This window comes from Pan paniscus, chromosome 1 (assembly GCF_029289425.2).
Source record: "Pan paniscus chromosome 1, NHGRI_mPanPan1-v2.0_pri, whole genome shotgun sequence".
In the NCBI taxonomy this organism is placed as follows: domain Eukaryota; kingdom Metazoa; phylum Chordata; class Mammalia; order Primates; family Hominidae; genus Pan; species Pan paniscus.
In genome coordinates this window covers 19,903,232-19,974,989 of record NC_073249.2, presented here as the reverse complement: position 1 = coordinate 19,974,989, position 71,758 = coordinate 19,903,232, and the positions used below count along the sequence as shown (strand labels likewise).

Sequence of the window (71,758 nt, the reverse complement as noted above, 5' to 3'; positions counted from 1 at the left end):
TTAAAGTTTTAGTTTGATTATGTGGCATTTAGCATGAGCAACTTCATTTTGATTTGGTCTGGTCTATTGGAACCTAGTGCAGGAGCTCAGTCTAAGACAAAGGCCTCTCATAATTTTTGTTTAACGATAGAAAAACACTGGAAGCCTATATTACCAAACTGGTGGGAATATGGGATATTTAAATTTTCTTCCTTCTGCTTATCTATGTTTTCTAAGTTTTCAAAAATGAATACTCATTACTGCTAGATTAAGAAAAAGAATAAACATTATTATATTTAATAACACAAAGGAGCAAACTGAGAACTGGATGCAGCTTGGTAGTTGCCCGGGCAGGACATTGTCCCAAGCTGAGCTCCTCACCAACATCCCTCAGGCCCAGAACCAGCCCTTCCTCCTCCCGAGCCCCCTGCCCTGGGATTCTCAGACCTTGAAAGCCACAAGTCTTGAAAGTCTCTGAAGGAAGAGACAGGGAGCAAATGGAGTTTCTGATGCTTCTCCCAGGCAGGTGGGATCATGATGCAGGATTTTTCTTGGCCCCTTTGTGGGACTCACAATGGTGGATCCCCATCTACTTGGCCCGCTGTACTCAGCCCCTTGCAAGAGGGAGCACATGAGCAAGCAAGTGCAGGATCCAGCTGGCCGCTCCAGGCACTAGCAGGAGCAAGCTCCACGCAGGGCCCATGGCCAGACCAGGCATGAGTAAATGAGTGTGGGATCCAGCTGGCTGCTCTGGTGCCAGCAGGAGCAAGCTCCATGTGGGGCCTGCGGCAGCGCCTAGATGGGGGCACCCACAACCCCAAAACCCCAGAGGGAGTGTTACAGTGCTCTCTTAGTTCCCCCATCTGCAGACAGTTATGTGTTAGCAGCTCAGTTGGCCATTTGTCTTGCCACACGGGGCAGCTGCTCTTCACCAGCAAGGGCAAAGGGCCAGTGTGATGGACTTTCTGGGTACCCACACTTGGTGGGTCCCGAGCTCTTGTCCGGTGTCCAAGAAGAATGAGATCACATGGATGAACTGAAGGATGGTGAAGGCGGAGAATTTTATTAAGCAATGAAAACGGCTCTCAGTGGAGAGAGGAGCTGGAAAAGGGATGGGAAGGGCAGGTCACCTTCCACAAAGTCAGGTTGTCTCCTCCCAGAATTCAAGCCATCTCTCTCCAAAGTCAAGCCGTCTCTCTTGAAGTCTAGCCATCTCCCACAAAGTTCAGCCATCTGTCTCTACCAACTGAGTCTGGAGTCTTTATAGGCACAGGATGGGAGTGGGGTGGGCCGTAGGTAGTTTTGGAAAAGGCAATATTCAACTGGTAAAAAGACATTATTCATAAAGAACCAATCAGGAGAGAGTGGGCAAATGAAAATAGTTCTCACTTTGGGCTGGGCACAGTGGCTTATGCCGATAATCCCAGCACTTTGGGAAACCAAAGTGGGTGGATCACCTGAGGTCAGCTATTTGAGATGAGCCTGGCCAACATGGTGAAACCTCATCTCTACTAAAAATACAAAAATTAGCCAGGCTTGATGGGGCACACCTGTAGTCCCAGCTATTTAGGAGGCTGAGACAGGAGAATCGCTTGAACCCAGGAGGCAGAGGTTGCAGTGAGCGGAGGTGGTGCCATTGCACTCCAGCCTGGGAAACAGTACGAGACTGTCTCAAAAAAAAAAAAAAGTTATCACTTTGGGCTGTGGGTTTCAGGCTACTTTGGCTTGAAGGTGGGGTTTCACCTGGGACCCATCCCTGTCTGCTTAAAATTTCTCTGCCTCCTGTTTTTATCAAAGAGATCTTACCAATATCTCTGAACCCATGATGTTCCCTCCATATGCTCGTCAGGTGCTAACCTACAGTATTAATACTTCAGTCCACTGTGGGTTAAATAGGTATATGTGAGCTGGGTGAGACCTGACCGCAATTGTTTCTAGGAGAGTACATTCCAGGATCCAAACAGTTGGCTTAATTAGACACTTTCAGCACCTAACATACAGGTAATTGAGAAGTGCCTTTACACAGCTTTCAGTACATTGAAATCGTTTAATCACCGCCAGCAATGAGGATTCCTCAAAGAAGAGCTGTTCTCAAAGGTTCCATTGTGAACAGCCCCTTTTTGCTATTGTCCTGCAGTAGCAATCCCATGATGGAAAGAGAGAGCCAAAAAAAAAAGACCGTTATGATGGACTTGGTGAGCATGCACTGAACTTACTTGCTCTTTAGGGTGAGTGGACATAGGGGCCCATCAACCCTGCTCCAGTCAGCACCTGGTCAGAGTCACTAACTACAACAATGTCACCATGGGGACCCCTGGGGTTGTTGTCTGTGGGGCTTTGTATCTTGGCCAGTAAAGCCATCCTAAGGTCAGGGCCAAAACCAGAAGCTGAGGGGGCCCGGCCTCAGCTAACAATACTGTGGGGAAGTTCAGCGAGGCTGTCAGCCCCCTCCAGCCCCCAGTCACTCTTGAAGGGTTGTGACAGTCACCCCCTGCTGCTGGCTCTGAAACTACCCTCCCACCCACCCCCCCCAACTGACTCCTTTAGGGACTGCTTACCCACATAAAAACAAAGAAATTTTTCTTTTTTCCCCAAAGTAGGTAAATATGGATGTGAAAAGTGGGCAGTGGTCCAAAAGGAAAAATGATGAAAGACTAGAGGCCTGTGCTTAGAGCTGTCCACCCACTGCAAGTGTTTGGCAGGGCCCTGGAGTCTAGGCACTTCCATTTTGTTTCCCAAGTGACCATGATTGGTCAATACCTAGGATATCTTTTCTTTAAATGCTTGATAATGAACATACCTGTACCTACCCATCATCATCCTTAGAAAACACCACTTTACCAAAAGAGAGAAGGGGGTGATTATTCATCCCCTAAAGAAGGAACTCCTGAGGCCCCCTTTAAGTATTAACTTGTCTCCTATACCTGGTTTTGAGTGGTTTATTGAGATAAGATCCCAGGCCAAATCAGGGCCCTGAACAGTCCCCTAGACTAGGGTGCCCAACAAACTATGGCCCAAGGGCCTTTTTATAAATAAAGTTTTATTGAAACGCAGACACTCCCATTTGTTAACTATTGTCTATGGCTGCTTTTGTGCCACAGTAGCAGATGCGAGGAGTTGTGAAAAAGGTCACATGACCTGCAAAGTTGATACGGTTTGGCTCCATGTCCCCACCCACATCCCATCTCAAGTTGTGATCCTTAGTGTTGAAGGAGGGAGGTGACTGGACAATGGGAGTGGACTTCCCACTTGCTATTCTCGTGATAGCATTCTCATTAGACCTGGTGGTTTGAAAGTGTGCAGCACCTCCCACCCCCACCTCCTGCTCTGCCATGTGAAGATGTGCCTGCCTCCCCTTCGCCTTCCACCGTAATTGTAAGGTTCCTGAGGCCTCCCTAGTCATGCCTTCTGTTCAGCCTGCAGAACTGTGACTCAAGTAAACCTCTTTCCTTCATTAATTACCCAGTCTCAGGTATGTCTTTATTAACAGTGTGAGAACAGACTAATACAAAAGGTAAAAATATTTTCTATCTTGCTCTTTACAGACAAAGGTCACCAATCCTTGCTCTAGACAGCGGCTGGCTGCTAGGGCCTGTCTGTTGCCCTGATGTAGGCCCCAGTAGTTTCCCTAACATTCACATCACCAAAGCTGTCTGCTGCTTTTTGAGGAGAGGTATGGAGAGGTTAGGAATGTGGGGGAGGGGGACTTATTGGAGGAACAAGTGAGACAGAGATGAAGGCAATTTAAAGTCTTCAGAAAAAGAGAAGGGTAAGATGACAACAAGAATGAAAAGAAAAGAAAGAGAGAAAGCATCTCAAAAAATGCACAAATTTATAAGCACATATAATTAGATATAACAAATTACAATTCTAACAAAGTTTTAGCTAATGCTTAAATCAGAATACATCTGTTACAGGCCAACAGGCATATAAAAATTAGAATAACAATAGTAAGTCACCTTGGATTTCTATAGGTCTTTCCTTCCAGTAAGTTCAAAGCCTTTCCTTCTAATCTCTCATCTACTTTTATAAAATTTATGAGGACTTTTCTCATTTAACAGATGAGAAAACAGGTTAAACTACAACAAAATTGGATTTGAGGTTTCTTAACTTCAGACGACCATATGATTTTTCATCTAATAACCAGTGCTCCTTTTGTGAGCAAATAGGGGAGGGTGAAATTAATAATTACACTTGGACAACAGGTGTAAGCCAAAACTGTCCCAGGCACACATTAATTCTCACTTTAATAATCTGTGTTCCACAGAGAAAATAGAATTAGGAAAGTTCATTTGTATGATTTTCAGCAAGTCAAATATCCACAAACTTACTTCTTGGGAGTTTAGAATGTAAAAAACAGAGAAATGAGGTTGTTGTATAGAAATTTCACAAGCCTAGCCAGGCATGGTGGCATGCACCTGTAGTCCCAGCTATTTGGTAGACTGAGGCAAGAGAACTGCTTGAGTTAGGAATCTTGAGGCTGCAGTGAGCTATGATTGTGCCACTGCACTCCAGCGTGGGCGACAGAGCAAGACCCCATCTCTAAAAAGAAAAAGAGAAACTTCACAAGCTCAGAATTCTAGGAAGCAGCTGAGCTGCCCACCTCTAGTCCTGGGGCCTCAAAGCTATTAGCTTATCAACTTGTCATTAGGACCAAAGCAGGAAGAGTTCTGAGGGGGAAAGGGAAGGGAGGTGGGAAGCAATACCTATAGCCAAAGGTGCTCTGAAAGCCACAGAGAATCTGGCCTAAATGGGGAGACCAGGCCCAGATCTCAAAGCCTGTGTTCTTCCATGAAAAGGTGGAACAGTGGAAACTGATTATTCAAATACCTCTCATGCTTTGGCAGAGAGAGGAAGGAGGGAGACAGGAAGGGAGGGTTATCATTAGCCTTTGTTGGCTATTCATCTTTCTGTCATACAGGAGACAGCTTATAAATGTTGGATGAATGAATGATTGATTGAATGTATTTCCCTGCAGCAAACTTAAATTGACTTATTAGCTTCAAATATTGGAATAGCATTTGTAGACACAAACCAAGATTTCAGAGGGCTCCACTACTTGTACTGGATTCCTCCACTTCAGTCCAGATCCCTCTCCCAAGTCCTGTAAAATTAGAATAACATAATATGTGTATAATTATATTACAGTGTTGATGCGATGATTTAAAGAGTTAACATATATAGGGTGCGTAGAATAATACCTGCCCTACTGTAACCATCATATAGGTGGATATGATGATAATGGTGGTGGTAGTAAAGGTGGTGGTTAAGGCAGAGGGGAGGTGGTGATGGTGTTAATGAAGGTGGTGAAGGCGATGGTTGTAATTGTATTGGCAGTGGTAGTGGTGATAAAATCCAAGCACCATAAAACAATTTCAAAAAGTCTAACATACATGCAATTGGAGTCCCAGGAAGAACAAAAAACGAAGAATAGGTTGAAGCTCAGTAATTCCAGGGGGAGAAAAAAGAAATAGGATGGGAGAAATATCTGAGACATAGTACTCAAGAATTTTCTAACATTAGACAAAAACAACAAAACCATAGGTCCCAGTTCAGAAAACCCTAAGTAGGATCAACACAAAGAAAAATACACCTGAACATTAGAGTCAAAGTGCTGAGAACTCAAAGAGAAATCTTCCAGGCAGCCAGAAAAAAAATACTTACATAGGATAAAAAGGGATAATAATTATAGTTGCCTTATTGGCAGAAATCATGGAAGCCAGTAGGCAATGGAGAGAGAGCTTTATAAGACTGTAAGAGAAAATCCTGTCAACCTAGAATTCTATACCAAGCAAAAATGTCTTTTAAAAATGAGGGCAAAATAAAGATTTTTTTCAAACAATCAAAAGCTGAGATAATGTATTGCTGTCATGCTCTACAGAAATGTTCAACTGTAGCAGGACGAGCCGCGGACAAAACTGTCAGACACCAAGTTGTAGAAGGAAAGGCTTTATTCAGCTGGGAGCATTGGCAAGCTACTGCCTTAAAATCTGAGCTCCTCGAGTGCACAATTTCTGTCCCTTTTAAGGGCTCACAGCACTAAAGATTTCACATGAAAGGGTCGTGATTGATTGAGCAATCTAGGGGATACGTGACAGGGGTTTCATACACTGGTAGTCAGAGAGAAACAGAACAGAGCAGGGAGTTTCACAATGTTCTTTTATACAATACCTGAAATCTATGGGTAACATTGGGTTCTAAGTCATGAGTTGATTTTTAACTACTAGGTTTAGGCCAGGCAGGCCCAGGCCTGGTTTTGGGACTGGCGCCAGGCTGCCTGTCTTTGATTTCACTTCCTTGTTTTTTTTCTATTTTCTTAAAACAGGTACTGAGTATAAAACAATATAAAACAATATGAGAGGGTCTCTCTCCTCCCTCACAATAAAGTTCTTCAGGGAGAAGAAAAATGATACCAAGTAGAATGTGGGATCTCAAAAAGAAGAAAAAAGGAAGAAAAAGAGTGCCCAATGTGATAAATACATAAGTAAATGAAAAAAAAAAAAAAAAGACAACATGGTGTTCTTTCAGATATAACTTTTTGTTACCTAAAGCAGGGGTCATAAACTACAGCCCACAGGATAAATCCTGCCTGCTGCCTATTTTTGTAAATAAAAATATTTTGGAACACAGCCATGCTCACTTATTTCCGTCTTATCTATGGCGGTTTTTGTGCTATAAGAGCAAGGTTAAGTAGTTGCAATAGAGACTGTATAGAGTGAAAAATATTTACTATCTAGCTCAGAAAGTTTGCCAACCTCTGGTCTAAATGTATTGTGGGGGCTGAGTGCGGTGGCTCATGCCTGTAATGCCAACACTTTGGGAGGCCAAGGCGGGTGGATCACCTGAGGTCAGGAATTCGAGACCAGCCTGGCCAACATGGTGAAACCCCCTCTCTACTAAAAATACAAAAATTAGCCTGGCGTGGTGGTGCATGCCTGTAACCTCAGCTACTCAGGAGGCTGAGGCAGGAAAATTGCTTGAACCCGGGAGGCAGAGGTTGCAGTGAGCTGAGATTGTACCACTGTACTCCAGCCTGTGCAACAGAGTAAGACTCCCTCTCAAAAAAATAAAATAAAAAATCAATGTATTGTGGGATTTATGATGCATGTAGACGTATGACAACAACAGCACAAAGAAGGAAAGCAGAAATGGAGGTGTACCCCTGCACAGTTCTTACGCTATACAGGAAGAAAGACTGGGGTAAGTTAAAGATGTATATGTAGACCCTAGAGTAACCAGTAAAAAATAGTAATAGAACAAAGAGGCATAGCTAATAAGCTAAGAGCTGAGATAAAGTATAATTAGAAAAAATACTCAATTATTCCAAAAGAAGGCACGAGAAAAGAAAGAAGATGGGACAAACATGGGGTTGGGGTACAAATGCAGGATAGTAGATGGAACCCAGTTGTATCAAGAATACATCAAATAAATGGTCTAAACATTCCAATTAAAAAGCAACAATTAGGTGGGCACAGAGGCATGTACCTGTAGTTCCAAATACTCAGGAGGCTAAGGCAGGAGGAGCCACTGAGCCCAGGAGTTTGAGGCTGCAGTGAGCTATTACCACACCACTGCACTTCAGCCTGTGTGACAGAGTGAGACTCTGTCAAAAAAAAAAATTAAAAATTAAAGTAAAAAGCAGAATTGTCAGGTTAGTGTCAAAAAACAAAAAAGCAAGACTCAGTCTATGCTGTCTATAAGAAACCCACTTTAAATATAAAGACATAAATAGTTTAAAAGTGAAAGGCTGGGAAAAGATATGCCATACACACACTAATTGAAAAAAGCTAAAGAGGCTGTATTTATAGCAGACAGAGTAGTATTCAGGACAGAGAATATTACCAGGGATAAAGATGAACATCCTATTATGACGAGCAGGTCAATTCTTCAAGAAGACATAGCAAGATTAAATGTGTGTGCCCCTTATAACAGAGCATTAAAACACAGGAAGGAAAAACTAGTAGAAAGAGAAAATAGACAAATTCAAAATTATAATGGGAGATTCCAACAACTCTCTCTTATTAATTGATGGAATAAGTACACAGAAAATCAGAAAGGATATAGAAGATTTCAATAACATTAGCAACCAACTTAACCTAATTGACATATATAGAACACTTCATCCAACAATGGCAAAATGCAAATTCTTTTCAAGTGCTCATGGGACATTCACCAAAACAGACTACATTCTGGCCTGTAAACTAGATCTCAATAAATTTAAAATGATTAAATTCATACAAAGTATATTTTCTGATCTCAATAGAATTACATTTAAAATTAATAGGCCAGACGTGGTGGTTCACTCCTGTAATCTCAGCACTTTGGGAGGCTGAGGCGGGTGGATTGCATGAGGCCAAGAGTTTGACATGGCAAAACCCTGCCTCTCCTAAAAAAATAGAGAAATTAGCCAGCCATGATGGTACATGCCTGGCTAATTTTTGTATTTTTTTTTTTTAGTAGAGATGTGCCTGGCTAATTTTTGTACTTTTTTTAGTAATCCCAGCTATTCAGGAGGCTGAGGCATGAGAATCACTTGAACCCAGGAAGCAGAGGTTACAGTGAGCTGAGATCATGCCATTGCACTCCAGCATGGGCAACAGAGCAAGACTCTGTCTCAAAACCAAAGAAAATTAATAACAGAAAAAAAAATTGATACTAGCCAGGGTTATCTGGAGTTTGGAGAAACAGCATTGCTGACAGGAAAATTAGCATAAGCTTTCTGAAGGCTAATTTGGCTCTATGTACCAGGAATTTAAGATGCACATCCCTCTAATCCAGCTATTCTATGTCTAGACATTTATGCTAAGAAAATAGCCATGGATGTGGGTAAAGATTTCAGTACCAGATTGTTCGAGACAAACCTAGTGGCCGGGCATGGTGGCTCGTGCCTGTAATCCCAGCACTTTGGAAGGCTGAGGTGGGTGGATTGCTTGAGCCCAGTAGTTTGAGACCAGCCTGGGCAATATGGTGAAACCCCGTCTCTACTAAAATAATAATAATACAAAACTTAGTTGAGTGTGGTGGTGTGTGCCTGTAGTCCCTGCTACTCAGGAGGCTGAGGGGGGAGGATCACTTGAACCCCAGAAGTGGAGGTTGCAGTGAGCCAAAATCACACCACTGCACTCCAGCCTGGGTGACAGGGTGAGACCCTGTCTCAAGAAAAAAAAAAAAAAAAAAAAGACAAATCTATTGCTAGTAGCAAAAAGAAATTTTTTTTTGAAATATCTTAAATGTCCAATAATAGTAGATTAAATGTTTTGATATGTTCAAATAGAATACTATGTCATGATTTAAAATATCTTTATGGAAAAAATATTGGCATGGAAAAACATTCACCATAAAGTGTTCATGTGAAAGAAGTAGATTATGAAACAATACATACACTATATCCCAATAATGTGTGTGTGTGTGTGTAGAAGGCTAAAAAGCATATATTTCTGTTTTAGTCTGTGCTGCTGTAACAAAATATCACAGACTGGGTAATTTATCAACAATAGAAGTGTATTTGTCACAGTTGTGGAGACTGGGAAGCCCAAGATCAAGGCACCAGCATGTCTGATGTCTGCTGAGGGCTGCTCTCTGCTTCTGTGATGGCACCTTGTTGCTGAGGGAGAAGACAAACCCTGAGTCTTCACTTGGTGGAAGAGAAGAAGGGGCTGAACTGGCTCCCTCAAGTCCTTTTATGAGGCACTAATCCAATCATACGAGCAGAGTCCTCACGGTCTAATCACCTCCTAAAGACCTCACCTCTTTCTTAATACTGTTACATTGGGGATTATCTTTCAACTCGAATTTTGGTTTTGTTTGTTTGTTTGTGACAGAGTCTCGTTCTGTCACCCAGGCTGGAGTGCAGTGGTGCAATCTCAGCTCACTGCAACCTCCGCCTCCCAGGTTCAAATGATTCTCGTGCCTCAGCCTCCTGAGTAGCTGGGATTACAGGCATGCACCGCCACGCCTGGCTAATTTTTTGTATTTTTAGTAGAGTTGGGGTTTCACCATGTTGGCCAGGCTGGTCTAGAACTCCTGAGCTCAGGCAATCCACCTGCCTCGGCCTCCCAAAGTGCTGGGATTACAGGGGTGAGCCACCGCGCCCGGCCTCAGCATGAATTTTGGAAAAGACACAAACATTCAAGCCAAAGCAATATCCTTATGTTAATTCCAGTTATCTCTGACCATGGAATAATGGATAACTATAATTTTATTCTTTGTGCTTCTCCGTACAATCCAATTTCTCTCTACAATAAATATGTATTGCTTTCAGAATCAATGAAAATAAGTTGTATTTAAGAAAAAAATTTTCTCTTCTTCCCAGTTTGAAATACATTTTCTTTAAATTCAAGTCTACTGCCACATTAGGCAGGTTTTGTTTCTTTTTTGTTTGTTTAAATGAAGCAAGTAACTGTTCAGCAAGTGGCTAAGAATAACCTCTCCAGGCAGTGCTAAGAAGTAGGAAGTAGGGAAAGAGAGAAAAGAGCTGCTCAGGGTCAAAAGAGGCACCGACAGGGTTGGGGGTGGAGTTCAGAATGCCAGGTTAGCTGCCAAGGTACAGAGAGAGAAAGACAGAAACAGAGAGAAAAGGAGGGAGAGAGAGAGACAGAGCAGAGAGGGAGGGAGAGAAGAGAGCACACGTGTGTGCTTTGACCAGCAGGCCAAGATGGGGCTGTTTTCCTCTCCTGTGTCTGCCCCCACCTTGCAGGATCATTTGGAGTCATTGCAGGGCTAGCTTAGCTCTGCCTGAGTCACCCCCAACAGGTAAACTTCTACCAGCAGAGTCTCTCCTTTCGGTTAAACAGTTGCTTATAGATCTCGTGGTTTTTCAGTTAACATCCTCAGGATCCCCACTTCAGCTCCCACCTTCTTTCCCAGGTCTGGCCTCCCTAGTCCCAGTTTTGGCTCCATCATCCTATTTCCTTCACTCCTTTCCTCCAGCTTCTTCCCAGCTTCTTCCCTTCGTGCATCTGCACCTCAGCTTCCCAGTGCTCTGTGTTCACTTTGCTCATCGCTCGGGCTTCAGCATCTCCCACTATGTTGGTTGATAATTCCCCACCAGAGAGCCACACACCCCTGAGGAAGAAGGGAGAAGCCAGAGGTTTCTGGAAAATCCAGGAGGCAGAGCAGGCTGGAATGGAAGGTAGAGACAACTATGAAGGTTGAACACGTCATCTGTGCAGGACCGTTCATACTGACATGTGGCTTGACACCAGAAATCTGGGTATTGTAATGTCATGTTGGAAAGGAGTTTGTGTGCCTCAAACAACTACTCTAGAGATGTTTTACAATGACAATGATAGAGTAGAGGAATCTTCTAATTCCTACCAAATCAGAAGGGAATTCCTCCTTCCTGCCTGCCTGCCTGCCTTCCTTTCTTTCTCTACTTCCTTTTCTTTCTTTCCTTCCTTCCTCTCTCTCTTTCTCTCTCTCTTTCTTCCTTTCTTTCCTTCTTTCTTTCTTTCTCTCTCTCTCTCCCCTTCCTTCCTTCCTTCCTGAGACAAGGTCTTGCTCTGTCTCCCAGGCTAGAATGCGATGGTGCAATCATGATTCACTGCAGCCTCAACATCCCAGGCTTAAGTGATCCTCCCACCTCAGCCTCCTGAGTAGCTGGGACTACAGGGGCTTGCCACCACGCCCAGCTAATTTGCGTGTGTGTGTGTGTGGGGGGGGGGGGGGGTAGAGATGGGGTCTCACTATGTTGCCCAGCTGGTCTCAAACTCCTGGTCATAAGCAATCCTCCACCTCGGCCTCCCAAAGTGTTGGGATTACACGTGTGAGCCACCATGCCCAGTCTCTATTTCTTAATAGTGTCAGCAACTGAAATATATAGAAAAGGAAGTCTGTTTGGTGTGTCTGTTGCCTCCCCAAAATCTTCAGCCTTTGTAGGACAGTGCATCCCACTGGGCAAAACCAGAGAATATTTTTTTGTGAGCCCGTAAGTAGTTGTCTGCAATAGACATGCAGGGGCCTCTACTGTCACCTCTTATGCAACTGAACTTCCTAAAAACTGTGGTGTTTATCTCTTCTGTTGCTCAGCACTGCTGGGACTGGGACTGCAAAAAACAAAAAAGCACCCAGGTTTACTGCCCTTAAAAAACTGACTGTCTGCTCGAGGAGATGAGCATATACATGACAGGATGTGATAAGATATTAAGCAGAATGTGATCAGAATCATAGGAAGTATATACAAAAGATGGGAACACTAATAGAGGTGACTACAACCACCTGCTTTGTAGAGGAGATGACATTCAAGCTGAGTTTTAAAGGATGAGTAGGAGTTGGCCAGAAATGGAGAGGGAGAATAAACCATGGGGAAGTAGTACACAGGCATGGCATGTTTAGAGCATTTTTGGAGCAGGGTAACCAGAATATACTGGAGGTTGCTAGTAGAGGAGATTGGAAAAGAAAGGGTCAGATTATGAATGGATTTATGTATTATGCAAAGAAGTTTATATGTGACCCTTTTTTTGGCAATCTGGCATTTAGCCTTATCATAAAATAAAGATCTCTCAATGCTTCACATAGAAACTTCATCTGATCTCTTGAGGATCAAAAAATAGCTTTCTGGGGTTTTTTTCTTTCTCTCTCTCTTGTTTTTAATATCTCACATATACTTTAACCACCATAAATTCAAGTTTTCTTTTACTCAGACATGAGTTGCTTAACAATGGAATAATTCATTTCTTTATTTCTCAACATTGCCCTTTTGAAGGTTTTAGGTTTTAGGTTTTCTAAAACTCTGAATACTTTTGGCTATCATTATCCAGGGAAAGCCTGAAGACACTCCAAAGCACAAGGACAAAAGAGACCTTGTTAGATCTAATTAAGCGCTCCAGCACCAGGGGCACGGGGAGCAAGAGAAAAATACAGAGTCAGAAACTGAGCCGAGTTCTATGGTGGTACAGAGTGAAGCCTGCTTCACTGTGGGCTGGGGCAGGGAGGCCTTCATCTTGCTCTAAGCTGTGCAAAGTACCTCCCACAAGGCTAAGTATAGAGCTACTCAATAAAAATTATGCAATGTGGCTGGGCACGGTGGCTCACATCTGTAGTCCTAGCACTTTGGGAGGCTGAGGCAGGTGGATTGCCTGAGCTCAGGAGTTCGAGACCAGCTTAGGCAACACGGTGAAACCTCGTCTCTACTAAAATACAAAAAATTAGCTGTGCATGGCAGCATGTGCTTATAATCCCAGCTACTGGGGAGGCTGAGGCAGGAGAATCGCTTGAACCTGGGAGGCGGACGTTGCAGTGAGGCGAGATGGCGCCATTGCACTCCAACCTGAGTGACAACGCGAGACTCCATCTCAAAAAAAAAAAAATGCAATGCTTAATAAACTCTCTCTTATCCTGATCCTCCTTCCTCTCCTCCTCCTCCCACCACCACGTCTCTCCTCATTCCAGGTGGCTTTAAATACCAACTGTATAATAAAGCCTCCAACGTGTATTTCCCCAACCTTGACCTCTCTTGACTCATACATCCATCTGCCAACTCAACATCCCTCTGTGATAGTTAACAAGCAGCTTATGCTCTACAAATCTTGATTTCTGCATCCTTCACGTGGCAGACGACATTGACCAAAGATGGGCACAATACCTCCTATCCCACATGTTCTTCTACAATGTGACATCAACACCCTCCCATCCAGGGCCAGGGTCCGTGTCTCCTTCCTTTGAACTCGGACCAATCTTCGTGACTCCTTCAAGCAATAAAGGACAGCAGAAATGAGACTATGGGAGTTCTGAGGCAAAGGCATGAAAATGTCACCTGCTTCATATCTTGTTTTCTTGGGAGGCCACTTTTGGAGCCCAGCCGCCATGCCATGAGGGAGTGAACCCCAACACGAGGAGGTGCAGGAGTTCTGGCTGACATCGCAGCTGACGGCCCAGCTGACAGCCAGCATCCACAGCCAGACGTGTGAGTAACAAGCCTCAGATGGCTCCAGCCAACCTTTGAGCTGCCCTAACTAATCTCACCTGCAGCCGTCCACATCGAACCCTGCCCAGGCTGCAACTGGTGAGCAAATCAAATGATTGCTGATGTTTCATGCCACTAAGTGCAGGATGGTTGGTTTGTTTCTCACTCAGCAGTAGATAACTGAAACGCATCTGCCGAAACCTTCTCTGATTATAGAGCCATTATCTACTCCACTGCTCAGGAAAAACCCCACTCTTCATCTCCCAGCAAATCCAGTGGATTCTGCCTTCGATTATATCCAGAATCCAGCCATTTCCTGTCACCTCCCTCCCCATCCCCCGCAAGCCTCTATCATCTTTCAGGATGGGCAACAGCCCCTAATGGCTCCCCACGTCTGGACTTTGTCCCTTACAGCCTAGTATCCATGAGTCTTTAGCATCCTAGTGCCTCTTGTTAGTAACTGTCTTGTGCCCTATCCCTTAATCGCATCAGGTCTCACTCAGAATTTAAAAATAGAAAAATGCTTTCAGTGGCCTACAAGACCCCATATTCTGCCCTACACAGCCTGGTTCACTCCCCATTCCATTGATCTCCCTGCCCCAGCTGCTGTCCCTGCAGGCCCCATCAGTATGCTCCCATCTCAGGGTCTTTGTCTTCTGGAGGGCTCTTCCCCCAGATACCACAACCTTTGCTCCCTCCCTTCCCCTTCGGTCTGGGTACAAATGTCTCCTTATGGAAGAATCCTGCAGGCACCCTACTGAAAGCAGAACTATGGCTTCCCCCGCCCTCTCGCCCTCCAGACAGGCCCAACCCCCCTCACCATTCGTTTTTTTCACTTACTTATCACCCCTGATGTGCTATATATTTACTTATTTGCCACATCTGTCTCCTCCCACACGCAAGTATTGCTCCATGAGGTCAGGAACTCTGCTTTCTTTACTGCTGCATCCCCAGGAACCCTAACAGCACCTGGAATTAATGAGCATGCAATGTGTACTTGCTGAGCAGATGTGAATGAATTACTTAGAAACTGACGCCAAAGGGCACCATCAACACAGAGGTGAGTGAGTCAGAATAGTCCCGCCTTTGTTCCCGCTCCCTTAGGATAGTTTCTCTTTACTTGACTTCTTTAAAAGAAAATCCATCAAGTTAATCACAAGGAAAATACTGACGGATTTTCCTCACTGCTAGACATTTAGAAAATATTCTGCATCTTTCTTCAGCCTCTAGGCTTCCTGACATTCCTTGAAGATGTTAGATCTAAACAAGCACCTGAGACAACTACTTCACTGAACTAAACACATGTAAATATAATCTTGATGACGCTGTCTTAGAGGTAGAATTATGTACCTCGAAGTCACTGAGACTTTCTGCTACTCTAGAAACCACTTCCTGTGTTAAGTGCAAAATAGGCATGATTTTATCTGTGTTCAGAAAGAAAAGTCAGAAAATTAAATTACAGTGATAGCTTATCTTATGCACAGGGCATTTTTCTTTTAACAACTAGAAGCTTTAAAAATCGAATATGTAATTTATATACCTTATAGAAAGATTTTAAAACATACATTAAAAAGTAAATAAAAACAATTTAAAATCCCAGAGGCTGGGTGCAGTGGCTCACGCCTATAATCACAGCACTTTGGGAGGCCCAGACAGGCACTTGGGGCCAGGAGTTCGAGACCAGCCTGGCCAACACGGTGAAACCCCCTCTCTACTAAAAATACAAAAATTAACCAGGCGTGGTGGCACACGCCTGTTGTCCCAGCTACTTGGAAGGCTGAGGCAAGAGAATCTCTTGAACCCCAAAGGCGGAGATTGCAGTGAGCCAAGAATGTGCCACTGCACTCTAGCTTGGGTGACAGAGCAAGATGCCATCTCAAAGCAAATAAATAAGTTTAATTTAATCTAATCCCAGAGATAACAGTTATTACTTGATGCATATTCTTTTACCATTTTGTCGATGTATCCATCTACACATTTATATTTTTTCTTATTAAAATGGAGCCATACCAAAACAACTGCTTGAAGTCTGTTTGAAGTCAGCTTTGCCCTTTAAGATTTTGAAGGTAGGCCAGGCGTGGTGGCTCACACTTGTAATCCCAGCACTTTGGGAGGCCGAGACGGGCGGATCACCTGAGGTCGTTAGTTCAAGACCAGCCTAGCCAACATGGTGAAACCCAGTCTCTACTAAAAATACAAAAATTAGCCAGGTGTGGTGGCATATGCCTGTAATCCCAGCTATTCGGGAAACTGAGGCAGGAGAATGGCTTGAACCCAGGAGGTGGAAGTTGCAGTGAGCCAAGATAGTGCCACTGCACTCCAGCCTGGGCAACAGAGTGAGACTCCATCTTAAAAAAAAAAAAAAGATTTCAAAGAGGTAGAACCTTTACAAGTCTTCAACATTGTCTGTAGTGAGAAGATCTCAACACGCAGCTCAGGACATCCAGCTCCTGGTCCCTATTCAGCACAACATTAAATGACAGGACCTTGGGTAGAAATACTTTCATTCTCAGAGTGTCAATTTCCCTGCTTGTTAAAATGAGACAGGTTAACTACAAAAGCTAGGCACAGATAAACTCTGTGGCTTCTCCCCTTGGGTGCCAAAATGTTAAAGCTTTGAAAATGGCAGAGTATTTTCAGGTGTGGCATCACACTGCCACCCCTAGGCTCATTAGAGATATGCTAGAAAGACTGAAGCCTCAAGAAGCCCTAGATCCTAGCTACATTTATTCAAAAGCTGGATAATTTACATGCTAGGGGGAATTCTTACAGAAAATGCCATTCATTCATTCATTCACTCACTCAACAAATATACAGTGAACACCTATCCTATGAAAAGCTAGATTTATAAAAAGGTTAGAAAGGCATGACTGATATTTGCCTTCAAGAAACAGTCTAGGGGTAGTAAGTATATAGGTGAGTACATGAGAAATTATGACACAGCCTGGTGGTTGCCGTGGAATATGTAACAGAGCACTGGAAAGTCATAGTTCAGGAAAAGATCATGGAAGAAATGACACCCTGAGTCTTGAAGAAGGAATAGGATATCAGAGCACAATGATTAGAGAAGGTTGGAGAAGGAGGACAAGATGGGAAGAAAGGACCTTTAAGGTAGAAAAAGCTTCCTACACAAAACCCACAGCATGTCTGGAAATGATGAGTGGTTCTGAAGCAACAGAGAGGAGTGTGCCTGGCAGTAGGCACGAAGGGGCAGAGAGCGGGGTGGCCAGGCCTGGAGGGATGCCAGCTTCAGAGTCAGAAGAATCCGGGCTCCCCTAAACTCAACCATTCACTTGTGGGTGTGGGGGAGATGAGGCAGGTGCTGAATCAGGCAGATTTCAGCTCTGAGCTTCTCCTTATCTCTAAAATGGAATCATAAAATCCACTCCTTGCAGAGTTCTTCTAAGAATTAGAAAGAAAGTGTGAAAAGTGTCTGCCATGTAGAAGACATTCCATGTGATGATAAGGTTATTGTTATTAAAAGTAAGTTGGAGTCAGATCATGGTGTGCTAAAGAGGTTTTTTATCCTATGGGCAGTGGGGGTCACAGAAGGATTTAAACAGGGAATTACACAATTTGATTCATGTTTGACAGAGCTGTCTGTGGACCCAATTGGTACTTAACCTTGGAGCCCCTTGAAATTCTATCTAGAATATTCTGCGTAAATGCATATGTGTACTTTACTCAGGAAGAGTCCCTAGTTTTCATTAGGCCACAGTGAGCCTGTGACTCCATACAGGTTGAGAATCACTGACAAGAGAAAAAATACATTGGGCATGGTGAGGTGGGCAGGAAGGGGAGGTGGAAAGAATGAGGAGATGCCATATTGTAAAAATACTCACCAGACCTGTGGAGACGACCACATGGAGAGGAACTGCAGCCTCCTGCCGACAGCCAGGTGGGTGAGCCATCTGGGAAGTGGGTCCTCCAGCCCCAGTCTAAACCTCAGGTGACTGTAGTCTCACAAGAGACTCCAAGTGAGAAGCACCCAATTAAGTTGCCCTTGACTCCTGATCCACGGAGACCGTGTGAAAGAATAAGCTCATCATTTGAAGCTACTAAGTTTTGGGGTTCATGATAGAGCAATAGACGACTGATACATTCCTTTAAGTGTTACCACAACTCCATTTCTGGGCATCACTGCCTTTGGCTCATTTGAGAGTCAAGTTTTCATGAGAAGCTTCTTTGTAACATTTCCACTCACAGACCCTGGCAAACTGACTTCAGAGTCTAACCTTTTTTTTTTTTTTTTTTTGAGATGGAGTCTCGCTCTGTTGCCCAGCCTGGAGTGCAATGGCGCGATCTTGGCTCACTGCAATCTCTGCCTCCCGGGTTCAAGTGATTCTTCTGCTTCAGCCACCCAAGAAGCTAGGATTACAGGCACCCACCACCACACCTGGCTAATTTTTTTTTTTTTTTTTTTTGTATTTCTAGTAGAGATGGGGTTTCACCATGTTGGCCAGGTCAAACTCCCGACCTCAGGTGATCCACCCACCTTGGCCTCCCAAAGTGCTGGGATTACAGGCATGAGCCACCATGCCCAGCCAGAGCCTAGCTTGTAATCACTCCGCTCTACTACCTCCCACCTTCCTTTCTTTATGTAATAAGATTGCAGCACACAGTGCTGTACGATAAACAAAATGTTTTTATACACATAGTCACACTTCATCCTCACAGGGATCCTGAGGCAGGAGAACGGTTACTTTGTATTTCTCCATTTTGCAGTTTATAAAACTGAGGCTCAGAAAAATTGAACTTCTTTGCCCAAGGTCATTCAGGTACTAAGTGGTAGCTGGGACTCAAAGCAGTTCTTCCGACTCAAATCCCCGTTTCTTTCTGTATTCGTCTGCTTGGTCTGCCATCACAAAGCAGCATAAACCGGGAGGCTTAAACAACAAACATATCTCATCTCACAGTTCTGGAAGCTGAAGTCCAAAATCAAGGCATCAGCAGGATTAGAACCTTCTGAGGGGTTGAGAGAGACTCTATTCCATGCCCCGCTCCTGGCTTCTGGGGGGTGCTGGCAATCCTTGCGCATTCCTCGGTCTGCAGATGCATCACTCCAGTGTCTGTCTCCATTGTCACATGGCATTCTCTCCTTGTGTGTCTCTCTCCTCCTCTTTTTTTGTTTTGTTTTGTTTTGTTTTTGTTTTGTTTTTTTGAGTCAGGGTCTCCCTTGTTGCCCAGACTGGAGTGCATTGATATGATCATAGCTCACTGCAGCCTCAGACTCCTGGGCTCAAGCCATCCTCCCACTAGCCTTCCAAGTAGCTAAGACTACAGCTGCGTGCCACCATGTCTGGCTAATTTTTAAATTTTTAGTAGAGATGGGGTCTCGATATGTTGCCCAGCAAATCCTGGGCTCAAGCGATCCTCCCACCTCAGCCTCCCAAATCGCTGGGATTACAGGTGTGAGCCACTGCACCCAGCCTCTCCTCCTCTTATAAGAACACAGTCATACTGGATTAAGGGCTTGCCCTAATGACCTCACCTTAGTTTCATAGTTACATCTGCAAAGACCCTTTTTCCAAATAAGTCTGCATTCACAGGTACTGGGGCTTAGGACTTTAACATCTCTTTTGGTGGGGGATACAATACAGCCGACAGCTTTTTCATAACTCATTTTTTCCCTTAGCAGACAATCTTTAGAGCATCGTTGGACTGTGCCTAAACTGCAAATTCTTGGAATCACCCTGCTGGTGCTGGCCTTATCACAAAGCACAGCCTGGGAAAGGAGCATTCCAGAAGAGTACTTCGGTGAACCCACCAGGGGGCACTACGTGACCAGAAAATAACCCCAAAACACCAGCGGTTTCACTAAATTCCATTCTGTTAATGAATATTGTTTCTTAACTTTATTTCTTAAATCAGCAACTTCACATTTGATAAAGAGTCAAGGATTTCCTGATACTCGAATCACAGATTTCCAAGCAGCTTTAAAACTCATTGTTCCCCTATATGTAGCAGTGGATTGCTAGTAGCCCTACCAGGTCCTTGAATTGCTCTGGAATGCCAGGTGGAGCTAAATTGAGGGGTCAGGAACTCCTCATTGGATTTGAGATTCAAGTGAGACCATATATCTAAAAATAAGTTGAAGAGCAGGATAGCCAATCTCTGCAGGATTGGGGTCAATCTATCTCTGGGAAGTAATGTTCAACTCTAAGCAAAGCTGCACAAGAAGAGAAATCTGCATTCGGCGCTGCTTCCTGGCTGGCCCCACTACTCCTCCCTTCCTTCCTGTTCAGACACATGTCCCACAAACCTGCCCCAAAACCCCATTGCCTACCAGGTCCCAAAGAGGCCCCAAGTTCCAAAGCCACTTCCCCCACAAGCACAATTTCCAGTTTCCTTAAAGTCAGCAGTAAGGAAAGGCCTCTCCTTAACTGAAACAAAACGTGGAATTCTTTTGGGCAAATCAAGAAGGGATCTGGAAGGAAAACCCACAGGGCAGCCTCAGTATCAGCAGTCCCTGAGTCCCGCCCCTGGGTGGTGAATCTGTTCCTTGGGATTCTGGCATTTCGCTTTAACACAGACGGCGCTCCTCTGGGCTGATTAAAAGGCTCAGCATATTCTCTCCATGGTTATCCTTACTGTGTGCTTATAGGTGGTGCCAGCACTCATTCATTCATTCCACAGATGTTTGTTGGGCACTTAAAATGTGCCTGACACTGGGGCAGATGCTACAGGAGAAAAAAAAAAAAAGAAAGCTCAAGTCTCTCCCCTCAAAGATTTTACATTATCAGCTCAGAGGGCTCCAAATTCCTTGCCCAGCCAATACCCAAAAATTCCTACAGAATGGGGGCAGGGGGAGTAAATTTTTAAAAGAAACTGAACAGATAAATGTTTTAAGGAGGAAATCAACCATCTCAACAGAGAGGATCGAGGAAAAGTTCTGAGTCGAGATCCTCCCTAAGAAAGGAGGGAGAGGGCCGGGTGCAGTGGCTCACGCCTGTAATCCCAGCACTTTGGGAGGCTGAGATGGGAGGATCACCTGAGGTCAGGAGTTCGAGACCAGCCTGGCCAACGTGGTGAAACCCTGTCTCTACTAAAAATGCAAAAATTAGCTGGGCGTGGTGGTGGGTGCCTGTAATCCCAGCTACTCAGGAGGCTGAGGTAGGAGAATTGCTTGAAGCCAGGAGACAGAGGTTGCAGTGAGCCGAGATCGAACCACTGCACTCCAGCCTGGGCAACAGAGCAAGACTCCATCGCAAAAAAAAAGAAAAGAAAAGAAAGAAAGAAAGGAGGGAGAATGCAGGAGGGAGAGTGAGACTCAGGAAAGAACAGGGGAAGTTGACAACCACTCTTTTTCTACCAGCTCTCATTTAGCCCATAGTATGTTTCTAACCCATAGATATTTCTAACTGAGAAATATCTCCGAGCAACATGTCCTCACTGCTCAGACATAAGGATTTTCTCACTCACTGCATTTAATGCTGTATTCAATCTCTGCTGTTCTCTTTTCCATTTTCTACAAGTGGCAGTGCCTTTAGGAACAAAACCATTCCTAACCCCCAGCAGGATTTCTCCAAATGTGGGACCACCTGCATTAGAAATACCTGGGGTTGGCCGGGCACAGCACTCATGCCTGTAATCCCAGCACTTTGGGAGGCCGAGGTGGGGGGTAGATCACCTGAGGTCAGGAGTTTGAGGCCAGCCTGGCCAACATGGTGAAACCCCACCTCTACTAAAAATACAAAAATTAGCCTGGCATGGTGGTACGCGCCTGTAATCCCAGCTACTCAGGAGGCTGAGGCAGGAGAATCACTTGAACCCGGGAGACGGAGATCGCAGTGAGCTGAGATCGTGCCACTGCACTCCAGCTTGGGTAACAGAGCAAGACTCCATTTCAAAAAAAGAAATAATAATAAAAAAAAATGAAGGCAGAGATAGGAGCAATGCTTGCTGGGAACACCAAAAATGGCCAGTAAGGCACCAGAAGCCAGGAGAGAGGCCTGGAACAGATTTTCCCTCAGCTCTCGGAGGGAAGCAACCCTGCTGACACCTTGACCTCGGACTTCTGGCCTCCAGAACTGTGAGACAATAAATTTCTGTTGTCCAAGCCACTCGGTCTGTGGTACTTTGTTACAGCGGCCCCAGTCATCTAATCCAGGAAGGTGACATGGTGCAACACCACAGAGTTTGATTGCATGCCTGCTGGCCTGGTTGCTGGTCCACACAATTTCAGGGAAAGGAAGAGAAAGTCTAATGACTCTGACCTAAATCTCTCTCTCTCCTGTAAAGTCACAGGGAACATCAATAAAGCCAGGAAGCTTTTTCTATTAGGCCTCATTAGTCTTCCATTAAAGGGCACATTTCACCAAGCTGATAGATGGAAATGGTATTGGGTACTGTCTGGGCCCTAATAAGAAGCTGGTGGAACACAAATGAAGATGTTTGAAAGGGCAAGAAAGACAGGCTGCTGAGAGATATAGAGGTGAAGCGTATGGTAGGTGGTCTGTGCAGTGGGGAAACCCCCACCCTAGTTTCCTGGAGTAGGTTACATCTTCCCATGTGAAAGCCAATAATCCGTTATCAAAACTTCTCAAAATGAGCCCAGAAAGGGCTGGAAAAAGGCATAAAAGAACTCTTGGGGGTGACGGAAAAGTTCCATACTGGGACGAGGTTGAAGTTGTCGCATGACCGTGTACATTCGTCAAAACTCATTGTACACTTAAAATTGGTGAATTTTGTTGTATGTAAAATTATACCCCAGTAAAGCTGATTAAAATGTTAAAATTAACTATAAAAGAAAATTTCAGTTGGTGGTGTTCAGGGATAATTTTATTTTATTTTATTTTATTTTTGAGACGGTGTCTTACTCTGTTCCTCAGGTTGGAGTGCAGTGGCGTGATCTTGGCTCATCGCAACCTCCACTTCCTGGGTTCAAGCGATTCCCCTGCCTCAGCCTCCCGAGTAGCTGGGATCATAGGCATCTGCCACCATGCCCAGCTAATTTTCGTAGTTTTAGTAGAGACGGGGTTTCACTATGTTAGCCAGGCTGGTCTCGAACTCCTGACCTCGTGATCCGCCTGCCTCGGCCTCTCAAAGTGCTGGGATTACAGGCGTGAGCCACGGAGAATTTTTTTTTTTAAGCAGTTGTTGTGAAAACTATCTTTTAAATAAGAAACCAGGCTGAAAACAGGCCATTTAACTTGAAACACAGTATCGAAAATAAATAAGTAAATAAAAGATAATTCTATGGTACTTTTATCAGAATATGGAGGAAACACATAAATATAATTAAAAAGAAAAGAGGAACCAGAAAATCCTCTTTTTCTGAATACAAAACAAGAATTTAAATGACTCGAATGAATAATCCCTGGGTATCAATGCTGTTAAATGCAGAAATAAGCAGAGATGCATCCCATTAGAACTGATGGAAGATTTGCTGGTAACTTTCAAATGAGAAGATGAAGGTAGGAAATTATCGTATCACTGAACTCAAGAACTCTATCCACAACTCTAGCCTTGGCTTAATGTTGTAGACTGTTATTTGCAGCATATTCCTGTTAGATAAACAAAATCTCTGTGCTTTGGAGGATGACAGACTCAAAGATCTGAGTTTCATATTAGAGAACTGGATGTTAACTTCAGGACTATTTTCTATCTTAAAGCTAACCTGAGCTTATGCTGAATTTATAGAAGTGCTCTGGGAATGTTTTCCACCACAAACCCTTTCTCTTCTGTGTCTCCATACTTATTTGGCATCACAGTGCAATAAAGAGCCCTGGTTTGGATGTCACCCTTGACTATAATACAAAGATAAGAAGAGCAACCTTGTCAGGTGGTGTAAGGATCAAGGGAAGTGACATAAAGCACCCACAACAGGGCCTGGCTCAACAGAGCGCTGTTTTCTTAGGCATTAAATAATTCAATGCCTTTTGAAATCATAGCTCTGTGTTTTGGGCTTTTTATACTGCATTTTTAAAAGGAGAGGTGTCAGTTTGGTTTGGTTTGAGATAGAAACTCCAACATTGATACATACTAGCTGTGGAAACTGGACAAAATATGTAATCCATTTGGGCCTTTGTTTCTTCATCTGTAAAATGGGATAATAACTCCCTTATAAACCTGTTGTAAGAATTAGGTTTTCTAATACATGTAAAGCACTTAGCACTATACCTAGTGTTTATCAAGTACTCAATAAATTATACTAGTATTAGATGATACTTTAGTTTTATTATAGCCTTCCCACAATCACTTGGTGGCATATAAGAGATCCACTTTTTTTTTTTTTTTTTTTTTTTTTTTTTTGAGATAGAATCTCTCTCTGTCACCCAGGCTGGAGTACAGTGGTGTGGTCTTGGCTCACTGCATCCTCTACCTCAGGGGTCAAAAGATTCTCCTGCCTCAGCCTCCCAAATAGCTGGGATTGCAGGCATGCACCACCACATCCAGCTAATTTTTGTAGTTTTAATAGAGACAGGGTTTTACTATGTTGACCAGGCTGGTCTCAAATTCCTGACCTCAAGTGATCCGCCTGCCTCGGCCTCCCAAAGTGCTGGGATTATAGGTATGAGCACAGAGCCCGGCCAGAGACCCCCACTTTTAAATTTCCCATAAATCAACATATTTACAATTAAGTTCATTACATTAAATCCATAGACAGCTGCTGAGTTTCGTTCCATTCATTCACTCATTCAACATCTTCCGAGTGATTGAGGGTTTACTATGTGCCAAATACTATTTTAGGCATGGGGATGGAGCAGGGAACAAGGCCAAAGCATTTCCTGCCCTTATAGAACTTATAATCTAGAGAGGGAGCACACAATAAACTAATAAAGGATATGTATTTTAAGTGATGTTAAATGCTATGGAGTGGGGCACAGAATACAATAGGGGGCAAATGAAGTGCTGGGGGGATGAAATGGAGAGGGTTGCTATTTCATATAAGAAAAGAAAAGCCCCCCTCATGAGGTGCCCTGTGAGCAGAACACACGGGGGCTGTGAGGGCCATGTAGACATCTGGGACAAGAGCATTCCAGGAAGAGGAAAAAAGCACATGCAAAGGCCCTGAGGCCAAAGGCTGCTTGATGTGTACAAGAACCAGCAAGAAGGCCTGTAGGATCAGAGTCAAGAGAATGAGGGGTTTGGGGGAGCAGACCATGGATGACTTTATAGGCCATTGTGAGTGAGATGAGGCTTTGAGCAGAGGGTGGCCTGATGGGACCTATAGTCCCCTCCTCCCCCCAACACTGGCTGTTTTTTTTGTTGCTGTTTTGTTTTGTTTTGTTTGAGATAGAGTCTCGCTCTGTCGCACAGGCTGGAGTGCAGTGACATGATCTCGGGTCCCTGCAACCTCTGTCTCCCGGGTTCAAGCGATTCTCCTGCCTTAGCCTCCCAGGTAGCTGGAACTACAGGCGCCCACCACCACGCCTGGCTAATTTTTGTATTTTTAGTAGAGGTGGGGGGTTACACCATGTTGGCCAGGCTGGTCTCGAACTCCTGACCTCAAATGATCCACCCACCTTGGCCTCCCAAAGTCCTAGGATTACAGGCAACACTGGCTGTTTTAAAGGAGAATTGTCATTTATTTTTGGTTTTGTTTATTTACATTTTAATAGGATTGCTCTAGCAGCTGTGTTGAGAAAAGACAACACAGGGAGACAAGCATAGAAGCAGGAAGGGGAGGTAGCTGCAAAAGGCAGGAGAGAGATGAGGCGGGCTGGTGCAGGAGGTGGCCAGGATTCGGGGGTGGGGCAGTGGGAGTAGCAAAAGCAGATTCTGGATGCTCTTGACAGTAGAGCCTGTAGGACTTGCTGATGGATCACATGTGGGTGTGAGAAGTCAGGCAGGACTCCCAAGGTTTGGCCCTGGTGTGATGTTTAATATTAAGTGTCAACTTGATTGAAGGATTCACAGTATTGTTCCTAGGTGTGTCGTGAGGGTGTTCCCAAAGGAGATTAACATTTGAGTCAGTGGACCGGGAGAGGCTGACCCACCCTCAATCTGGGTGGGCCCCATCTAATCGGCTACCAGAGCGGCTAGAATAAAGCAGACTTGCTGAGTCTTCTGGCCTTCATCTTTCTGCCGTGCTGGATGCTTCCTGCCCTCGAACATCAGCCTCCAAGTTCTTCAGCTTTCGGACTCTTAGACTTACACCAGTGGTTTGCCAGGGCCTCTTGGGCCTTTGCCCACAGATGGAAGGCTACACCGTCGGCTTCCCTATTTTCGAGGTTTTGGGACTTGGACTGATCCACCACTGGCTTCCTTGGACCTCAGCTTGCAGACAGCCAATCATGGGACTTCAGCTTGTGATCGTGTGAGTCAATTCTCCTCAATAAACTCCCTTTCATATATACATGTATCCTATTAGTTCTGTCCCTCTAGAGAACCCCGACCCTGACTAATACACCTGGCAAACTGCCACTTACTGAGATACAAAAGATTGCAGAAGGCACTGGTTTGGTCAAGAAATCTGGATGTTTGGTTTGTTTGTTTGTTTGTTTGTTTTGAGACGGAATCTCGCTCTGTCGCCCGGGCTGGAGTGCAGTGGCATGATCTCGGCTCACTGCAACCTCTGCCTCCCAGGTTCCAGCGATTCTCCTGCCTCGGCCTCCTGAGTAGATGAGACTACATGTGCGCGCCACCACGCCTGGCTAATTTTTTGTATTTCTTAGTAGAGACGGGGTTTCACCATATTGTCCAGCCTGGTCTTGAACTCCTGACCTCGTGATTCACCTGCCTTGGCCTCCCAAAGTGCTGGGATTACAGCTGTGAGCCACCGTGCCCGGCCTTGGTTTTTATTTCATTAGTATTAAGAAACCTAATAGGCATTCATTCAAGTGGACGTATCAAGTAAGCAATTGTACATAGAAGCCTAGGCAAGCTAGAAATTAAGGAATCATCAGCTTTAGATCATATTGAAAGCCTTAAGACCAGATGAAATGAATGAGCAAGTAAATGACTGCAGAGAAAGAGTGCCACAGACTGAGCTCTGGAGTCAGACAGGAGGAAGAAGCAGCACTCTCTGAGCTGGGGGTTGTGCAGAGTTGTACAGAGAGAGAGAGAGTGCCAGAGGTTTGCAGAGGGCTTCCTTCAAGTCTTCTACTGAGCAGTGCAGGCAAGTGAAGAAATAGCTGCATTTCAAATTCCTACTGTGGTAGGCACTCCTACCCCATGCCAGATAAAGAATCACCAGCGAATATTAGAGAAAACAGTCCCCAGCACTCACGCATGGCCCAGAGGAACTCCGAATTCCGCCAGTCACGGTGAAAACCTTCATAACTCAAGGATTTGTTGAGTAGAATGCTGCTCAGGGCCCACCCCCTAAAAAAAGTGTAAAAACATGACCTGAAGCATCAAGCTCTTTCCAAGGAACTTACCTGCACCCCAGAACAAAGCTCAAAAATATTTATAAAAATAAACATTATATGTATCTCAAAGTAAACTTCTCAATGTCTGGCATTCAATAAAAAATTATCTGGCTTGTAAAGTAGGAAAATATTACCTACAATGAAGAGAAAAGCCAATCAATATAAACAATCTCAGAAATTACTTAGGTGATAAAGTTAGTAGAAATGACACATGTTCCATATGCTTGAGCACTAAACACGGAAACCAGAGGACCCAGATGCAGGTCCAGACACCGAGTGAAACTTCTGCAGGTGAAATGGCAATGCCTGAGAGGAAAAATACGCTGGATGGAATTGACAGCAGATTAGATACTATAGGAAAGATGAGTGAATTTAAAGACACAGCAATGGAAATTACACGAAAATGAAAAACAGAAAGAAAAAAGACTGACAAAAAATGAACAAAGCCTGAGTTAGCTGTGAAACAAATTCAAGTGATCTAATATTTGTGTAGCAGAATCGCCAAAGGAAAGGAGAGGCAGGGGCAGAAAAAATATTTGAAGAAATAATGGCTGAAAAAACTCCAAATCTGATAGCAACTATAAACTCAAAGACCAGAGAAGTTCAGTGAAACTCAAGGACAAGAACTTTAAAGAAAATCAACACCAAGGCACATCATAATCAAATTGCTTCAGACCAGTGATACAGATGAAATCTTAAAACCAAGCAGAGATAAAAGACACGTTGCATAAAAGAAATAAAGAATGGCAGTTCACTCCTTATCGGAAACAAAATGAGCCAGAAAACACTGAAACGGTATCTTCATGTTAGAAAAAAAAATTGAAAACCCTAAAAATCGAAATTGAGCAAAAATAGCTTCAAACACAGAAGTGAAATAAAGACTTTTTTGGACATATAAAAGCTGAAAGAATTAGTCACCAGCAGATCTACACTTCAAGATCTGTCAAGGAAAGCCCTTCAGACAAAAGGGAAATGAGACCATGGAAATCTAATCTATACAAGAGAATAAGGAGTCTTAGATATGGTAACTATGTGAGTAAATATAAAACACTTTTTTCTTATTGTTTAAATCTATTGAAAAGAATTGGCTGAAAATGCAGTATATATGTACAAAGTATTGAATAGTATTCAGTCTTAAACAGGAAGGAAATTCTGACACATTCTACAATGTTACAGATGAATCTTGAGGACATTATGCTAAGTGAAATATGACAGTGAGGAAAATACAAATACTGTATGACTCCATTTATATGAGGTACTGTACCTAGAGAAGCCAATTCCTAGACAGGAAGTAGAATGGTGGTTGCCAGGCACTGTGGGGAGAAGTGAATAGGGAGTTGTTGTTAAACAGGTACAGAGTTTCAGGTTTGCAACATGAAGCGTTCTAGAGATGGATGGTGGTGATGGTTGCACAACAATGGGAATATATTTAATGCCACTGTACATTTCAAGATGGTTGAGTTGCTACATTTTATGTCTATTTTACCACAATTAAAAGGAAAAGAGAGACAGAGAATTAGTAGCTTATTAAGTAAAAACAATAACAATGTATGTGGGCGTACAACATATGTAGAAGTACAACATCCCCAGTACAGATGCTGGGGGAGGATGGAAGCAAATGGTTGTCAGTTTCTTATACTCTGTATAAAGTAGTGTATTATCACTTGGAGGTGGACTGTGATGAAGACCTATACTATCAACCCCAAAACCACCACTAAACCTCACAAGAAGTTATTCTTCCTAAGCGACAAATGAGATAAAACAATCACAAAAATGCCTCTGTCCACTGAAAAGGCCTAGAAATAGCGGTCCCCTGGAGCAGCAAGCACAAGCGTACACACATATCAAAAGTTGTCAAAATGTACACTTTAAATATGTGCAGGCCAGGTGCAGTGGCTCACACCTGTAATCCCAGCACTTTGGGAGGCTGCCCAGCACTTTGGGAGGCTGAGGCAGGCGGATTACCTGAGGTCAGGAGTTTGAGACCAGCACAGCCAACAAGGCGAAACCCCGTCTCTACTAAAAATACAAAAATTAGCCAGGTGTGGTGGCGCGTGGCTATAATCCCAGCTACTCAGAAGTCTGAGGCAGGAGAATCACTTGAACCCGGGAGGCAGAGGTCATAGTGAGCTGAGATCACGCCACTGCATTCCAGCCTGCGCAACAAAGCAAGACCCCATCTCAAAAAATAAAATAAAATAGATAAACACATACATATGTGCAGTTATGCCTATCATACTTCAATAAAATTGTTTCAAATAAAAGCACGATAAGCTGCCTGGACAGGTGAAAATTCCAGTGGTAGTCATAATGTCTTTCCATAGACTTTCTCTTCTCCTTTCTTTCAGGGACATAATAATATTGCATTTCCTGTCCTCTTTGAAATTAAGTGTTGCCACATGACTTGCTTTGGCCCATAAAATGTAAATAGAAGTTCTTACAGCAATTCCTGGTAAGTGCTTCTCTAGCTAATGCACAATCGGTCCTAATGCATAGCCATTCCTACCTGAGTGATTGTAGAGATGCATTTAGATAAAACACACTCGGTCAGCCTGGGTCTAGGAGGGCCCATGAGCAAGTCTCTGCTAGTGGGAGTGGACAGGTAGTCTAAGTGAGGAACTTTGCTGTGTAAGTCATAAATGGGTTGAGAGATCTGCATTACTGCAGTTAATCTAGCCCATTCTGACTGAATATTCCCTAGCAACAGAGGTATCTGATCATGGACATAGTTTTGACAGTGGAAGGTAAAGTGGCCCAGTGACCTCTGAGGTGTCTACTTTCTTGAAGATGTGAGTCATATGTCATAGTCTCCACCAGCCTGGGTGTAGAATTGAGCTTCCATTTTCAAGTCTCCACTTGTATGTCCGGAATTTGGCTCCTTCTCAAGGTAACACCCAGGGATTGCTGAGTTCCCAAGTGCTCAGACACAAGTCCACTCATTTTCTTCAATTCCAGTTATCAAAGAAAGTCACCATTCCACCGAGGCTGTGACCGGTGCCCTCCACCAGGCCTAGCTCCAAGAATCTCATGCATCAAGCCCCAGGGCTCCTCATGTTGGGCATTAAATGTAAGGTCATGCCACATTCTTTAACATTGTCAGGAAGCAGGAAGGAAAGTACCAGATACTTGAAGGACCCACTGACCTGGAAAAAAGTGGGATCTAGTTTCAGCTTGAAAAAATCCTTCTTCATAATTACATTTCCCTTAGGCAAATCTCCAACATGCCTAGGCTTTTGTATATCTGTTTTTACTGCGTCACAAACCTCCCCCAAAGAGAAGGGAGACGATAACTGGAGAAAACCACAAATTAATCTTCCAATATTTTTTTTCTTCCATATAATCAGCAGTGCCTCAGAATCAAAGCAGTCTCTAAAAATATTCTGAAGAAATTTATTTTCTTGGATCTTCAAAGATCCAAAGTTACTGAGATGCAAAGAATCTTCCACAGTATCATCCAAGGATACTGAATGGCTCCTTCAAACCTCGCCCTTGTATATTTCTTCTTCCAGTTGTGATACTGCAGTTACATTTGCAAACCAAATGATCCCTTTGGGTGGTTTTTCCAAAACAAATCGTCTTTCCCAAAGGCCTACCTAAGTCTTCATTTTCCACAAAGTAGAAAACTGCCCACAGCTTTGAAATGGCAGCATAATTTGTATTTCTACCACCTTGTCCAGGTTTCAGGGATCTCTGGTCCAGTTTCAGTGAATAATGCTAACTATCACTGCAGCTCACTGACTTCTTTCTTGTACATAGCGGTTTTTCGCAGGAAGAAAACAAATCTAACGAATAGGAATAACTTCAGGTGATGCTGTTTTCTTCCCGCTTCCTGGGATCACTGTCTTTCCTCTGAAATGGTTTTAATCAGAACCAATCTGTTATACTCAGGAGCCTAAATCAAACACGACATGCAGAGAGACAAACAAGAAAGCAGCAAATGATCTGAGCCACTGAACAAGAAATATATACAAAAGAGTTTTAGGAATTACAGCTGTCACAACTTTTCACCATGGGGCCTTCTCTGTGATTTAGAAAAAACTGCATTTATTTGTTATTAGGATCGGAGACAAGAGAAAAATACCGACCCAAATAGCCACTGGGGAAGAGGGAAGCTCTGATGCCAATTTATGTGGAGGATGGAGCCAAACTGACTCACACACACACACAAAAGTATGTACTGGCATTTTCCACACAGTCCAGGTCACTTGGGAGCTTAGCCAAGGATATTTTGAGCATTCGACTACCTATTGTGAACAAGGTTGGGAACTATGAGGCGCTATGTGGCCCTGATCAAGCTCAGATGGGCCAAATCCTTAACCAAAATTCTCTTTCCCATAAATGTTTATCTCTACATTTCCCACAGAAGGGGATTCTAACTCAGTTTTGCTTCTGAAACCAAACTATCCAAGGCCAGGTGAGATGACTCATGCCTGTAATCCCAGCAATTTGGGAGGCCAAGGAGGGAGGATGCTTGAACTCAGGAGTTCAAGACCAGCCTGGGCAACATAACGAGACCCCATCTCTACAAAAAATTTAAAAATTGGCGCGGTGTGGTCGTATGAGCCCCTAGCCCCAGCTACTCAGGAGGCTGAGGCGGGAGAATCGGTTGGGCTGGGCTGACAGTGCCAGACCCTGTTAAAAAATAAAAATTAAAAAAACTCATAAATTTGGAAACACATCCCCAGCTGAGGGCCGGGAGATACTTCTCAACCGTAATCCAGAACCCTCTAAAATGGGATGTGGAGAGGCTGCAGCCTGTAGTCTTGCGATGACCTTTTAGCACCTGGGCATCTTGCGCTTCTGCCATTCCGCCCACACCCGGCTCAGCTCCATCCAAGAGGGCCCGGCAGTTTGGAGTGAAAGCTTAGCTTCCCAACGGGTAAATGAACCTGCCTCCCATTCACAGGGCGGCCTCTGGCTGGACACCTGGGGCCTACTGCCTCCTTGTTACACATTAACCAAGTTCTGGCCTCCATCGTAACAGCGTCAGGGAAGTTTTTTCCTGGCTGACAGCCGCAGATGATGACCGAAGACAACGTCTTAACTGAGACGGGCCAATTTGGCAAATGGACTGCTTTCCTCCCCAGTGCGGGCACCTTCCTCCTCTGTACGGCAACTGGACCCCACTGTCCCCAGCCCTCTGTCACCCCCAAACCTGCCCACCGCCCGCCTCTACCCGACCCTCCCTCAGGGAAATCGGGACTCAGCCCCCAACGCCCCCACCTGCCGCTCTGCCCAGCTGGGCGCACACCGCCAGAGGGCCCAGCCCGCGCACGTGCTTTCGGCGCGCGCCGAAGTCCTCATGCGCCCCGCCCCGGCCTCCCCGTGCGCACGCGCGAACGCGGGGTGGGCCGGGCCTCGCGTAGCCCATCTCCTCTTCCTCCTCGCGGTCGCGGCCGGACGGAGGGTGGAGGGCCCTGCGCCTGCGCGGAGCTGGAGTCCGGCTGGGCCGCAGCCGCTGGGAGACCGGCGGTTGCCGTGGGGACCGGTCGGGCCCCTCCCTCCTCCGGTCCCCCGCCCCAGGTCCATCCCCACCGAGACGCGCCGGCGGACCGCGGGCGAGTGCAGCCGGTGACCCGGCGAGAGGCGGCGCCGCTCCCAAGATGTCGCAGACGGCCATGTCCGAAACCTACGGTACGAGGCCCGGGCTGGCGGGGCGCGCGGATCGGGCCGCGGGGGTCGTCGGTGGCGCGGGGCCGGGCCTGGGCTGCGGGGGTCTTGAGGGTGGCGGTGGTGCCGGCCGGAGCCGGGGGACGGATCTCGGAGGTGTCTGGGCTTGGGACCGGGATGGGGGACGCGGGCCGCTGGGGGCTCGGGTGGGGTAGCGGGTGCGCGGGGCGCGGGGGGGCTGTGCACAGCGCATTGGCGTGATCCGCCTTTTCAAGTTTCCTCCTGCTCTTTCTCTGCTCTTGCACTCTTAGCGCTTTTCCCCTCTCAGTCTAATGTAAATAACTGAAGGTTTGGAAAGCCAGCTTGATGTTCCGTTTCAGCTGCGATATTATCCCCAGCGAGCCTGTGAAGGGCTTAGGGCGACGCCTGTGTTCCTCAAATACTTCAGTTTGACCTTTCCTGGTTTGGAATTCCTTGCTTTACATTGGGATTACAGTGAGGAGTTATTAATAGGCTAATTCATTCATCTCTTCCTCCGGAGACCTCTTGCTTCGTTTATTTCTCCCTCCCTCTCAGTGTTTTTTAGCCTTTTCTGGGTTGCATTTTGGCTATTTATAAACATGTCTTGTCTCCTTCTTAAGACCGTAAGCACCTTGGAAGCAAAGCCCTGGCTGTTTAATCTTTGTTTCCCCTGCAGCACCCAGACCTGGAGGTGCTTGACAAATACTGTTTTGAATAAGCGAAAGCTTTCCCAGTGCATATGCTGTGTGCTTTTTTTTTTCTCCCCTTTTTTGGCCTTGCGTGGTAAGAATAAACAACTTGTACTTTGTATCAGAGTTGAATATTAATAGATGTTTACCAGTCCCTAATCACTCTTTCAGATGTATGTATTCTCAGATTAAGACTTTGATTTGGAGTTTTACAGTCCCAGAGAGAGGCTCAAGTTCAAAATTACATACCTCAAGCCAAATTAGTCCTGTCTCCATCTGTCCTGGCATGCTGCTTCCTTCTCTGCAACAAATACTGTGGAATGGCATTAGGGAAGCGGGCACCGTGCTGGGAGGGCTGTACGTCCTGCAGAAACACAGCAGACACGGCTCTGGTCTCATAGAGCGTAGTCTATTGAGGGAATGCAGTATTAATCCAATTGTGATACTAATGAGTGAATAATTAAAAACCAGGCAAGAGTTCTGAAGGAGTGTGGTCCGTGAAAGTGTGTTAGAAAAGATGACCCAGACAGGGGTGTCAGGGAGGCATTAACCAGGCAGCACGCAGAACATCTCAGGCCTGTGGGTAACTCAAGAAGGGTGTGTTTTGAGCACCACGCTGGAGAGGTGGATGAGGAGGCAGAGAGGAGAGGGTCTTGAGGAAGGCGTCAGTTTGTCTTGTAAGAAAAAATGGGAACTTTTGGAAGGGCTTCCATGCTGGGGTCACAGTGCATTTGGTCCACCTTCAGTGAGTGACTCCTGTGACTGGTACTGCCCTGTTCTTGGTGACAAAGGGGCATGACATCTGTTCCTAGAAGGCTTAGGAAATCCTCCCGTAAGTCGATGCCTTCATCAGGACAAGTGTTTGCAAATGTTTCTGCAAATGGCAGTGGTCTGGTTCTTCCTGTAGAGAACCACAGTCAGAAATGTTGTAAGGAAAACATGGTCTTTAGCAATTTTTGGTTACATCTTTGCACTTCTTTATTTTCAAGTGCTCTTTAGGCCTTTGCGGCTTAGTTTCTTTAACCTGAGTAAGGAGCACGGAGCACTAGGGGAAGGGTGGAATGTCCAAATAAGAAAAGCAAGTGGGGGTCATGAATCCGTAAGAAAGGATTGGAAGAGTTCAGGAGATAGAGCTTTTATGTTTCATTTTTCGTATACGCATGATAACAACTGATAAAATAGAGCATATCTTTGGCATCTCCACTTCAGACACAGTTAACTGAACTTTTGAGCTTCACAGATTGATTACATTCTGATCATAAGGCTTTGACCATTAGTATTCTTATTTCATGGTAACTTCCAAGTATGTTTTTACTTTGCAACTCTGAATTGAATCTTTTCTTCTAATAGAGGAAATTAATCGAAAACTAGTAGAAACTAATAAATAGAAAATGAGGCCAGAGGTGATGGCTCACGCCTGTAATCCCAGCACTTTGGAAGGCCGAGCTGGGCGGATCACTTGAGCTCAGGAGTTCGATACCAGCCTGGCCAACATGGCGAAACCCCAGCCCTATTAAAAATACAAAAAATTACCTGGGCATGGTGGTACGCTTGTAGTCCCAGCTACTTGGGAGGCTGAGGCATGAGAATTGCTTGAACCCAGGAGGTGAAGTTTACAGTGAGCCAAGATTGTGCCACTGCACTCCATCCTGGGCAACAGAGTGAGACTCTGTCTCAAAAAAAGAAAATGAGTTTTAGAAGGAGCAAGCAGGACAGTTGAAGTTTGCCAAGCTGAAGTAAAAGTCACCTAGAACCAAGTCCTAGGCTGTCACTTTGACGTATCAGTGGCCATATTTATACAGCATTGTTCCTTAAAAGTGAAACAGTCAGGCTCTCTTCTGGACATTTGCCTCTGAGCTGGTGAAGGAATGTTTGCCTAACCTTTAAACTCCTTTGTACTCTGTGCTTATTTGCTCTTCTGTGAAAGGAGGCTCTGTGTAGCTTGACAGAGAGATGAGGAATGAAATGTACTGGGTTTTTGTTTCCCTTTTTTTTTTTTTTTGAGACGGGACCTCGCTCTGTCACCCAGGCTGGAGTGCAGTGACACAATCACGGCTCACTGCCACCTCCATCTCCCCATCTCAAGTGATCCTCCCACTTCAGCCTCCTGAGTAGCTGGGACCACAGGTGCATGCCACCACACCTGGCTAATTTTTTTTTTTTAATTTTTTTTATAGAGACGAGGTCTCTCTCTGTTGCTCAGTCTCATCTCAAACTCCTGGGCTCAAGTGATCCTCACGCCTCCACCTCCCAAAGTGTTGAGATCACAGGCATGAGCCACTGTGCCCTGCTGAAATGTACTGTTTATGAGCTACCTCTCATTAATGTGTTCATTTAATATGCTTTTTAACATATTAAAACAGTATTTCACCTTCCACAGACTGAGTAGTGTTGAACATTTTTGTTGCTTTGAAGTCACCACATGAATACTATACTTTATGTAATATCGTGAAACAAATTGAAATCGTAGGTTTTGGATGAAACCCTTAGTCTGAATATGAAACAGTTCTACCAAATGCCATTAGATACACTACATTCTTAAAGCCCTGGCCAGTTAGTATGGCTTGGGACTTCCCAAGGAACTCTGCTTCAGCCATCTGAGACCTGGGAGATTACAAATTGGCTGAAAGTAATTTTGATGCTAAGCAGCGATGTTCGGAAAGGAGCTGAAAAGTATACGTAGTGGAAAATGCCAGGAATTTCTTTTAAAATTAAGTGCTGGGGCAGTTCGAGAGTGAGGAAAAATCTAATACAAAATCTCTACATATATTAGAGTTTATGCCGTCTACAATGGGAATAACAAATGAAACAGAAGAATACAATTCAAATTGCTGGTTCTATGCTCATTTTTATTAAAATATACTCTTAACGTTTTTATTTGGTGCTTCATTTTGAAAACAGCACAGTATTACAGTATTTGCCGTATAATTTTGAGAATTATCAGAATATTTTCCTTAAAAATGTATCATTTTAGGCTGTTCAGGTTGAATTGTGTTCCCCAAAATATCTGTTTAAGTCCTAACCCCTAGTACCTGTGAATGTGACCGCATTTGGAAATAAGGTCTTTGCAGATGTAATCAAGTTAAGATGAGGTCATCATACTGAATTATGGTGAGCCTTAATTCAGTGACTGGTGTCATTATAAGATGAGGGAAACTTAGACACAAATGCATTCAGAGAGAAAGAGATGTAAGGATGGAGGCCAAGATTGGAGGGATGCATCTACCAGCCAAGGAGTGCCAAGGGGTGGCTGGCAACCACCAGAAGCTAGAGAGAGGCAAGGAGGGATCCTTCCCTTGAGCCTTCAGAGAGACCTTGACCCTGTCAGCACTCTGAATTTGAATGCCCGGCCTCCAGAACTGTGAGACAATAAACTTCTGTTGTTTTAAGCTTCCCAGTTTGTGGTTCTTTGTGATGGCAGCCCTAAGAAACTAAAATAATAGGCTTTGCTCATCAAAATACGATTCATGAGAAATTTAGGATGACAAGGCAAGATGGAGTGAAGAAGATATCCTTGGTAAAGGAAATAGCATTTCTTTTCCCTTTTTTTTTTCTTTGAGATAGAGTCTCGCACTGTTGCCCAGGCTGGAGTGCAGTGGCATGATCTCGGCTCACTGCAACCTCCACCTCCCGGGTTCAGGCGATTCTCCTGCCTCAGCCTCCCAAGTAACTGGGACTACAGGCGCCCGCCACCCCACCTAGCTAATTTTTTTTTTTGTATTTTTAGTAGAGATGGGGTTTCACTATGTTGGTCAGGCTGGCCTCCAAACTCCTGACCTCATGATCCCGCCCTTCTCAGCCTCCCAAAGTGCTGGGTTTACAGGCGTGAGCCACCGTGCCCATCTGTAAATAGCATTTCAAAGTCACCTGGTTCCAATAAAGTATGAAATAACTTGCTGTTAGGGAAATCACCCCAATTGCCCTTTACCTTAATTTCATGAAAGATGGAACAGGTAAACGTGTCAACAAAGGAATCCTGTAACACCAAAACAAAGGACATTTCTTCAAGTTGAATAAATATATGATTATACATGTTTGTCATTTTCTTTTTCTCATTCACTGAAAGCTGGTGAACATTTCAAGTACCAAAGTTTGGGAAACATTGCACCAGTGGCTTATCAAACTAATGTGCACACGAGTCCCCTGGTGTATTAAAATGTAGATCCTGACTTGGAGGGTGAGGGAGATCGGCATCTGACCAGCTCCCGGGCTGTGCAGGTGCTGTTGGTCCAGGGAGGCATGTAATGACTCCATGCTCGAGAACTTTGAAAACATGGTTTTTTGAAAAAACAAAATATTATTCTTTCTCATGGTCATTTGAACTGTAAAGTATTCCAATCCATGCCTGTGACTTTACTGCTGATGCTCTGATGACTGTAACATCTATATTTCTAGTCACATCCTTCACTCAAACTACAGATCTTTTTTTCAGCTACCTAACTACACCTGGGTGGCCTACAGGTATCTGAATGCAATACGTCCCAAACCCAACAAATTATTCACGCCTATGCCCCATCTTCTATTTTTCCTGTGTTTGCCTAGAAGATAAAGTTAGAGTCCATTTTTAATTCTTCCCCATCCTTACCTCCTGGATCTATTTGGTTTCAGAGTCTTTTGAGCTGACTTCTTAACATGGTTTAAGTTACTGTTTACCCTGAAAGATGCAAAGGAAAGTTAAATTAGGGCCAGTTTACATGATTAAAAGGTAAGCAAATTGGGTTTCATTCCAAAGTTCTTCGTCGTAGTGACTTGAGCAGCTGTGCTGACTATCTTACAGCTTGCCACACAGCATCTGCCCCACTGTCCCTAGGCAGCTTCCACAGCACCTGGAACCTGGGTTCATGAAGATACGAGAGCCTCCTGGGCCAGGGTGGGAGTAGTTTTCCACTTTAGAAGAACTATATATCTATATATAATATAGATATATATAATATATAGTTTATATATAAATTATTTACAATTTATATATAATTATTATTTATATTTATATATATAAATTATTATTATATCAGTGGAAAGTAACAAAGAGTTGGCCTGCTAAGTAACTGGCTTCCTCACATCAGCCTCCTCAGTGCGTGTGATCCCAGCGAATGGGTCAGGAAAATCAAAGACCCAATCACGAACCTGGAGCAATTGTTGGGAGTCTGTGCTGCAAATGTTAAATTTACAAGCGTCAGGATTCCACTGTGCCGACGACGTTTAATTCAGGCTTAGGTAAACCGCAGCTCCTACAGGCACACTGCAGAGTCCCATGATTAGCTTTTGCTGCCTGTTCCACCTCCTTTACTTCTTATTCTTCCCGCTCCTCTACAGGTCGTGTGCTCTTCTGCTGCCCAAACCTTCCACCTCTCCTAACCAGCATTTCATCAAGGTTCCCACTGTTCAATTCCTCCCTGACCATTGTACCAAAACTTTTTGTCCTTTAAAGTACATGTCATCTTATATTCTGTCCTCTGCCAGCTCCTCGTTGCTGTTATCTGATGACCCTGGGGATAGTCCTTTTTCAACAAGGTCATCTATCATATGGTCTTGCTCTTTGCTCCAACTCCTGACTGATCCTAGGTCACTGCATTGTCCTTGCAGAGGTCAATCAACAACTCCGCTCCACAGTTTCTTGACTTTAGTCAAGATGAAGTCAGGTCTCTTCTACCACCTCTTCAGGTACTCACTTCCCTGACTGCTCCCTGGACTTTGTCACCTATCCCATTCTGACCACTCCAACTCCATCCAGTCTTCACTGTAAGAGCTTCAGGCTGCTGGTCCATCTCTTCCCTTTCTTCTTTTTTTCTGAGACAGAGTCTCACTCTGTTGCCCAGTCTGGAGTGCAGTGGCACTATCTCAGCTCACTGCAACCTCCACCTCCTAGGTTCAAGTGATTCTCGTGCCTCAGCATCCTGAGTCGCTGGGATTACAAGTGTGCGCCACCACGCCTGGCTCATTTTTGTATTTTTAGTAGAGACGGGGTTTCACCATGTTGGCCAGGCTGGTCTCGATGTCCTAACCTCAAGTGATCCACCCACCTTGGCCTCCCAAAGTGCTGGGATTACAGGCATGATCCACCGTGCCTGGCCCCTTTCTTCTTTTCAGGCAATGAGCTGCTCTCTCTTCAGATAAGACTCATGGCTTTTCCTTCCACCTCGTCCTTCTTTTTCATTCAACTACACACACTTTGCACAGCTCCAGCCCTGGCTACCCAGCCATCTGCCTTGCCTGCTGTGCAGACAGAGCTCCTTTTAGATTGAGATCATTGCAGATGTATGGTCTCTGCTTCCAGCTGGGTACTCAGTAATACTTAGCAATCATTTTTCTTGTCCTGGCCACCTCTCTCTCCACATCAGCTATTTTAAACCTTCACACATCTCCTCAAGCCCATTCTCTCACTCCTAGTAGATGACCACCAGTAGATGTAAGGAAAAGATGCGATGTCTGCAAACTTGCTTACCTCATCCTTAACCCTTTCCATGTTGTCTCAGAAGGTCTCTCTTGTCTAAAACTAACCCCAGCCTTCTACTTTGGACCCCATCTCTAAAGCTTCAGGTCCCCACTTCACCCATCATGTCTGTTCCCCTCCTTTCCCTTTCCACTGGTAGCTTCCTGACTTTGCGCCTTCCTCCTTTAACCACCTCTGTCTCTCCTTTCCCTCACAGCTAAACTGCTTATAAGAGCTGTCAGTACTTTTTGTCAACAGTTTTACTTGCTTCATTCTTCAACTGACTGTAATTAGGATTTTGCCCCCACCTGAAATGATGTTGGTTTCACCAGAGATGCTGATGATCAGTCAGTGGACACTTGGCAGCCTTTATCTTACTTAGCTTCTCTTTTCATATTCGGCCCTTATAAGAACTGCTTCCCCAAGTCTCCACTGTGTTGGCTTACAGGTATTTTCAACTTAATCTCTGAATTGGCAACTTATTATTTTGCCTTAAAGCCTATTCCTTCTCAGAACCTTCAGCATCTCTTATCTCAGTTTTCGTAATCACAGACCCTAAGCCTTTAATTCCTAAAGAAGGAAACCTTCTTTAAATGACTCCATTCTACCCAAATTTTAGTGCTTTACCACAGCACTTAGCCTTTTCTGCCAGGAAGTAGGACACATGAACTGTATCATACAGTCAGAGGCCATACACCCGTGCTTCCTTTCTGACATTTGGAAATCTTGAAAGCAAGACAATTGCTTGGGGAAAAAACTAGGAAGGCAGAGGTCATCGTGTCTGCTGAATATGGCTTAATTTTCTTGAACACTCAAGGTCATCATTGACTATCGACTGCTGCACAGAATGTGCTGTGCTATTACGGCCACTTTCTAGCTCATCCCCTGCTGTCCCCATCTGCCTTTGTGCCTGTAGTTCACAGTCCTACTTTAGTATATACCTTTGATCTGCTGCAGTTTGGGGCATTAGGTAATAGAGGCTGCTTGAAGCGAATGTAAAACAAGTCAGTCAATTCCAAATGAGGTGTCTCCTGTAGAGTTAATCTTTTTTGGCTTTATGTTTGCTATTTCAGTGGCTAGGAGACCTTTTTTTCCTGGTCTTTATTTTGTCTGTGTTCCTGAATGGCTGACATTTGCCCAAGATTGAATTCTAATTATTTGATACCTTTCCTATTATCTCATTTGACTTTTCTCATACGAAAAGTTAAAAGTACATTAGTAGGATGTATCTGTTTTAGATTTTCTGTTTTGGGGTGTGGTCTTTCCCTTCAATCTTAATTCATTCTGGAGAAAACCCTTATCAGGTGAATATAATTATCATAAACTGAATGAGAAAAATTTATTGTGAATTTGAGCCCTCAAGTTAACGTTCACTATAATAAACACCAAATCTAATTTAAGTGGGCACAATTATTTAACCAGTTCACACTTAGTTATATAACCTACATAGGCATTTTCCCTTCATTAATTACTCTGTAATATGGCTATTCACCTGTTCCTGTTAAGCCTTTCTGTAGTTGTTAAGCACTATACACTTAACATATAAAACATACACATGGTATGCTATATTATATGTCATCCACTGTTAAGCAAGGAAAAAGAAAAAACCACAGATATAAAAATACAAAATAAACCCATAAAACTAGTACAGATTCTGCCATATTCTGATATGGAGTCATGATGAGTGAGATCATCATTGCTGCAAACCAGCAAACATTGAACACTCTGAGTGAACATGATGCATTCCTGCCAGAATGATTTCTGTGAGATCCAGATAATTCAGCACTAACTGAAACTCCTCATGAAGTTGGATTCTCATCATCTACCAAGGAATAATTCATTATCTCCTTATAGTTTTATCTGTGTTATCTAAATACATGTATCACCACACAGAAAAAGAATTGATGCACAGCTCAGCTGCTTATCTGCTGCTCCTTCCTTCTGGTATTGTTTCCTTCTTGAATCCTTTGCTAGTTCTTCCAGTTTGGGGACTGTGCATAGTAAACGTACAGAGTCATTGTCTGATAATATCACGTATTTTTTTTTCCATTAAGCTTTCTATTTTGAGATCATTGCAGATTCATATAGTTTTAAGAAAAAATACGGAGTTCTCATGCACCATTTTCCTAGTTTTCTCCAATGGGAAAAACTTACAGAACTATTGCAGAGTATCACAACTAGGATATTGATGTTGACACAGATACAGGACACTTCCGTCACCACAAGATCTCTCCTGTTGCCCTTTTATAGGCACAGACTTCCTTCCTGTCACCACATTTTCCTTAGCCTTTGGCAACCACTATTCTCCATTTCTATGATTTTGTCATTTTAAGAATATTATATAAATGGAATCTTGCAGTTGCAATTTTTTCGGATTGACTTTTTCACTCAGTATAATTCTCTGGAGATACATCCAGGTTATTGCATGTATTGACAGTTTAATCCTTGTTATTTCCGAGTAGCATTTCTTGTTATGAGTGTACCAAAGATTGTCTAACAATTTACCTGTTAAAGAACATCTGGGTTGTTTCCAATTTTGGGCTATACCAATACAACTGCCATAAACATTCATATACAGGGTTTTATATGACTCAAAGTCTTCATTTCTCCGAGATGAATGTCTAGGAGTGCAGTTACTGAGTCATATGGTAATTAAATGTTTAGTTTTATAAGAAACTGCCAACCATACTGTTAACATTTTACTTAATGTTAAAATCTCGAGCTGTAATGGTGGGTTTATCTGTTCGGCCTTTTAATTCTGTTAGTTTCTGCTTGACATATTTTACACCTGTTTGGCATATACATGTTCAAGATACCTATATCTTATTGGTGGGTTTACCCTTATGTATTAATAGTTATGTAATGACCCTTTCTGTCTCTGGTTATTTTCTTTGTTCTGAAGTCTATTTTATCTGATATTAATACAGCCAGCCCTGTTTTTCTTTGATTAATGTTTGTATGATACATCCTTTTCCATTCTTTCAGCAGTCCATATCATTATAACTGAAGTGAGTTTCTTGTAGACGGTGTATGATTAGGTCATGCTTTTTAAGTCAGTCTTCCAATCTTTGTCATTTAATTGATTTATTTATTCCATTTACATTATTGTAATTATTGATATTGTACGACTCAGGTTTGCCATTTTATTTCTGTTTTCTTTTCCAGCCTGCCTTGACTGGCCATTTTAAAGAATTCTGTTTGATTTACCAAGAGTGCTTTGGAATGTATCTCTGCTCATAGCTTTTTCAGTGGTCACTCTGTGTATTACTTCATATATACATAACTTATCATAGTTTTATATATATATATATATATCATAGTTTACTGTTGTCATCTTTTTATCCTGTCTTGTTTTAATTGTCTTAAATATTTCCTTTACATATTTTAGAATCATATAGATAATACTATTTTTCTTAAACAGTTAAACATAATGAAGAAAACTCAAGATAAGAAGGAAAGCCTATTGTATTTGCCCATGTTTTTGCTTTCCATGTTCTTTCTTCCACTCAGATGTTCCAAGATTCCTTCCTTTATCATTTTCTTCCTGTTTAGAGAAATTCCTGTAGCTATTCTTTTGCAGGCAGATTTCCTGGTGATAAATTCTGTTATTTTTTTTTTAAATCAGAGAATGTCTTCATTTACCCTTTATTCCAGAAAAATAGTTTCACAGGACATAGGGCTCTGAGTTGAAAGGTTTTCTTTCTTTGAGCACTTGAAAAATACAGTCACTCTCTTATAGCCTCCCTGGCTTCAGATGAGAAATCTGCTGTTATTTGAATTGTATTTCCCTTGTAGATATGGTATCATTTTTCTCTGGCTACCTTTCAGACTTTTTATTTGTCTTCAGTTTTCAGAAGTTTAATTATGATGTATCTTGTCATGGACTTCTTTGAGTTTATCCTGTTTGAGTTCATTCAGCTTTTCAAATCTGTAGGTTTATGTCTCTCACCAAATTTAAGTTTTCAGTGTTGTTTCTTAGAGTGCTTTTTTCAACCACTTTCTCTTTGTCCTCTCCTTCCAGGACTCCAGTGACATGAATGTTAGATCTTCTTTATTGTCTCCAGGTCCTTGAGGCTCTGTTTATTTATTTCAACCTTTTATTCTTTGTTGTTCAGATTGGATACTTTATCATTTTGTCATCTAGTTCACTGATTTCTTTCCTGTCACTTCCATTCTGCTGTCAAGCCCATCCACTGAACTTTTATTTTGGTAGTTTTATTTTTCAGTTTTAAAATTTCTATTTGGTTCTTCTGTGTATCTTCTAGTTCTTTGCTGAGACTTCTAGTTCTTTGCTGATGATTTCTAATTTTTTCATTTGTTTCAAGCATGCTTGTGTTACTTGTTGGATATGACGACTGCTTTTAAATCTTTGTCAGATAATTCTAACATTTGTCATCTTGACATAGGAATATGTCTGTTACCTTTTTTCATTCAGTTTGAGGTCTTCCTGGTTCTTGGTATGATGAGTTTTCAACTGAAACGTGGATATTTTTATATTATGTTATAGGACCTTAGATCTTTATTTAAATCTTTTAATTGTCTTCCTCTCTTGGACACTACCTTATCACTGCCATCATGTCTAGATTCTGGAATCTAGAAGTTCAGATTCCCCACTTGCTTCCATTGACACATGAGAGGAATTCATCTTGTTACTGCTGGGTAAGGATTAGAATGTTCTCGTCCCTCTTTCCCTGGTGACCTCCACTGACACTGTGCCAGGGGCACAGAAGAGCTCATTACACAGCCAGCAGAGATGAAAGCCCTAGCTCCCTACTTGGTCTTCTCTGACACCATCTTTGTGGGGATATTGATATGCCTGGTTGTAGCCTTGCAAGGGTGGAAGTTTAGGCTCCCCATTTGGCCTTTGCTGGCATGGGTACAGGTTGGACTATAGTTTTTGCTGTGGTGCTTGGCTAGAATAGAGTCATTATTGTGTAAGAGTTTTCCTCTCTCTTGCTTGGCTGCCCCTTTTTTGGTCCCATGGCTACAGAGAGCAGGCTTTTGCTAGGACTTTTTTCGTCTGCATCCATGGGCATTTCTGGGTTGCCAGCTTGTTCTGCTCCAAGCCTAGGATACAAGAGGCAAAAAGAACCCAGGGAACTTCCTTCCAAATCATTCCTTGGGCCCTGAAATCCCTGGTACACTGAAATCTCTGGTACACTGGCCTTCTTTTGCTCCACTCTTTCAGAGTCTTTTTTTTTTTTTTTTTTTTGAGACAGAGTTTCATTCTTGCTGCCCAAGCTGGAGTGCAGTGGCACAATCTTGCTTCACTGCAACCTCTGCCTCCCAGGTTCAAGCAATTCTCCTGCCTCAGCCTCCCGAGTAGCTGGGATTACAGGTGCTCACTACCACGGCTGGCTAATTTTTTTTATTATTATTATTTTTAATAGAGACACGGTTTCATCATGTTGGCCAAGCTGGTCTCAAACTCCTGACCTCAAGATGATCCACCGACCTTGGCCTCCCAAAGTGCAGGAATTACAGGCATGAGCCACTGCGCCCGGCCTCAGAGTCTTTGATATTTCTTTTCTAGGGTGGTTTTTTTTGTTGTTGTTGTTGTTTGTTTGTTTGTTTGTTTGGACTGAGTTTTGTTCTGTCGCCCAGGCTGGAGTGCAGTGGTGCAATCATGGCCCATTGCAACCTCCACCTCCCAGGTTCCAGCAATTCTCCTGCCTCAGCCTCCTGAGTAGCTGGGATTACAGGCACCCACCACCACGCCTGGCTCATTTTTGTATTTTTAGTAGAGACGGGGGTTCGCTGTTGGCCGGGCTGGTCTCGAACTCCTGACTGAGGTGATCCACCTGCCTCAGTCTCCCAAAGTGCTGGTATTTACAGGCATGAGCCACCACGCCCATCCTTTTCTAGTGTTTTTAGTTGTTCTTAGTGAGAAAAATAGGAAAAAGTTCTTCTACTCCATTGTCTTGGAAGTGGAAGTCCACCTGGGCTTTAAGGGTAATTTTTTTGCACATCAAATGCAACAGTGATGGGTTGTTGTTGCCCCTCTTCTCAGCCCTGTGAGGATAGTACCCCATTGCTTTCGGACCTTTGGAATCAAGACACCTAGTTTCTTTACAAGCCTTCTTTCCTTTCTTTCTTATTGCTTTTACAGTCTTCATGTGTATTCTGCAGTTTCACAATTATGTATTTATGTGTAGATTTCTCCTTATTTATTCTTCTCATGGTTCAGAGTTATTTTTTATTTGAACAATCCTTTAATTTTAATTCTATAAAATTCTCAGCCATTATTTATTTTAACATGGGCTCTCTACCCTCATTCTCCTATTTTTTTAATTTCAAAATTCCTGTTAGACCCATGTTAGATCGTTTCCTTCAATCCTCCATGTCTCTTGAGTTCTTTTATATGTTCTGTCCTCAGCTCTCAGTACTGCCTACTGGTGATCTCCAGGTTTTATTCTGATTCACTAATTCTCTCCTCAGTTTTGTCCATTTTACCCTTTAACCTATCCGTTGAATAATTAGTTTACAGGCAGAGTGCTCTGTCACCCAAGCTGGGGTGTGGTGGCACGATTCTAACTCACTGCAGCCTTGAACCCCTGGACTCAGGTGATACACCCTCCTCAGTGTCGCAAGTGGCTGGGACTACAGGTGTGTGCCACCACACCCGGCTAAGTTTTTATTTTTATTTTTTTTAGGAACAGAATTTTCATATGTTGCCTAGGCTGGTCTTGAACTCCTGGGCTCAAACAGTCCTCCCTCCTTAACCTCCCAAAGTGCTCATATTACAGTTGTGAGCCAACGCGCTCAGCCTGGAACTTTTTAATGCTAACAAAATTCTAATAGCATTATTTTTAGTTTGATTGCCTATAACCATGTGAATATTATGAGAGGTTGAATAGGCTTCATCTCTCAGTGGTGATTAACATAGTTCTTAAGAAACTGGTGACAGAGCTAGGCCAAGCATCAGTAAAGGAACACACTCTTGGAGCTTAATTGAGGAGGGAGTGCTTGATCTGATCTGGAAAAGAGTGTGGAGGTGACACTTTCAAAGCTACAAACAGGGGAGCCAGGAATACAGAGCAGAGCCTTTGAGGCCACAGAAGGACTCAGGCAGCAGTGGGGATTAGCAGTGGTGGGTCAGGAGCAAGGGTAAGGAGTGGTCTTAGCAGCTGAGTCAAACGGGGAGGAGGGAGTTGGTGTTCTGGTACTCCCGAGCTCCTAAGCTCCTAAGCTATGCAGAATTACAGTTCCTTGGTAACAGAAAAAACAAAGTGAATTAACATGGGTAATATGAAGTTACTGATACTACATCATGCTAATTAAAAATTTCCATTTGGAAATCCTTTATTTCCATTTTATAAAAAATAATATCCCAAATTAAATATATTACTATGTGTAAAGAAGGAGTTATTCAGTTTGTCATTGAATCAGACAAATTTCACACTTGAAGTGCTGACCTAAACTTGGCTTTTGCCATTACAAATTACAGATGAGGGAAAAGAAGCAAGACCACGTAAATCTGCAAGTGCAGACAAAACTTATTTTTTTCCTTTTCCCTTTTCCCCTGCTTTTTAAGAAGAAGAAAGAGGTAGACTCTTCAAAGTCTACCAGGTTTATTCTTTTGTACAGAGAAACACTTGAAATTTCTAAACTAAGTTTGCTGCCAATTGAATATGCATATTTCTTTGAATAGTGGCTAGCAAAGGGACAAGTTTTATTCATTCCAAGAGTAGTTTTCAAACTTTCACCTTGCAAAGTAATTATTCAAAGAGCACAGTTTGGAAAACCACTGAATTAACATGTCAGCCAAATATCTAAAATCCTTAAATGTGAAAAGGTAAGTCAACATGTGTATTGTCATTTCACAAGATACTCAGTTACCTCTTTTTCCTGTTATATTAACAACTAAGATACTAAATTTGATGATCATGATCTAAGAAGAAATTCACAGCACCATTTTGAAGTTATTTTCACAGTCTCTTTTTATCTTTCAGATTTTTTGTTTAAGTTCTTGGTTATTGGAAATGCAGGAACTGGCAAATCTTGCTTACTTCATCAGTTTATTGAAAAAAAATGTAAGTGTCATGAAATTAGTCATTCTTCTGTGCATGTCTTCTGAGAGCCCTCTCACTCAGATTTGTTTACAGTAAAACTTAAACTTTTTTCAGAGGAAAAAAGTAATAGTTTGAAACTATTTTGAAGGGTTATGTTATTAAACTTTGGGTGATGTGATTTTTTAATTAAGTTAGCATTTCTATTTAACAATGGTTCAATATATGGTTACTTCTACTGTACATTTTGCAGATGCTGAGAGACCATATAGTGATGTTGAAGATAGCAGAGGGGTTCTGTGGCAGGAATCCTATTTCCTGACAGAGCAGCCAGAGAAGCTCTAGGCATACATTTTGGATAAAATAACAACATTTGGTCCTCATAGTGGGCTTGTATTGTAGTTAAGGCAGTTGCTATCATCAATTCTGTTTTATAGGCCAGAAACAGACCTCTTGACCACACAGCCCATCTTTTACCATCGACCTTCACTGTTTTGGTAAAGGAGGTTGAATTTTTTATTTCAAACTATGTGAGACCTTGGAAGGCTGTAGAAGACTAGGTTTGAAAGGCCCTTAAAACAAAAAATGCTTTTTAATAATGGAAAGAATCATGGAGAAAGTCCTGTCTAGTTAGTGGCAGGTGGGTGAAGGCTCAAAAACAGAGTGTCTTATTTAATTAAGTTTATCTTAAGAAAGTATATGTGAGGCATCTAGGTAGGTGGTGGGTAAGAAGGAGAAAGAACCAGTTGGGGTGTTTTGGCAGAAAGCTTTGAAGAATAATAAAATCCTAGAAATTTACTCTGCTACTTCCATTTTCATCACCCAAGAGCTTGTTGGAGCCTGTTTGTTTAGTGACATGGACCCAGTGTGGCTTAGTCACAGAACTGGTCCTTACTGAATTTAACAAGTATTCATTCACTGGATAGTTTATTTACAAGTTGCCAAGACTTTGTGTGGTACAGTCTTAGAAAAGAATACCCAGAGGGTACTGGGCCAAGTACCCAGCTTATGTAATCATTCTGTCCTCCTCAGAGAACTCCCCTGCATGGTCCTCTCCGCAACTCCTCACAACAGTAATGAACAGAAGGTCTCTCTTTGTAACCAGGATGCCCCTGGCCTTTAGTTACTATTTTTTTAAGGATTTTACCCTGCATTTTTCCTGGTAGTTTACTCCTAATGGAATTTCCATACTAGTTCTATACTGTCTGGGCATGAAACAGACTAGCATAGTCACTGTAACCATTTATCTACCCTCTGCCCTGTAAATAATAAATCCAGTTGCCAGTGGCATCCCTGATCTCTGAAACAATTAAATTTTGTTCTGCAGTTACAAAATATAAACTAGCCAATGGACTGTATAGCTGCGATATTCAATTTTAGCTTATCTGTTTATCATCACAGAAATGTTCTTTCATAGGCAGTGTATTCCCGCTGGGTTTAGCAAAATACTTATTTTGCCTGTCTCCTGCCCATTCAAATAGTACTAATTTCTCCAACAAATTCATCCCAAATCATTTCCATAGAACACTACGATTAATGAAATCTCAAACACCTGTAGCTTGCATAGGGTTTTGTTTTGGGGTTTGTTGGAGGGTGTTTTGTTTTGGGGTTTGTTGGAGGGTGTTTTGTTTTGGGGTTTGTTGGAGGGTGTATTGTTTTGGGGTTTGTTGGAGGGTGTTTTGTTTTGGGGTTTGTTGGAGGGTGTATTGTTTTGGGGTTTGTTGGAGGGTGTATTGTTTTGGGGTTTGTTGGAGGGTGTATTGTTTTGGGGTTTGTTGGAGGGTGTATTGTTTTGGGGTTTGTTGGAGGGTGTTTTGTTTTGGGGTTTGTTGGAGGGTGCTTTGTTTTGGGGTTTGTTGGAGGGTGTATTGTTTTGGGGTTTTTTGGAGGGTGTATTGTTTTGGGGTTTGTTGGAGGGTGTTTTATTTTGGGGTTTTTTGGAGGGTGTATTGTTTTGGGGTTTGTTGGAGGGTGTATTGTTTTGGGGTTTGTTGGAGGGTGTTTTATTTTGGGGTTTTTTGGAGGGTGTATTTTGGGGTTTGTTGGAGGGTGTATTGTTTTGGGGTTTGTTGGAGGGTGTTTTATTTTGGGGTTTGTTGGAGGGTGCTTTGTTTTGGGGTTTGTTGGAGGGTGTTTTTGGGGTTTGTTGGAGGGTGTTTTATTTTGGGGTTTTTTGGAGGGTGTATTGTTTTGGGGTTTGTTGGAGGGTGTTTTATTTTGGGGTTTTTTGGAGGGTGTATTGTTTTGGGGTTTGTTGGAGGGTGTTTTATTTTGGGGTTTGTTGGAGGGTGTATTGTTTTGGGGTTTGTTGGAGGGTGCTTTGTTTTGGGGTTTTTTGGAGGGTGTATTGTTTTGGGGTTTGTTGGAGGGTGTTTTGTTTTGGGGTTTGTTGGAGGGTGTATTGTTTTGGGGTTTGTTGGAGGGTGTTTTATTTTGGGGTTTTTTGGAGGGTGTATTGTTTTGGGGTTTGTTGGAGGGTGTTTTATTTTGGGGTTTGTTGGAGGGTGTATTGTTTTGGGGTTTGTTGGAGGGTGCTTTGTTTTGGGGTTTTTTGGAGGGTGTATTGTTTTGGGGTTTGTTGGAGGGTGTTTTATTTTGGGGTTTTTTGGAGGGTGTATTGTTTTGGGGTTTGTTGGAGGGTGAATTGTTTTGGGGTTTGTTGGAGGGTGTTTTATTTTGGGGTTTGTTGGAGGGTGTATTGTTTTGGGGTTTGTTGGAGGGTGTATTGTTTTGGGGTTTTTTGGAGGGTGTATTGTTTTGGGGTTTGTTGGAGGGTGTTTTATTTTGGGGTTTTTTGGAGGGTGTATTGTTTTGGGGTTTGTTGGAGGGTGTATTGTTTTGGGGTTTGTTGGAGGGTGTATTGTTTTGGGGTTTTTTGGAGGGTGTATTGTTTTGGGGTTTGTTGGAGGGTGCTTTGTTTTGGGGTTTTTTGGAGGGTGTTTTTTCTTTGGTTCAATTTTTTTCCTCCTTTTCCCTTTTCCTCTCCTTTTCCTTCCACTCACTGTTATTTCTTTAGAATATTTAACCATTCAAATACAGTAGTTGAAACTGTCTCCACCTCATTACTTACTGAGTTCCACACCTGTCACTGGGCGTTATGCCCTTCAGAATGGTACGCTGGTATGTCAGGAGTCACCATCTGTGAGCATCTTAACAGTGCACAGTTGGATGTGGTTCGGATATGGCAGGGCTACCTTCAGGCATAGGTTTTTAAATGTATGATTTGTTTGAGGGTTTTGAGAAAAATCTTTATGTCTCTTTGAGAATAGGGGCTGTGTGTGTTATCTTTAAAACTAAATGCATCTTCTCAGTGGAATGTTGGAGAAATGAATGGCTAGAGTAATGTCCATTCCCCATTGATGTAACTCTTGGTTTTAGTGTCACTTGTTTAAATCTATAAGCCTGTTAATGTTCTAAAATTAAATATGCTGTTCTTGTTTTTCTTTTTTAGTCAAAGATGACTCAAATCATACAATAGGAGTGGAATTTGGTTCAAAGATAATAAATGTTGGTGGTAAATATGTAAAGTTACAAATATGGGATACAGCAGGACAAGAACGATTCAGGTAGCTTTTCTCTAACTTAATAAAAATATTTGAAAATTTGATTTAAAATAATTGATGATATTCTCTCAATATATAAGGTCTCACTCCCTCCCCAACACACCCCTTCCTTGTCCTAATCTCAGAAACTTCATTTTTGGAAACTTTGATTGACAAGACAGCTAGTCAGGTTAGCTCTCTGCAGCATGGATTGCTAAAGAATACAGGAGGATCTCCGCGCAACTGCATTATAATTCGGAGGCTGACCCATTCTCAGGAGGATGTGGCACTGTGTATTGTACAGTATGTTTCTAGATTCAAATCAAAGCACAAGCTTGTTTTTCTGTGTTCCTTTTTTAAAGAAGAACTTTTTAAAACCTCTTATGAGGGTTTGTTTTGTTTTACATTAACTAGAGCATGTTCTGATGTTTGATACACACTCCACAAAATATTCTCTCCACACTTTAATTACAATAGGGTCATAACTGAGGCTCAGAATGACTTCAGTCACTGCAAATGAGGTTACATGTTTAGTATTCTGTAACTACTAAAGCAAGAAAATAGATTAATATTTTAGTTGTGGTTTTTGCACAGATGCACAAAGTCAGAACTGATATTCATAGTTTTATAATTCAGTGAAATAAAATCCACCCCATTTGTAAACATTTCACTTGAAGTTGAGTACATGTCGTATATTAAATAATTGAAGTTTGGCTGGGCACAATGGCTAATGCCTGTAGTTCCAGCACTTTGGGAGGCCGAGGCAGACCTCCTCAGCTGAGGTCAGGAGTTCAAGACCAGCCTGGCCAACATGGTGTAACCCCTTCTCTACTAAAAATAAAAAAATTAGCCGGGCGTGGTGGCAGGTGCCTGTAATCCCAGCTACTCTGGAGGCTGAGGCAGGAAAATCGCTTGAACCCAGAAGGTGGAGGTTGCAGTGAGCTGAGATCACGCCATTGTATTCCAGCCTGGGCAACAAGAGCAAAACTCCATCTCAAAAATTAATTAAGTAATTGAAGTTCAATAATTGCTTCAAAAATACCATAACCACCTTTAATCACCATCATTTTTCTGGAAGCATTGATTAAACATGGTGGATTCAATTAGACATTTATGTCTTCCCTCTCAGAACCCCACTGAAATATCTATTAAGTAACTGAAATTGAATTAACTCAAAAAAGCCAAGATTGAGTGAGCGCACAATTATGATTGAGAGATTTCCAAAAAAAATCTTAAAGATAGGAAATAGATGGTGCTCTGACAGCAGAAGGAGCTCCACCTTAAGTGCTGTAATGGGGGAAGCCATTTCTTCCTCCGGAGTCCCAGAAAAGGTCAGGATTTGGAATCATCAGGTTCTACAGGAGGTAGAGGTTACAGAGGTTCATGTTTACACACGAAATAAGAGGTTCAGTCTTGTACGTTGAAATGGAGTCTAGACTCAAGGTCATAAGGCCCACCTGAGGGCATGGGGTCAGGCCTGAAAAGAGGGAAATTAAGTGAAAATGAAAGCCTCTGGCCCCCAACCCACCTCCCCTACCTCTTCCCTGGTCGCTGGCAGCCAGGTGTGTATGTCCCACATAGGAGAAAGGAGCCTTCTCTGCAGAAAAATGAATAGTCAGAAAGGGAAGGCTTGAAGGTACTGACATTTTGCTTTCCCAGTCAAACAGCCCAGTCTCTATCCAGTCATCTGAAAGTGAAACCCTCCAAGCCCACCTGCTCCACCCACACATAAAGAGCTTCTTTTAGACTTTTTCATTCCTTGCTCTTAATGATCAGGCAGAACTTTGAAGAAAGTTTCTATAGCAAAAGAGAGAGCTCAAAGTAAAGAAGCTGGAACTTTGAGGGAGTAAGAAAAACACACTAAAACCACAGTATCCTTAGGAAGAAGAGCAGAGATTGCATTGAAGTACGTAATAGAAACAAAGTCATACTTAAAAAGAGCAATCAGAATAATATGTTAAATAAACTCATGGTGAAAAATGGGAGAGATGACATAAAGAATCCTCCAGAATTAATCCAGAAGATGCAATGACTATTAGGAGTTCCAGAAGAGAGAAGAGCAGAGAGAATAATAGAAGAAAATGTTTCACTGAAGGAATGAGATTCCAGATTAATTGGCCCACCTAAAATCAAACATAGTAAGGAAAAAGTCCAGACCAGAGCGTGCCATGTGAAATTTCAGAACACCACAGATGAAGTAAAGAAGACCAGAAAGGTTCCAAGAGGGAAAAAGCAGCCACATATAAAGTGTGAAAAATGGAATTGCTTTGGACCCTTCCACAGCAACATTGGAAGCTAAAAGAAATGGAAGCATTGCCTTCAAAACTCAGGGTGAAATAATTCTTCAACCTAAAATTCTAAACTTAGCCAAACTGTAAGTGTGCAAGTAAAGGCTGAATACCAACAGATGTGCAAGAATGAGGAGGAAGCCAAGATTATCTTTCTTAGAGACTTCTTAGAAGTGTACTTTCTTAGAAAGTTTAGGAGGATATACTTCACCAGGACAAGGGCATGAACCCAGAAAGAGGAAAATGAAGCCAGCAGGAAGATCCAGCTCAGAATGGCACAGGTCTAGAGGGACAGTGAGGGAAGACTAAGACAGCAGTCAGTATGTGATGGCACTGCCCTTCCAGGAGGACCAGGGGAACAAGTGAGGGGCTCTGTAAGAGCTCATGACTCTGTCAGAGCGGGGAAGAAACAGCTCTGAAATTCAGTTTCCTAAACCTTTTGTAGAAATGAGAAGAAAGAAACTGTAAGATCCATGAGTGTAAGGGTTTTTGAGTTTTCTGTTTGTTTCTCCTGTGCCCAGAATAGTGTCTAGCACACAGGGGCGCAGTATGTGCTCTTTTAATGACTTAATTAAAGGAAACCCAGTTACCAGAAAGAGAGAACTCACCTCACTTGCGGAGAGTAGGGCTCCCAGAGAGGAGTGAGGCAGGAGATGGCTGTGTTTAATTTAGAGACTTTTCATGACATTTCACCTTAAAACTATCCACATGTATTATATTGGTTAAATTACTTTTGTAAGAAGATGTGGCACATATACACCATGGAATACTATGCAGCCATAAAAAATGATGAGTTCATGTCCTTTGTAGGGACATGGATGAAATTGGAAATCATCATTCTCAGTAAACTATCGCAAGAACAAAAAACCAAACACTGCATATTCTCACTCATAGGTGGGAATTGAACAATGAGAACACATGGACACAGGAAGGGGAACATCACACTCTGGGGACTGTTGTGGGGTGGGGAGAGGGGGGAGGGATAGCATTGGGAGATATACCTAATGCTAGATGACGAGTTAGTGGTTGCAGCGCACCACCATGGCACATGTATACATACATATGTAACTAACCTGCACATTGTGCACAGGTACCCTAAAACTTAAAGTATAATAATAAATAAATAAATAAAAGAAAAAAATTTAACACCTCAAAGTAGTACTCTTAAATGTGTAAATTTGTATGCTGGAGTAATTTGTATAAGAAACCATTTGTCAAGACAGTGTTGTAAAATAAATTTGAAAGTAAGATTTTAAGAAGTAGATGTGATACAGCTTATCTTGAAGAGAACTTGTAGTTCCCTCTTCCTCTAGAAGCTAGGTGCCTGCTGAGCAAGAATAGAAAGGCGCTGCCTCTTAATAGATGTGAACAAGCGAGGCCTTTCCCCCTGCCCTAGGAGGCTGTGGGGTGAAGAGCAAACAGTCCCCTCTGCACCTCTACCTGCCACCAGTCCTTAAAGCGTGTGCCTCTCTTGATAACAGTCTCAAGGCAGAGAGGAAAAGCTTCAAGCTACATGAAGACCTTGAAGCTTCCTGACTAAGAGCTAAAAAGTACATTTAAAAGTAGCTCTTCTTTTCCAAGTAGCAAAGTAATAATTAGTAATTTTGTTTGTTTGTTTGTTGCAAGCTGCACGGGTTTCTTTGTTCTCCAAAGATAGTTCATTTCTCTGGTGTCTTTTTTTTTCTGACATCAAGTCTATGGGGTTTTTCTTCACACCAGCCAGTCGGATTCTCTGACACCAGCTGGGTGTCCAACACTTCAATTCACTTTTGACACTACCCAGAGTTAAAGGGGACCCTCCAGGCTAAGGGCTTAGTCTCCTAGACTGCCACCCCCGCTTCAGACACCAGTCACAACTGAAATGCCCAGGCTTCCTGCACTTCTTGGCCAAATACAGATCTGGCAGTTCCCACACTCTCCATCCCTCACATCCCCATCAGGTTGGAGAATTTGTTAGAATGATTCACACAACTCAGGAAAAACATTTTTCCTGGCATTTACTGGTTTGTTAGATAGGTGTCAATTCAGGCACAGCCCGGTGGAGGAGATGCTTAGGAGACGAGATATGGGAATGGGCCACCTCCCAGCACCTCCATGCCACCACCAGCCCAGGGGCTCTCTGACCCCCATCCTTTTGGTTTTTTTGTGGAGGTTTTATTACAAAGGCACGATTGATTAAAACATTATCCATTGATGATTGACTCAATCTCCAGCTCCTCTTTCCTCCCCAGAGGGCTGAGGTGAGGCTATAAGTTCCAGCACTCTCCTCACACAATGAGGGCTCCCACAGCCAAAGCCCTGATCCCAAGGCTCTCTAGCCTGCTACTCTTCCCACAGTTATCTCCTTGGCTTACAAAAGACACCTTTATCACTAAGGAAATCACAGGGGTTTGGGCCTCTGTGCCAGGAACCTGGGACGAAGACCAAATATATATTTTTTAATTTAATTAGGCCACAGTTAAGTTCTGGGAATGTCTAGCTAGCAGTAGTCCAGGCCCTGTGCTAGGCACTGGGATCCTCTGGTGAGTGAGACAGCAGAGCCCTGCCCTGTGGAGGGGAGGCAGGCAGCCAACACAGAGACAGAGACAGAGCATCCCACCAAGTGGGATGGTGCCACCCAGGAGACAGCGCGCTGAGATAGAGGGGGTCCACTGGATGGGGGTGCTTGGGGAACGTTGCTGAGGAGATAGTGTTAATGAGACCCAAGGGACAAGGAAAGCCAGCGGTGTGACGAGCCCAGACAGGAGTGGCAGGGGCTGGGAGCAGGGAAGAGAATGGGGCCAAAGGGACAGGTACAGTGACAGGGATGTCCTGTCGTGGGCCTTGATAAGTTGGGTTGCTCTGAAGAATGGACTGTGGGCCACACATGGCAGCAGGGGCAGCAGCGTAGGCAGACACAGGATTTGTGTAGTGTAGGAGACCACTAGGCTGGCGGAGTGAATGTGGAGGTGCACAGGAATTGAGGATGAATGTGGAGCTGATTTGCTTTAGAAACAGGGTGCGTGGTGATGCCTCTTCCTAGGCCAGGACGGGCCTGGAGGGTGGGACCAAAAAGAGTTCTGCTGTGCAGATGTTAAGTTTGACATGTTTATCAGGCAGTCTCATGGAGATACGGAGGCAGCACTTGGATCTGAGCTGGAGACAAAATTTGAGTCGAATGTTAAGAGAACCCAGGACCCAGCTCTGGGGAATCGCAATCCTAGCAGGGCAGATTCAGAAGAATGACCAGAGCCAGAGACGTGGCTGGTGAACGGGAGGAAGACTAGCAGAGTGCAGGGCGCAGAGGCTGCGCGAGTGAGTGAGGACAGAAATGCCCACGCCAGCTTCGGTTGCAGAGAGGGTGGGGACCTTGACAGGCTTTTGGGGAGTAGCAGAGATGGACACTAGGTTGGCGGTGAAGAAGAGGAAGCGCAGGTAAAGACAGCTCTTTCAGAAAGTTGGATGTGGGGCCAGGCGTGGTGGCTCACGCCTGTAATCCCAGCACTTTGGGAGGCCGAGGCGGGTGGATCATCTGAGGTCAAGAATTCGAGAACAGCCTGGCTAACATGGCGAAACCCCGTCTGTACTAAAAATACAAAAATTAGCCGGGTGTGGTGGCGGGTGCGGCTACTCAGGAGGCTGAGGCAGGAGAATTGCTTGAACCTGGGAGGCAGAGGTTGCAGAGAGCTGAGATCGCGCCATTGCACTCTAGCCTGGGTAACGAGCGAAACTCTGTCTCAAAAAAGAAAGTTGGATGTGGAAAAGAGCAGACAGTGGGACAGTAACTGAAAGGATTGTGCAGCATATTTCTGTTTTGTGTTTTAAGATGGGCGGTACCAGAGCCAATTTATTTTTATTTTGCTAATAGGAAAAATCCTGAACTCCTGGCTTTTTTTTTTTTTTCTTTCTGTTGCCCGGGCTGGAGTGCAGTGGCATGATCATAGCTCACCGTCACCTCAAACTCCTGGGCTCAAACAGTCCTTCTGTCTCAGCCTCCTGAGTAGCTGGGATTACAGGTGTGTACTGCCATACCTGGCTAATTTTTTGTAGAGACAGGGTCTCTCTCTCTTACCCAGGCTGGTCTCAAACTCCTGGCCTCAAGCAGTCCTCCCTCCTGGGCCTCCTAAAGTGCTGGGATTATAGGTGTCCGGCCACTAATGGGAAAAATCTCACAAAGAGGGTGAGATTGACAATGTAGGGGAAAACATGTATGACCGAAAGACGCCTTCTTGAATGTGAGAGTGGGTATGACATACTGGGACACTCAGTTTTCCCGTAGTAATAGGGCAGGGACACAGGTGGGTGTAGGGCCGTGGTGACTATGGATTCCTGTGGTGACTATGGATTCCACCGCCCCAAGAGGTGGCGAGAACTGGAAGAGATGGAGAAAGTTGTGCCAGGGAGTGGGGTAGATGAGGAGCCCGCAGAGAAGTGAGTAGATTGCTGAGCCCCTTAGTGTCCATCTAGGGGGTGGTGCTGGCTTCCGCAGACAGCTCACCCTGCTAGGAGTTCTCAAAGGAGACATCCATCAGAGAGCTGCATCTGCTGTGAAGGAATCTCCTACTTGCCACAGTGATGTGATTTCAGGCAGAATAACCCCTCACATGTATGTTCAAATATCTTTGAATCATTTCTCTTTTAAACCAGTGTCTGTCCCTGTGTTGTGGTTTACAAGGCAAGCATGGGTGTTTTTTCATGGGAAGGTGGGATACAGTAAAGGGTCTCAATTGGTTGAGAGTAAAACCAGTATAATTCTTCCAGGTCCGTGACGAGAAGTTATTACCGAGGCGCGGCCGGGGCTCTCCTCGTCTATGATATCACCAGGTAATGCCAGCTCCCCCTGGTGAAGGAGGGTGCTCAGTGCCCTGCAGCCCAAAGGCTGGTCTTGGCGAGGTGCCCTCCGTGCGGTGTGTGCTTTGTGTGTCCAGGGACGGTGGTGTGGCTGGCATCCAGGAAGCCCCTTAGCCCTTCCATCTGGGGTCTCAGAGGTCTTTGAACGAGCCCCTACCACTGCTTTCCCCTGCAGAGAAATGTGTTTGTAAGGTTTTAGGTGGATAAAGCAATCCATGCTATTACATTACATTTCTTGACATGATGCTTGGACACTTTCCTTAAGGTTCACAAAGCTTTATGTATGGAAAGTTATTAGAAGTGAGTTGAGAGAGGGTGAGGACACAGACTGTGGGCTGAGATTGCTGGGTTCAAATCCCAGTTGCAGTCACTAGCTGATTGACCCTCTCAGGCCAGGTGCTTCAGCTGCCTGGGCCTTAGTTTCCTTGTCTGTAAGATGGAGATAGTAATAATCACATGATCCTCAGGAGGTTATTGGGAGGTTTAAATTAGTTAATGTGAAGCACTTGGATAGTAGCTGTTTGTGACCTATGGCAATTTAACTGAAATAAAAAATTCTGTTCCTCGATTGCACTGGCCACATTTCAGGTCCTCAGTAGCTACATGTGGCTGGTGACTACCATATCAGGACAGGTTATAGAACATTCCTATCCATGAGGAAATCACATTCAGCAGTGCTGATCTCAGTAGCCCTGTCTTAGAAATGTGTCATCTAAATGGCATCATCTGGGGGCCCTTTCTGGGTAGGAACCTGTCCAGTGAGAGGATGTCACTCAGCCGCTTCCCTCTTCCAATCTGTGTCCCGGGAGCCAGGCGTTCTGAGAGGAGGAAGGCAGTTTCTGGCCCAGCCCTTCCTGCACTTGCCCAGGCAGTGAAAGGCTCAGCCTGCCAAAGTGTGAAGTCATCAGTCAGGCTAACAAAGTGCCATGAGAAGAACTCAATCCTTAGACACATGAGGGCCAAAAATAGTAAGTCTGAGAGTTGGTCCTGGAGTCAGACAGAGCTGGTCAAGTCCTGACTTTGCCACTGGCTGCTGTGTGACCTAGGGCAACGTAATTAATCTCTCTGGGCCTTGGATTTCTCAGAGAAAAGGGGAATAATGGCAGTCTGTGTCATGGAATCCTTATAAAGAATCAATGTGATAAAGTCCTGTAAAAGTGCTGGCACATTGCAAGGATGCATTAAGTGGCAGCAATTAGCTATGAAATCTTGCCTACCAGAGTCTAGTGCCTTGCACATGCTAAGAGCTCAATAGATATTTGTCAATTGAATGAAGGAACATCTCTTTCCTTTTGCCCCATGACTGGGCAAATGAAAAATAACAAAATATCTCACTTGCTGTCTCATTTTACCAGAAACAAAATGGAACAACCTCTGTGGGTATGGTATATACTTGGTGCATTCACGTTGTCTGAGTTATCTTAAAGGTGTTGGTGCCATTACCCTGAAATGTTGAAAAGCGGTATGAGTAGTGAGAATGACTGGAAAGAGTTGCTAGTTTTATAAAATACATGTATTATTTTCACAATCTTATATTACGCAGCCGAGAAACCTACAATGCGCTTACTAATTGGTTAACAGATGCCCGAATGCTAGCGAGCCAGAACATTGTGATCATCCTTTGTGGAAACAAGAAGGACCTGGATGCAGATCGTGAAGTTACCTTCTTAGAAGCCTCCAGATTTGCTCAAGAAAATGGCAAGTGACCTTTTACTTCTTACTGTTTTTCAAATCGCATATTTGAGGATAATAGCATTTCTTTGAATTTAAAACATATATTGGAATTTCAAGATTAAACTAGATTTAGGAAATGTGGAATTTCCAATTGTTTTTTTCTATAAATTAGACCTATTTAGCATATTTTTAGTATATTGCATTCTGCCTGCAGAAGTTACTATAATGATAAAAGCAAATGTAGTAACATTATGTAATGACTTTTCAGTCTAGGGTCTTTGAATATTAGAGATCTTGGGCTAAAGTGAAATTAATAATATTTAAAGACTCTAACCAAATGATGTCATTATTTTTTAATGTATTTTGAAGGAAATTTGGTGAAATATTAGCCCAAATAGAAAGGGAAGCAGGAGAAGAAATACTTGGCTTATTGGCTTCATTTTAAGTCATTTGGTTATAGGCAACTTTGAAACTTTTTTGAATTTCCATATAGAATACATGAAAATGCCACATAAAATTAATGGTTGCTTAATTAATGGATAAGAGAATGATTTTTTTTAAATTCAGACATTTTAAATAACTTTAATTTTTAGAACCAAAAACTAGAATATCCTAATATCAGTATTTGGACTCTAAGATTCCAAATTATATTGTAACTTGACTAGTTTCTTGCTAAGAAAATAAACATGAGAGAAATCCATATGCCATCATGACAGTTTTTAAAAAGCTGTTTAGAAATCAGAAGTTTAGAATGTTAACAAAGATGAAAAGGAATTTAGATGTCATCTAAACTCATTTTTACAAGTGAGGATACAAGAGGCTAGAGAGGCCATGGTTTGCTGAGAGAGCAAGCAGAACAGGCCTTTCTGCTGAGATGAACAGCCACTCTGGTGGGTAGAAAGAGTATTAATTTCTATACTGTCTCTTCATGGGCTGTATGACAGATTGCAATATAGTCCCCTAAAAAGTGTAAACACTTGTAGGTCATATTTGTGGTGACACTCAGATTGTTTGAAGAAGGACATTGCAACTTTGCCTGAAATCAATGGCAGGGCCATTTTGGCAAGCCAGCTCCTTCCTGATGGGTTGTCATTTGGCTGGGGAAGCCTGGTTGCTTGCTCAGCCCCTTCACCAGGTTAAGTGCTAGCACAAGATAGCAGTTACTTTTCAGAAAAGGCTAAAATTCTTTTAACATTTAAAAAACACATAATGACATATATTGATTTTATATTTACAGAAATATATGGTTTTAGGTCATAAATTATATTTTGTCTGCTTTTCTAAGAGAATGCTACACAGGCTTTTGTAAGTGAAAATTATGATCATCTTCTAAATATGACTTTATTTTGTTTGATGTCCATTTTAGAGCTGATGTTTTTGGAAACAAGTGCGCTCACAGGGGAGAATGTAGAAGAGGCTTTTGTACAGTGTGCAAGAAAAATACTTAACAAAATCGAATCAGGTAAAAGCCTTTCCATTAACCAACTTTTCTTCTGCATATTTTACACTGTAGCTCAGTAGATCACCTTTTAATTAATAGTTTCAGGGTGATTTAGTAAAGAATGTTCTCTCTCTACCTGCCAACCTAAAATCATCACATATGGGTTCAAAGGTCCTGTTCTTATCAGGATGAAAGCCCCGTCCTTATCAGGATGGTTTCCATGGTGATGAAAGTGGATGGGCACACCAGCTCAGCTGTGGAAAGGTAGTCAAGGTTTCAGGGAGTGTTCGCATTTAGAACCATAGTCTTTCTTTGGTCCTTCACTAAACGGAGAAAGAATAGGCCTTTGTCCACTCTGTCAACAGCACGCTAATTCTGTTGGGCCAGTGGTCATGTGTAAGGGAGTTATAGGTACATTGTATAGTGTTGATTGTTGCAGATCAGGCATCATGGAGCTATGGAATCCAGAGTAATTTTATTTCTGAAGCTTACTGAGCATGCCTCAATTATAAAATGCCTCATTTTTGTATTTGTTGCTTATTAAAATAATTTAAAATAATCCTAATATAGGCAGCTGACGAAATACTGTGTAGTTGTCATTTACTAAAGTAACTATATATGGGCATCACCTTTTAATTGATTCATTCAAACATCTGAGTGCCTATTTGTCAGATGCTGGGATACAAAAATGAATAAATCACACCCCTTGCCCCCCAAGAAACTGTCTTTCATGGGAGACAGTCAGAGGATAATTATAATATCACAAGGCTGATGTAGTAGTTGAGAGATGCACAGGCTCAGGGTAACATGAAGAAGGGGACCTGCCCCAGCCAGAGGATGGAGGAGGTGTCAGGGAGGGCTTTCAGGGGAGGTCTTAGATGAGCTCAGTCTTTCAGAATATAAGGAAGAGTGAGCCAGCAAAGGGAGTGAGGAAGAGGGAATAGCAGGAGAAAAGGTTGAAGAAAGGCAGGAGCCAGCCAGTCCTCATCAAGGATCTAGAACTTTATCTTGTAGATTACCAATTGTCAACCCTGGATGAACACTAGAGTCACTGAGATGCATTAAAAGTTCTAATCCCAGGCTCTGCCTCTGGAGACACTGAACTAATCGGGCTGAAGTATGGTCGAGGCAGCAGTGTTTTTGAATGTTCACTCATGCTGTTCTAATGTTCATCCAAGATTGAGAACCACTGCGGTAGGTGGTGGGTTGTCAGCAGGTGGGTGATGTGATTGGGTTGTGACTTGAGATAAGTCATGTATGTAGGAGGTTATGTTGAAAACAAACTAAAGGGAGGACAGGCCTGGAGGCCAGGATACCAATTATAAGGCATTTTTGAGTAATCCTAGTAAGAGATGACTGATTAATGCTTTAACAAGGATATGGAAGCAGAGATGGAGAGAGAGATGGATCTAAGATATATTTAGGCAGTAGCATCTTACGACTCATATGCCCAATAGTGGGACAGGACAACTGACTCTTAGGTGGGACAAGGTGAGGAGGAAGGGCCAGCAGGGGAGGAGGAACCAAGGATGACTCGCAGCTGTCACACTGGTATCTCTAGACAGAGATGGGGTAGAGCCAGAGGAGAAGCAGGGAATGTGAGGGAGTAAAGATGGCTCTGTTGCAAATGTGCGGCCTTTGCGGTAACGCTGAGACATGAACATGGAGTTATCTAGTAAGCTTGGGGAAGAGTTCCTGGCTGGCAGTATAAGTTTGGGAACCATCAATATATAGGAACAGCTAAAACTGTGGAAGCAATGTGATCATCCAGAGAACAGTGTTTAAGGAGAGCAGTGATCAACAGAACCCTGGAGTTGGAGGATGAGCAGAGGAAGAGGAATCTACAGAAAAGGTGAAAAAGGAAATGGTCGGAAATGTGTGAAGAAAATCAAGGGAATGTGGGTGTCACTTAAGCCCTAATTATAAGCAAATCAAAGGAGTGTTCATTATGTAATGTAATAGTAACAGAGGGAAGCCTCATAAGCTAAGACTGAGCTGAAAAACACACATTGGGATGGGGAATAGAAAGTCAGTGATCACTTTGATCAAGAACAATTTCAGCAGAATTATGAAGGTAGAAGATGGCTGGCCGTCCGTTAGGAAGAAGTAGGAGGTGAGCAAGCAGAGTGTCCACTCCTCTCCTGAGGAAGCACAGGCTGGCACTGTAGGGTGCAAAGGGTTAATTTAAAGCCGGGGTTGTGGGTGATGGGAGAAATTCCAGCATGTTTAAATGCTGAGGGGAAAGGAGAGAAGAATGGGCAAGGAGAGGGCAGGGAAGAAGGAGGGTGCTAGGTGAAGTAGGAGGGAGGAGAGTCGGGCCCAGGTAGAAGGGCTGGGTTTCAACAGAAGTGGACCTGTCATCTTTTTGTATTTTTTTTTTATCAGAAAGAAAAAAAAAATTACTAAGCTTGGTACAAAAACCAAGACTCTGTTACATAAATCCTTACAGTTGGCTTACTGTTGAATATTATTAAGCTCAGCGTGAGGTTGTATTTACATGACCTTGCTATTTTAATATTGTATCCCTGAATGCATCAGATAGAACAACTCATATGCAGTCTTCCAAGACGTGTTTTTTTCTGAGATCATCAAAATCATAAGTACCTCTAGGTGAAAAAAATATAAGAGTATAAATTAGGATTCTTCAGCAGTACTTTTTATTTTTTTAATGGGTAATACATTCAGAAACCATTGTTTTCTTCCCTTTTTTTATATAAAATGTATCATATGATAGACTACCACGCCTTGCTTTTTTACTTACTATTGTATAACCTACAAATCATTACAAATCAGCATATAGTTTCCGTATATACATATAATACATAAGGTACATATATATAACATAATGTCATACATAATGTGTGTGTGTAATGTGTAATATGGGTTGAGTATCCCTAATCCAAAATGTTCCAAAATCTGAAACTTTTTAATTGCCAACATTGCCACTGAAAGGAAATGCTCATTGGAGCACTTCAAATTTCAGATTTTCAGATTAGGGATGCTGAACTGGTAAGTATAATGGAAATATTTCAAAATCTGAAAAAATCCAAAATACTTCTGGTTTCAAGTATTTTGGATAAGGACCGCTCAACCTATATTTGGATAAGGACCGCTCAACCTATGTGTTAGCATAATTCATGAGCCAGTCTACTTTGGACATTTGGGTTGTTGCCAGTATTTTGCTATTATAAGTAATGTTACAGTAAATAATTTTATATATATATATATATATATATATATATACATTTTTTTTTTTACATGTGCATGAGTCTGTGTGTCAGACAAATGCCCAGAAGTGGAATTGCTGGGTCAGAGAACATAAGCGTTTGGGATCTTGGTGTAGAGGCTGTCACATTTTCTCCTAGTGATGGTCTTATTTCACTAAAGCCATGTCCACAGCGTGTAGTATCATCATACTTGGACTTTTGGCCTATCTAATAAGTGAAAAATTATATCTTTGTAATTTAATTTTAAATTATTTTATATAAATAATATATTCACATAATTTAAAATTCAAGAAGTATGAAAGAGTATAAAAGACTTTTCATTAAAAGTCCCCCTGTTACCACCCTCTCCTGTCCTCAGCCATCTAGAACTCCTCGGAATCAACCGTTCCTTATGTATCCTGCTAGAGATGTTTTGTGCCGGTGCAAGCAAACATATATATAGTTTTTTCCCTTTATTCAGAATGGTGGGATATATACACAGTGTTCTGTACTTTGCTTTTTTTTTTTTTTTTTAAATCTATTTTTGGAATCAAAGAAACATAAAAGCCTTTTTTAAAAGAAGACTTGCTTGGTCCTTAGGTGAGCTGGACCCAGAAAGAATGGGCTCAGGTATTCAGTACGGAGATGCTGCCTTGAGACAGCTGAGGTCACCGCGGCGCGCACAGGCCCCGAACGCTCAGGAGTGTGGTTGTTAGGAGCCATGGGAGAACACACAGGTGGGTTTGGACACCTCCCTGCCCTGAGTTCCTGGCAAGCTCAAGTGCAGAGGCCTGTTAAAGCTTTGGGAAGCTGTAGTATGAAAAAGAGAGGATCCCAGCCGAGTGCAGTGGCTCTAATTCCAGCACTTTGGGAGGCTGAGGTGGGCCAGTTGCTTTAGTTCAGGAGTTCGAGACCAGCCTAGGCATCATGGTGAAACACCATCTCTACAAAATACAAAAAATTAGCCAGGCCTGGTGGCGTGCACCTGTAGTCCCAGCTACTCATGAAACTTAGGAGAATTGCTTGAGCCTGGGAGGCAGAGGTTGCAGTAAGCCAAGATCATACCACTGCACTCCAGCCTGGGCGATAAAGTGAGAACTGTCTCAGAAAAAAAAAAAGAGAAGGAGAGGAACCCATAAGTTAAAGTTGGATGTTCTAACTGAAAGAATTTACACTCTATAGGAAATTCTCATGCTCTTGTTCAGAAAGAAAGGAAGGGCAGGTGGTGGTTGACGGGAAGGGTGAGATATCCTGATTCCTTATGTCAGTGAGGAGCCCTTCCTGGATTGATTGAGGTCTAAATGAATGTGCCTTTTGCTAAAACAGGAGGCCTATTTATAAAATTGACAAATGTCTCCCTTTAACTTTTTAAAGCTGCTTCTTTTTTCCCATTTACCACAGTGGACGTTTTATTTATAGTCGACATCATGTAGTAGGCACAGGCAAGTATTAAAAGACAAGATATTCACGAATTCTCTTTTAGGCTTTAAGCTGTATTTACTTTTGCATTTATAGTTATGCAGATTTTGAAATTGTTCTTAATATTTTTTAGGTGTTCATACAGTGGCATTTGGGACACAATCGTTGGAACCTGAAGAATCTGAAGTTTTTTTTACCACCATCCTTTTCTACTCTGTATGGAAGTAGATCTTTATGGGGAAAAGAGAATTTGGGGTGTTCTGCAAGCTAGTCAAAGTGGCACAGCAAATCATATAAATCGAATTAAATGGACAACACCGTTAGATGTGTATGTAAAAATTTTGTTTCATATTTTTCCTTTCACTTTCGGTTTAAAACATGCTATATGTACTGTATGTCCTGTAGCCCAGTGCAGCTCCACAGCATGGAATCTGATGTATGATATGATAGAATGTGGCACTAAATGCAGTTTCAGATTTTATTTTTTTTAATGATATGAACTAAAATTGTCGATTGTGAGGTGTGCTTTTCTCATCATGTTGGTTATATTGCACAATTGGTTATATTTATGACCTGATGTTCAAAGACTCTGGCATTGATAGCCAGTGTGTTTTCTTATTTAATTCCATTTACTACATTCTACATGGTGTTTACGTGATCCACACTTGAAATACTAGATCAGTAGACATTCACTAATATACCAAAATAAAATGAAAAATGGAGTTTTTCCGTGAACTTTATACTGTCCAGCTCTGTTGATTTTAAAGCCTCTTCATCCAGGTCAGTTCAGGAAGTATATCTGGAGTACCTGCTCTGTTTTTGGCTGTGAGACTAGCACTAAGGATTCTGGTACCTTTACCCAAACCTACTGGGCTACTAATACTTCTCTCAGCAGTTGATCAAATACAATAGACCATGTAAGCTGGGGCCGCTCATCCACTTCCAGTTTGCTGGTCTCCCTGCTAGAAAACACATTGTACTGTGCTTTTTCTGGAATTCAGTATAATGGCATCACTGCCTGTTTTTCACATCTTTTGTTTCCTGTTCATTTTAAGGAAACCTACTAAATCCAGTTAATATTAAATGGACACCACTCATTAAGAAATTTCTTTATGGCTTCTGCTGAATACTTAAATGCCTTACTACAGTTATCCAGTTGACATGTTTTTAATTCATATAAGGTATATTGGGTATATTGAAGTATATATTGTATTACAAAGACTTGTTCTTGTATTTTAAAATGTCAGTGCAAAAAATATATGGTGGAACCTTTCTTTAAAGTTGAAATGCAGTATTATTTAAATCTGAAAGGTTAAAAAGCTTTCTTCACCTTATATATGTTCTTCCACTGTGACTTTGTAGTTGAAGACTAGTAAATTAACTTTTAGTTAGAAGATGCCTACTGCTTTTGTTGTTTATTTTAATCAGCAGAGCACAGAGACACATAAAAACTCTGGGAAATGACTGGGATAAAAATACCAGTATGTATCTGTTTTAGATATTTTGAGTTTTGCTTTTTTTATGCCTTGAATATTTTATTTCAAAAAGTATCTGAAGCAAATTCTCAGACTGAACTACTTCTTAGACCTCACTGTAAGAATGTTTTATTCAATGTCTCATTTATGATAGATTTGCAAGCTGCTCATTTTTGAACAGCTTTTTGCATGGGATAGGAGCATGTCTATTCTAACACATCAGCTTATTCAAAAGCAAGAATTTTAAAAATAAGATAAATGTAAAGTTGTTTTATAAACGATCCTGTTAATTAAACCACAGACACCATATATCCTTCTGCATCCTTTGGCCAATAAAAGTTGCTGGAGAACCAAACCATGGTGGTTCTTAATCAGGCTTTGCCTTTAGGGAGAATGAGGAGGAGAGATAATTTGGTATTGTTCAGGCTAGTAATAAATGTCATGTTTCTATTTCCCGCAACTCATTAAGTTTTCAGGAAGCTCTTAATTTAGATTTCTAGGAAAGTAATTATTCAGTCTTCCTAGAAAAAGATTATAAAGACCATTTAAACTGGAGATTGTAATTTATTCTTTTACAGTCCAGCATTTAAGTGAAAATGAGAACATCACAATTTGGGAATCTGTAATGGTTTTGTTGAAAACATTACTTGTGGCTTGTATAAGAGTGGCTGAATTCAAGAACATTGATTCTTAGCAGATCAATAATAGTATTTAAAGAATCTGATGCTAAAATTAGAAACCTAAATGATTTGTAATTTGTACTGTGACACAGCAGATGATGTTTCCTTATTTTCTGACATCTTTTTATGTTTTTGGAGAGGCACATTAGAGGTGCTTTAAAAAAAACCTGTGAATTTTTAATATTTTGTGGTGCCATTTGTGAAGCACCTCTTTCCTGATCCATCTAACTACTCCTGTACGTACAATCTGAGTTTGTCCCACTTGTTGACTTGGTTACTTCCCTATTGTATTTATTTCTTTAAAGGGTTGTTTTAGAATTTTAGAGGAATTTATCTGAGAACACAAGATCTACCACTCTCAGGAGGACAAGTGACCCAAGTTGTTGGTCACCAGCCTCAAAGTTTAGAGAACACTACCTACTACCTACTGATAGAAAATAATGTGGTTAGGGAATCTGTTTTTTTCTTTTAAAAGAGCATTTATGTACTTTTTTCCTTCATATATCCGCCTCATTTTTTTTCTTTTTCTTTCTTTTTTTTTTAATTTTATTTTTTGTAGAGACAGGGAGGGTCTCACTGTGTTACCCAGGCTGGTCTCAAACTCCTGGCCTCAAGGGATCTTCCCACCTCAGCCTCCCAAAGTGCTGGGATTACAGGCATGAGCCACCATACCTGGCCCCCCCAGGTATAATATAATATAAATATAAATTTATATTATGAATTTATATACTTATAAATTCATAATATAAATTTATAAGTATATAAAGATTCTCCCTTTATATACTTATAAATTTTTTATAACAGATTTTCAAATGTAGAGAAAAATAGCCTAATGAACCACTATATCAGCCAGCTTTAACAATTGCCTACATTTTGCGATCTTGTTTTCTTTATCTTTACCCAGTGTTTTCATACTATAGTTGAAAACATCCGAGGCATCTGTCATTTCACCCAAAAATACTCAGGGCCGGGCGCGGTGGCTCACGCCTCTAATCCCAGCACTTTGGGAGGCTGAGGTGGGTGGATCACGAGGTCAGGAGTTCGAGACCAGCCTGGCCAACATGGTATAACCCCGTCTCTACTAAAAATACAAAAATTAGCCAGGCGTGGTGGTGGGCGCCTGTAGTCCCAGCTACTTGGGAGGCTGAGGTGGGAGAATTGCTTGAACCCAGGAGGCAGAGGTTGCAGTGAGCCAAGATCATGCCACTGTTCTCCAGCCTGGGCAACAGAGAAAGACTCCATCTAAAAAAAAAAAAAAAAAAATTGGTCAGTATGCATCTTTGACAATAGCATTTTCTAAAAATTTTATGAAATTTCCATACCATTGGGAACTTAACAAAGCCAAGGCTATTTATGTTTTTCATATCTTGCAATCATAAGAAGTTGGTTTTCTGATATGTGCTAAAACAGCAAAATGTGTCTTTCGTGAAGCATTGGAGACAGTGACTTCCCAGCATGTGTCCAGTTGTACAGAAGTGCTGTTCCCTGGCCCAGGGGCAGTTGTACCTTTAGCAGGGACACCAGGACCATCAGCCTGCTATACATAGCCAGCATGGCTTTGGAGGGCTGGTACCCCTTGTTGTACTGGTTTTAAAACACTCCTGCCAATGTAGTAACATGAGGCATATTTACTTTAAATCATCTCTACAAATTTGAAGATATCATCTTCAAACTACTCTATTTGAAGAATGTATTTTACTGTAAAGGCAACATTTAACTTTGATGCATGCTTGTCTGGACCATATGTAACTGTATAGAAGGGGGGTTGAGCCATTCCTTTTTTTGTTTGTTGTTGTTGTTTGTTTGTTTGTTTTAATTTTCAGAGACACAGTCTTGCTGTCACCCAGGCTGGAGTGCAGTGGCACAATCATAGCTCACCACAGCCTCAACCTCCTAGGCTCAAGCAATTCTGCCTCAGCCTCCTGAGTAGCTGGGACTACAGGCATGCACCACTGCACCTGGCTGATTTTTTTTTATGTCTTGCCTCTGTGTTTCCTAGGCTGGTCTCAAACTTCTGGCCTAAAGCATTCCTCCCACCTTGGCCTCCCAAAGCCTTGGGGATTATAGGCGTGAGCCACCACACCTGGCCCTCCATTTCTTAAACTTGCAATAATCTGGTGTGCTCCTTCATGCTGAAGGGCATTGTCATGAAACTTCTGTGGAAAACTCCATGGAAATTGGATAAGCCTGTGCTCTCAAAACTCTCTTAACTTCTTGATGCAATGTGTAAACTTCATTTTAAAGAAAACTAGAGTGAAGAAAACAAACTTGCTTAATTTCTGAGTATTTTACATTCTAAAATGTCATGAAAATAATTATGTTTACTAAATATTGAAGGACCAAGTAATGATGCATGATGGTAAAAATGCTAATTTCTGTATGTTTGGGTGTGAGCCCTCAAATAATTTTAAATTGAATAGGAAATTTTATAATATGATTGATTTTAGGTAAATCTACCACATTGTTAGCTTTTACAGAAAAGTCATCATATTGGTTTGCGTGGCCATAAAGGTACCTACCATGCCCTTATACTATTCTCACTTCCAGCGGAAAATGCTGCTTTTATAGGACACTCGTGAACCTCTCTGAACGCCTCTGGCTTTCTCACAGTCTCTGTGGGGACTCAAGTTCCTCACCTGGAATGCTCCTCAGCCAGCCCCTCTAAGTCAGTCGAGCGGAAGGCCTGCTGCTCTTTGGGGTGCAGTGTGCAAAACTTCTCTGCTGCGGCACTTTCTCTGACCTCAGCATATGCAGACACCCAACTCCCATGATTCTCTGTCTGGACCTCCTTTCTTGCTATTGATCTCATTGATTGTACCTTGTCCTTGTTTGTCTTCTCTCCTGGGCTAAGAGCTCCCTGGGACAGGGCTGCTTTGGTGTGCCTGATGCCTGACACATAGGAGGGACCCCAGGGCTTGTGGGAAAAAATGATCACAGAGCCAACTGTGTCCCTAAGTCTTTCCAGGGTATCTGCATGTCGCTGGTGCAGCCTTTCCACTGCAAGATCCCACTTTGCAAAATTTCCAAACAGGCAGTTAAAACCCTTCCTTCCTGCAGTAGGTCGCTTTGTTTTTGAATATTGATGACCCTCCGGGATTGATAGCTCACAATATTTAGGTCTCATGTTTTGTTGTCAGGTAAACAACAACATGTTGGGGATTCTGTCTGTGCACTTCTACTTGACTCCTGGCACATCTCGGCACAGCCTGTGAACAAGCAGTTATGCCTGCTGTGTTCTCCATCTTA

General features: G+C 42.7%; 1 protein-coding gene across 5 annotated transcripts; it reads left to right on the top strand.

Annotated features, from left to right (window-relative positions):
* The first annotated feature begins 32,555 nt into the window (after window positions 1–32,555).
* Window positions 32,556–67,751, top strand: RAB4A (RAB4A, member RAS oncogene family). Of its 5 annotated transcripts, none has more exons than XM_003824456.6 (8): window positions 32,556–32,832; window positions 47,901–47,981; window positions 51,409–51,523; window positions 58,528–58,590; window positions 60,161–60,315; window positions 61,658–61,753; window positions 65,539–65,675; window positions 66,491–67,751. In XM_003824456.6, the coding sequence occupies exons 1-7, from the start codon at window positions 32,802–32,804 to the stop codon at window positions 65,652–65,654; spliced, it is 657 nt and encodes a 218-aa protein (XP_003824504.1). In that variant the 5' UTR covers window positions 32,556–32,801; the 3' UTR covers window positions 65,655–65,675; window positions 66,491–67,751. The 5 variants fall into 5 exon arrangements, with proteins under 5 accessions (XP_003824504.1, XP_034804523.1, XP_008976412.1 ...); XM_034948632.3 differs by lacking the exon at window positions 66,491–67,751 and adding an exon at window positions 66,340–66,381 and having other exon boundaries at window positions 32,587–32,832; XM_008978164.4 differs by lacking the exons at window positions 47,901–47,981; window positions 51,409–51,523 and having other exon boundaries at window positions 32,592–32,832; window positions 60,199–60,315.
* Window positions 67,752–71,758: the final 4,007 nt, after the last annotated feature.

Excerpts from the sequence above, each read along its gene's own strand:
- RAB4A (XM_003824456.6), top strand. The coding sequence starts at position 32,802 with ATGTCGCAGACGGCCATGTCCGAAACCTACG. Across the intron at positions 51,524-58,527 it reads GCAGGACAAGAACGATTCAG|GTCCGTGACGAGAAGTTATT; the intron begins GTAGCTTTTCTC and ends TAATTCTTCCAG. Across the intron at positions 61,754-65,538 it reads ACTTAACAAAATCGAATCAG|GTGAGCTGGACCCAGAAAGA; the intron begins GTAAAAGCCTTT and ends CTTGGTCCTTAG.